A 72089-nucleotide genomic window follows, 5' to 3' on the forward strand; every position below is an offset into this window, starting at 1 on the left:
GAAGAGCATTTCTGTCTTGTCTGGATTTAATTATTATTATCTGCAGGAGACCTTCACCTGCAGAGGGCAGTGATCGACTGGGTATATCAGGGGTAAGATGGTCTTTCAGGTATCCTGGTCCCAAGCTGCATAGGGCTTTGTACAGCAAAACTAGAACCTTGAACTTGGCCCCATAGCAAATGGGCAGCCAGTGCAGTTCTTTCAGCAGCGGGGTGACATGTTGGCGATCCCCTGCCCCAGTGAGCAATCACACGGCCACATTTTGCACCAGCTGCAGCTTCCGGACCAACCTCAAGGGCAGCCCCACATAGAGCACATTACAGTAATCTAGCCTAGAGGTCACCAGTGCGTGGACAACAGTGTTCAGGCTATCCCGGTCCAGAAACGGCAGCAGGTGTCTCACCAGCCAAAGCTGGTAAAAGGCACTCCTAGCCAGAGAGGTCACCTGGTCCTCTAGTGACAAAAATGGATCCAGGAGCACCCCCAGACTATGGACCCACTCTTTCAGAGGGAGTACAACCCCATCCTAAACAGGCAACTGACCAGTTATCCAAACTCGGGAACCACCAACCCACAGTGCCTCCATCTTGCTAGGATTTAGACTCAGTTTATTGGCCCTCATCCAGCCCACCACCGAGTCCAGGCAGCGGTCCAGGGCTTGCACGGCCTCTCCCAATCCAGTTGTTACAGAGAAATAGAGCTGGGTATCATCAGCATACTAACACCTCACCCCAAATCTCCTGATGACCTCTCCCAAAGGCTTCATATAGATGTCAAACAGCATGGGGGACAAGATGGTACCCTGCAAAACCCCACAGCACAGCTGCCAGGGGGGCGAAAGACAGTCACCCAACGCTATCCTCTGAGAGCGACCTTGGAGATAGGATCGGAACCACTCTAAAACAATTCCACCAATACCCATCTCACCAAGTCGGCCCAGAAGGATACCATGGTCAATGGTATCAAAAGCCGCTGAGAGATCAAGTAAGAATAACAGGGTCGCACTCCCCCTGTCCTTCTCCCAATAAAGATAATCCATCAGAGCGACCAAGGCCGATTCAGTCCCATAACCAGGCCTGAACCCAGACTGGGATGGGTCAAGATAATCTGTTTCATCCAAGAGTACTTGCAGTTGCTACGCCACAACCCTCTCAATCACCTTCCCTAAGAAGGGGGTATTTGCAACCGGTTGGTAGTAGTTATGAAACAATGGGTCCAGGGTGGGCTTTTTCAGGAGTGGTTGGATCACTGCCTCTTTCAAGGTGCCCAGAACCACTCCCTCCCGCAATAATGCATTGACCACACCCTGGATCCACTCGGTCAAACCCCTCAGCAAGCTTTAATGAGCCAAGAAGGGCGAGGGTCAAGAGGACTCATTGCTGGCCGCATCATCACAAGCACCTTGTCTATGTCATCAGGTCGCATCAACTGAAACCGTTCCCAAGAAGTTGCAGCAGATGTTGCACTGGACACTCATTGGGGACTACAGTAGATGTAGATGGGACATCAACAGAGGTGAGAAGCGTTACCTTCAAATTGCCTTGCAAACAATTCACCGTGGGCCTCCGAAGGGTCTAAAATTCCATTTCCTGGAGTTGATATCAACAGACTCCTGACAATACAGAAAAGCTCCACCGGACAGCTACTTGACGATGCGATGGAGGCACAGAAGTGGGCCTTCTTTGCTGCCCGCACTGCCACACAGTAGCGATCAGCCCGATCAGCCTCACAGCAAGTCTTTCACCACTTGTGCTCTAGCCATTGTCTAGCCTGTTTCATTGCCCTTAGCTCACTGGTGTACCAAGGTGCAAACCGGGCTCCACAATGGTGGAGTGGGCACTCGGAGGCAACCGTGTCAAGGGCCCGATGCACCTCACTGTTCCACAGTGTGACAAGGGCTTCAATAGGATCACCTGCTCTATCTACTGGGAACTTCCCCAGGGCATTCAGGAATCCAGTGGATTCCATTAGACTCCAGGGGCAGACCATCTTAATCTATCCACCACCCCTACAGGGAAGGATCGGAGCCATAAGTCTAAACTTCACCAGGAAGTGATCTGACCATGACAATGGGGTGACATCCCCCCCCATCTCCAGACCACCCCTTCCTCCACCTGGAGCAAAAAATAAGTAGAGGGTGTGTCCTGCCCTATGTGTCAGGCCAGTAACAACTTGAGACAACCCATGGTTGTCATGGAGGCCATGAAGTCCCGAGCTGGAACACTAGAGGCAGCCTCAGCATGGACGTTGAAATCACCCAGGACTATCGTTCTGGGCTGCTCCAACACCACAGCTGAGATGACCTCCACCAGCTCAGTCAGAGAAGCTGCCGGGCAGCAGGGTGGATGGTACACCAGCAGCAACCCTAGTTTACTATCTCCTCAGCCCAACACTAGGTGCAGGCCCTCACAGCCAGCTCCAAGACAGTGTCGTGCCCAGGATGGGAGGCAATAGTCGAACTCGTGGGTGTGATTAATTTTTTCTTTATTAAGGAAATTTCAACATTGGATTTACTGAGCTTCATGCAAACCTCTAATCTAACTCACTAGATTCCCTAACTATCTAATCCTGCAGCGTTGAAAGAAAGTGCTGTTTCCTCACTTCCCCCTAGCCTAGATGCTTTGATGAGTTCTAGGGACTCCTTAACCAACTGTAATGATTATAAAGTATCGGCGTCTTTGCCCACTGTATCCCCACTTTTAATTGAGTACCCTAAACGAATAGAGCCAGCTGGTCAGCCTCTGATACTCCAAGGGCCCCATGTTGAAGAATTAGTGACTAAATTCCCTAGTTTCTCTGACATGGCTCAACAAGACATCATTAATGACCTGCATAATCTCCTTAGGCTGTTGCAGAATACCAGGTTGTCACAGAGTACAAAAAATTCTGACCATCATTCAGTAGCCGAAATTGCCTGTAGCTCCTCAGAAAAAATCGCTATGGCGGATTTGGCACTTTCTGTTTCTCTTGGGGACCAACCTCATATAAACCCTCTTAGATATAGATCTTTATCAGAATCTGATGCCGCTCGCTTTTGAGTTTCATCACAACTAGATTTGACCTCCTTCTGTATGTCTCCCTCCCCGGAGAATCGGGGTGGATGTTTACCGAGGGTCTTTGATAGAAACCCCATTCCCACAATAGCGGGTAGAGGGAAGTATAATCAGTTAACACCATATGACCGCCCCAAGGAAGGCAGAGCATATCGCCACTTACTAACCCCTGCACAATTAGCTCAAAAGGAGAGACAGACTTCTTTCCCAAATAATTTTTTCGGATCCCAGATTCTGCTTCTTAATGCAAAATCTGTAAATAGGAAATCTGTGATTATTCAAGATCTTATTTTGGATGAACAAGCTGATTTATTATGCATTACCGAAACCTGGTTAGAGGAGGCTGGCAGAGTGAACTTGATTAGTCTCTGCCCGCCTGGCTTTTTGGCCTTACATCAACCCAGGCTTGAGGATCCTGGAGGTGGAGTAGCAATAATATACAGAGAGACTATCTCTCTGACTACAGTGCCGTTTCCATCTCTCTCTGGGTTTGAAGCCCTTAGTCTAAAATCTGGCAGCCAGGATGGTTTGGCAATTTTATTGATCTATCGCTCCCCATGTTGCTCTATGACCGCCTTGCAGGAGCTATCGAAGTTGATTTTGGAACTAATGTTGGTGTCCCCTAACCTGTTAGTATTGGGAGATTTCAACATTCATGTCAATTCCTCTTTATATGGTGTGGCCTGTGATTTTATGAAGACTATGACCACTTTGGGATTATCTCAATTAATTAAGGAACCCACACATAGAGCTGGTCATACTCTTGATCTTGTTTTTTATACTGGCCCTGATGAAGAGGACTTGGCACTTAGTGATTTATCTATTCGCCCATTACTTTGGACAGATCACTATTTGATTAAATTTAAAATACCACCATTACATACTCCTTTTAGAGGAAAGAATCCTTTAAAAATGATTCCCCTAAAAAGGTTATTAAATCCAATTGTTTTCTTATCTACTGCTGAAAAAATTTTTGTTCCTCGAACTAGTGACTCCATTGTTGATTTAGTAGATTCTTGGAATAATACAATGTCCAGGACTATAGATGCTATTGCCCCTTTACGTCCACTTACTCACTCTCGATCTAAGGTGGCCCCATGGTTTTCTAAGGAATTGGCAGATATGAAACGGACTTACAGGGGCTTAGAGCGTCGTTGGCTGAAGACACGGAGCCTTTTTGACCAACTTCAGGCTAAGAACTTTTTGAAGCATTATATGACATCTAGATTTACGGCACAAAGAGCCTTTTTCTCGGCTGCCATTTCGTCTGCCGACAGCCGACCAAAAAAACTCTTCCGGGTGGTTAAGGACTTGCTTAATCAAGACCAACATAAGCCGAATTTCGATCATTCTGCCTCCCGTTGTCAAGAACTAGCCACATATTTTAGTACTAAAGTTGCCCAGATTCGTTCTGATCTTGATACTAATAATGTTGTAATCGATGCTATGCCCTCTACTACAGTTACTATCTGCTGTTCCACTTTAGACTCATTTCAGCTCATCCATCCCGCTGATATAGATAATCTTTTGGAAGGGATGAGACCCACCACGTGTTCACTAGACCCATGTCCCTCCTGGATTATAAAACAGTCCAGAAAGGGACTCGCAGACCGGATCAGTGAGGTGATCAATGCTTCCCTCCAGCAAGGCCACCTTCCAGGCAGCCTAAAGGAAGCAATTGTTATTCCCTTATTTAAAAAGCCTTCTTTGAACCCTTCCAGTTTAGATAGTTTCCGTCCCGTGTCCAACTTACCTTTTTTAAGTAAAATTATTGAGAAAGTGGTGGCCTCTCAGCTCCAGAGTTTCCTGGAGCTGACAGATTACTACGACTCATCTCAATCTGGTTTTAGGCCGGGTCATGGAACTGAGACCGTATTGGTGGCCTTAGTGGATGACCTCCGGAGAGAGTTAGACAAGGGGAAAGTTTCTTTGTTAGTCATTCTTGATCTTTTAGCAGCGTTTGACACGATCGACCATGACTGAGGACTGGAAAGTGGCAAATGTAATGCCAATCTTCAAAAAGGGATCCAGAGGGGATCCCAGAAATTACAGGCCAGTTAGCTTAACTTCTGTCCCTGGAAAACTGGTAGAAAGTATGATTAAAGCTAGATTAACTAAGCACATAGAAGAACAAGCCTTGCTGAAGCAGAGCCAGCATGGCTTCTGCAAGGGAAAGTCCTGTCTCAGTAACCTATTAGAATTCTTTGAGAGTGTCAACAAGCATATAGATAGAGGTGATCCAGTGGACATAGTGTACTTAGACTTTCAAAAAGCGTTTGACAAGGTACCTCACCAAAGGCTTCTGAGGAAGCTTAGCAGTCATGGAATCAGAGGAGAGGTCCTCTTGTGGATAAAGAATTGGTTAAGAAGCAGAAAGCAGAGAGTAGGAATAAACGGACAGTTCTCCCAATGGAGGGCTGTAGAAAGTGGAGTCCCTCAAGGATCGGTATTGGGACCTGTACTTTTCAACTTGTTCATTAATGACCTAGAATTAGGAGTGAGCAGTGAAGTGGCCAAGTTTGCTGATGACACTAAATTGTTCAGGGTTGTTAAAACAAAAAGGGATTGTGAAGAGCTCCAAAAAGACCTCTCCAAACTGAGTGAATGGGCAGAAAAATGGCAAATGCAATTCAATATAAACAAGTGTAAAATTATGCATATTGGAGCAAAAGATCTTAATTTCACATATACGCTCATGGGGTCTGAACTGGCGGTGACCGATCAGGAGAGAGACCTCGGGGTTGTAGTGGACAGCACGATGAAAATGTCGACCCAGTGTGCGGCAGCTGTGAAAAAGGCAAATTCCATGCTAGCGATAATTAGGAAAGGTACTGAAAATAAAACAGCCGATATCATAATGCCGCTGTATAAATCTATGGTGCGGCCGCATTTGGAATACTGTGTACAGTTCTGGTCGCCTCATCTCAAAAAGGATATTATAGAGTTGGAAAAGGTTCAGAAGAGGGCAACCAGAATGATCAAGGGGATGGAGCGACTCCCTTACGAGGAAAGGTTGCAGCATTTGGGGCTTTTTAGTTTAGAGAAAAGGCGGGTCAGAGGAGACATGATAGAAGTGTGTAAAATTATGCATGGCATTGAGAAAGTGGATAGAGAAAAGTTCTTCTCCCTCTCTCATAATACTAGAACTCGTGGACATTCAAAGAAGCTGAATGTTGGAAGATTCAGGACAGACAAAAGGAAGTACTTCTTTACTCAGCGCATAGTTAAACTATGGAATTTGCTCCCACAAGATGCAGTAATGGCCGCCAACTTGGATGGCTTTAAAAGAAGATTAGACAAATTCATGGAGGACAGGGCTATCAATGGCTACTAGCCGTGATGGCTGTGCTCTGCCACCCTAGTCAGAGGCAGCATGCTTCTGAAAACCAGTTGCCGGAAGCCTCAGGAGGGGAGAGTGTTCTTGCACTCGGGTCCTGCTTGCGGGCTTCCCCCAGGCACCTGGTTGGCCACTGTGAGAACAGGATGCTGGACTAGATGGGCCACTGGCCTGATCCAGCAGGCTCTTCTTATGTTCTTATGTTCTTATGACATTCTCTTGGGCTGCCTCTCCGAGATGGGCTTATGAGGCACTGTTTTTCCGTGGCTCTGCTCTTTCTTGGAGGGCAGATCACAGAGAGTACTGTTTGGGGATTTTAGCTCTGATCCCTGGCCGTTGTCATGCGGAGTACCACAGGGCTCTGTGCTTTCACCGATGCTGTTTAACATTTACATGAAACCACTGGGAGAGATCATCCGGAGGTTTGGAATTCGGTTTCACCAATATGCTGATGACACCCAGCTTTATTTTTCCTTCCCTCCGGATATGAAAGATGCCATCCTTCCTTTAAATAATTGTCTAACAGCAGTTAAGACCTGGATGACACAGAATAAGCTGAAATTGAACCCAGATAAAACAGAGGTGCTGGTGGTTGGGCACCGAACCAAATTGGAAATAGGGAATGTACCGTTATTAGACAGAGTTTTACTCCCTTTAAAGACCCAGGTTTGTAGTTTGGGTGTCCTTCTGGATTCGGCCTTGACTTTGGAGGCCCATGTCTTAGCAACTTCCAGAAGTGCCTTTGCCCGCCTAAAATTGGTTCGCCAATTGCGCCCTTTTCTGGAACTCTCTGACCTAACCACGGTTACCCATTCCTTGGTTACGTCTAAGTTAGACTACTGTAACTCGCTTTATACTGGACTTCCCCTTAAAATACTTCGTCAACTGAAATTAGTCCAAAGAGCGGCTGCCAGGATGTTAATAGGAGCAGGTTGGCGAGTTCACACTACTCCGCTCCTAAAACAACTACACTGGCTTCCAATTTCTTATCGAGTTCAGTTTAAAATCCTGGTTTTAACGTTTAGAGCTTTATCTGGTTCAGGCCCTAGTTATCTTTCAAATCGTATTTCATTTTATGAGCCTGCTCGTTCTTTAAGATCTTCATTAGACCCCGGCCTTAATATTCCTTCTTTTTCCCAAATTCATCGGACTGGTATTAGGAATAGATCGTTTTCGGTGGTAGCACCAACTCTTTGGAATTCTCTTCCGCAGGAAATTCGTTCTTCCCCCTCTTTAATTAGTTTTCGTCTCCAAGTTAAGACCTTTTTATTTCGGTTAGCTTTTGAATTGTAATGTGAGAGATGATTTATATTTTTTATATATTGTATATTGTATAATGTGTTTGCACTATGTTATTGTTTTGGCCGCTTAGAATTCTTTGGAACTGAAGCGGGATATAAACTTTTTAAATAAATAAATAAAATAAATAAGTTGACACAGCAAAGTTTTCCCGCCTCCCCATCACTTATGAAGGAGGGAGGCGGGCACGCAGCCTCGCACTTCTTCGGAGAGATCCCCCTCCCTCCGCCTTTTTCTGCTCCTCTCTCCTCTGCCGTCTTCGAGCTCGGGGAGAGGGGGGATCCTTGGGTCCCTCTCCTTCCAAAGTACTGACGTCTCTATCCCGTGCGGGGGGGCCGGGGGAGTGGAAACTGGACACCCGCTTCTTTCCGGGGCTGCTGGGCTGAGGAGGAGTTACGTATCCTCCGACTCCTCCTCCATCTCCCCTCCCCGTGGCTCGAAGGGAGGCGTGAGAACTGGTAGGGATGAGTCCGCAGCCGTTGGAATCCCAAGGTCTCTTACTGTAGACATCTCTCTCTCGCCCCCCTCCTCTTCGCTCCCCAGCTGCAGCTCCTGGAATTCCAAATCCCCCTCCCCACTCTCTCCAACATCGTCTTCAGGATCCCGATCCAAAGTCTCGACAGACAGAGTGGTTTCCTGGTGACAGAGATGGAAGTTCTGGAGACCACCGCAACTCCTCCCCCCTGTCCCTGTAGCCTGTGCTGGTGTTGCACCGAGTATCCAGGTGGGCAAACCTGGGTCAGATCAACTCCTCCCAGCTCACCCACCCAGGTCTCAGTAATGCACACCAAATTGGCACCTTCATCCACAATCAAATCATGGATGAAAGTGGTCTTATTGTGTAACAGGCCAGTGGGCACAGCAGATGAGCAACGCGGAACCCATTCATGAGAGGAGTGGCAGCAAGGAACAAGGTGCAGATAGCCTTGCCCTTGTCTTTTGCCGTAATTCACCACATCCCCATGGCTATATTACCCTCTACCCATGATCACTGAAATTGGGGTGGCATCACCCATGTTCCTCCGTACTAAGACTCCTCCGAAACAGCTGATGTGGACCCAACACAAGCACAATATGTTGCTATTTCATCAATGACTCTAGTTGTTGGAAAAAAGAGGATGCATGTTTTCAGCCTGCTATGTTTAAACCACTTTATTTAAGGCAAGGTGTTCACGATCAATTAAAAACATAGAGCACACCCAGAATTTTGCTAGGATATATTTCACCTCCCACTGTTTTATCTTGTGCAAATTGAGACACTTCTGAGGTCCGCTGGAGACTATTCTGCAGAAGTCAGTGCCATTATTCCACCATTATGTTTGGAGTTTCCTTAGTGTAAATTTGGCAAAGTATTGCTGTACTTCACATATTCATAGAAATAGAAGCAAAAGAAAATGATTTCCTATAGAAAATTTCACTAAAATTGCAAAGTAAATCAGACATATTTAAAGTGACCATGTGAACTACATCAACCGTCTTCATAATGTTGCTTCCTCCCTGCTAAAACAAGATCAGCACAGGACATATCTTCTTTCTATTATTTGGGCTGATTGCAGGTGTTGCCACCACTCACCATATGCTCAGAGGCACATGCTACCAAATTCTTCCAAGCTACACAGGAAGTGGACTGGACTGTGAAAGACCAACCCAAATTGTGTTTGCATTTTGACAAATTTGTAGGGCAGTGGAAGGAGGCGATTGGAGGGAGGGGGCAAAGGAAAGGGGAGGGGAGGTTTGATCATATGCATGTTTTTTGAGTTCAGTGGTGTTTACTCCTGTGCAATGATGCTTAAGATAGGTAAAACTGACCATGGGGAGGAGGTGGGGGAGGGGGAGGGGAGGGGGAGATTGGGTGGGGGGGCTCTGGGCAGAAGGGAAGCCCCTTTCCTTTCCAAAATGAAAACATTGTGATCATTATTATTTCTTTCCAGTTTCCCCCACCTTTTTATTCTACAGCAGGCACATGTAGCCTCCCACCCAAATTTAAACCAAAGCTGTCCCTGGCCACATCCACACCAGGCCTTTATTTCACTTTGGACAGTTATGGCTTCTCCGAAAGAATCCTGGGAAGTGTAGTTAGTGAAGGGTGCTGAGAGTTGCTAGGAGACGCCTGTTCCCCTCACAGATCTAAAATCAGAGCAGCTGACTGTTAAACCACTCTGGCCACTGGAGCTCTCTCAGAATAGGAGTCTCCTCTCAGCCCCCTTCACAAACTACACTTCCCAGGATTCTCTGGGGGAAGCCAGGACTGTCTCAAGTGAAAGCAAAATCTGGTGTGGGTGTGCTCCCAGATTAGCCAAGGTCAGCAGCTGTGAGTCTGCCTTTTAGAACGTTGACAGTTGATTCTTACTGAGCATGTCCGACGTTATGATTGGGTACAAGCCAAAATTTCTTAAATTAATTAAAAATCATCTGGGCGTTTTTTTAACCTTTAAACTGCAGAAGATGAAGGTCAGAGTATGGGGCAAGGTCAGTATTAGGATTACAGGTACTCTGTGAACATGGCTGATTTTTAATGAATTTCAAAAGATTACAAGAACTCTCAGAGAAAAAAAGTCCAAAAGGGCTCTGGGTGTTTTTTTTTTTTATCTCTTTTTAGACTTTGAACTCTCGATTCTCTCTGACTGTTTTGTGTATCGCCATGAAAAGTTACAGGGTTGTTAAGCAAGCATTTCTGAATTTGGGACTAAAGGTTTTTTAAGGTTTTGTTTGGAAATGAGCTTATGGGGAGCATCAGAAAGGCATGGGGGTTATTTTCAATTTAAAATTGGGGAATGTGAAAAATCCACGTTGGCTATAGTATACAACCACTCTTGTGGCTGTATAATTAGTGACATTCTGATGTGTTCTGTGACATGCTGATCCATCATGTGCCGATGAGATGAAATCCCTGGCAACCTTGGCACTACACACGTGGGAGATGCCCTCTGGCTCAGGAGAGAGCGAGCAGAGACAAAGGTGTCTCCTCTCTCTCAGACAATTGAAGGAGGGAAGAGAGGAAAGGGCAGAAGGAGGAGGGGCAGGTAAGCTTCCCTAAAGACGTAACAGCCTAGCGATGGAAGGAAGTCAGTCAGAGCATCTCAGGTAAAGGTAATCCAGCCTCTCCATCTGGAGGACCCCAACTCTATCGCCCTTCTGGAGCATAAGCAAAAGAACAAAACGAGTTGTTCTCGCCCCGCTTAAAAAAAATGGGAGTGGATGCAGAGTATGGAGATATTGTGGGGGAAATGACTGAAGAGAGGTCTGCATCTATAATCCGTTTGTGTCTTGTCCTGGCTGTGGAGGAAGGAGCACTCGCTCTGTGTGTGTGTGTGTGTGTGTGTGAGAGAGAGACCATATGAATTTTTCCTACAGGTAACACAAATCCTGATCCAAGTAAAGAGCATTTCCTATTGCCAGTTGCCCCACCCACTCTGAGATCTGGTCTCTCCCCCCCCACCCTCCCTCATCTCACCACTTTGGAGGCAAGGGCTACTGGTCCTCCTCGTGACGCTGTGTCTGCCTTCCTCCCCATTCCAGAATCCTGGCCAAGAAAAATCTCCTACCTGGGAGACCAGGGTTCGAATCCCCACACAGCCATGAAGCCCACTGGGTGACCTTGGGCCAGTCACTGCCTCTCAGCCTCAGAGGGAGGCGATGGAAAGCCCCCTCTGAACACTGCTTGCCATGAAAACCCTCTTCATGGCGTAGCCATGAGTGGGGATTGACTGGCAGGCCATTCATTTCCCTTGCATTCCCTCACAACAGTTCACAGTCGGTCAGGTTGCACGCAGGAGCCACAGTTCTAAAGGAAAGATCTCTAGCTGATGGCACAGTGGGCTTTTTCCAGTTTTCAGGTCTACTTTTCTGTTGATGGCTGTTGTTGGTTGTCTGAATCAGTATCAACGACGGAAGGAAGTCAGTCAGAGCATCACAGTTAAAGGCCATCAAGCCTATCCTAACAAGAAGCCCCCCCGCACAAACCTAGGAAGAGCGGAGAATCACAGAAAAATCTCAGTTTTGCCCCTTCACTTAACCAGTGCCTGAAAGGGACATTTGCCGGACTCCCTTGCCTGGCCACCGAAGGCGCTGCCTCGCATTAGAGCCCCATTGGACCCCCATGGGAGGGGAGGGGCTTGGGCAGGAGTTTCTCCCGGGGCTGTGAGGAGCAAGTCCCTATCTGGAGTCTGCTGCAGGGTTGAGGAGGAGGAGGAGGGGGAGAGAGGTTGGGGGAGTCTTCCGCATTGGACTTGGGGGTCCTCCTTGGGGTGGCGGTGCTGGTCTCCCCTTCGGAGGTGCTGGGCATGGAGGAGCCTCTAGGTGAGCAGAGATCCCACGTGGGGGAGTAAGAGAAAAGCCCTTCCAGAGACCCCCAAATTCTTGCGTTTGAGTCTGGGCCCAGTTGAAGGTGCTGGTGTAATCCATGGGGCTTTTATGTTATCCATGCAATGCATATGTATGGCTAGTCTTATGTTAAGGAAAAGCTTAATAGGTTGTTTTTCTCAAACAGAAAGCACCTGCGAGGGGCTGTGCTCATTAGAGATTGGGTCAAGTAATGGTGGCTAGAAATACACAACCTCCACTCAGCTGCGTTATCTAGGAGGCCGGCAGGGAGTAAAAGGACTGTCTGACGCGTCTCCAAGGACAGTAGCCTTGGCACTGGTCCAGTTAGCTCTAATGAGCTACATGTGCCAAGGATGGGCTGCACGTGCTGATTAACGGCAGGGCACGTGCCATGGGAAGAGTAGCCATTGTCTGTTAGGCACAGGGCAGCTTTGATGCCTAGTCTGATTAATGATGTCCCCTGTCAAGATGTGCTGATTTGATGTTAGATATAGCTCATGATGCATTCCGTCACTGTGTATGCCTGGCCAAACTTTCTCCTCTAAAAGGTGCCTGTGCCATGAGCTCAGGGTGCAGACCTTAACGCCTCTCTGCGAGAGACCTTGGGTCTGTTCCACTGGGTAGGCAAGCCTGTTGTAGCCCAGTTCAGCATACAGACTGCAGGTGCCCATGGGGGGAACTTGCAGCCTGTTCCATTTATTGGGTATGCCTGTGTGCTCGCTAAATTACTCCATAAACTTCTCCTTGTGAGTAAACCTTTGGATCTGCCTCCTTGATGCCATGGTACCGATCCTTACAGTTTGAAGCAGCCCACAGCTGGGGCTAATACAATTGGCGTAGTCAGCCGGACTACCAAACAAATCAATGTGGAGATTTAAGGGGAAGAAGAATCCTGTGGAAGCCGATTTGGGGAATCGGCTCCCAGGGTGGCCACCGCATGGGATGTGGAATCCATTGGCCAAACAGTTGGCCTCTTTAGGGGGACCAGTGACATGGCCAGAGGGAGAAACAAACTGCACTCGGGTGTGCAGCCCCTCTGACATGGCTTTTGCCGACAGCACAGAGATGTTACAATAGCCATTGCAGGCATGTTAGTAATGTTTCTTCTGTCCTTTGTGTGGGGGTATTCCCCAAATGGTGAGCCCCCCTTCAAAAGAGCCACCACCTGTCCACTGCTGAAGTGTATCCAGGGGGTGGAAGGGGGTAAGCAGCCTCGATGTCAAAGCAGGGGCAGAGAAAGGGCGGGCCTTGGCCTTGGTGGAGGCAGGTGTTCGTGGGGGCCATTACTGGCCCTGGGCTCACAGCCCCCCAAAAGTCTGGTGCCAGCCCTAGACCAACCCCTCTCCTAACATCAGAGGAGCCTGGCTGCTGGGTCAGGCCAAGAGCCCAGCATCGTGCCCTCAGTGGCCAACCAGAGGCCCCACTGGGAAGCCTGAAAGCAGGCCTCGAGGGCAACAGCAACACTCACCCCCAAATGACATTCCCAGCAACTGGTATTCAGAGACATTTCCTGCCTCCGACAGCGGAGGGAGCAACAGAGCCATCGTGGTCAGCAGCCACTGAGCCTCTAGAAACGTGTGCAACCCACTTTAAAAGCCATCCAAGTTGGCTGGCATAGAATCATAGAATAGTAGAGTTGGAAGGGGCCTATAAGGCCATCAAGTCCAACCCTCTTGGGCATCCCAAAATGCAGCCGCTGTTCCCACCTGCCCCATGCAAGGCAGCTTACTCTGCATCAGGACAGTCCCCCCCCCCCAAAAAAATCTGGAGGTTGCAAGAAAACCAGGCAATGGAAGCAATGGAGTCTGGGCTCTGTTTTGCATGACATGGGATTGGAGTTGATTGCACGGAGAAGCCCTCAGGTTCTTAAAAGGGGTGGAGCCTGGGAGTTTATTCCCCCCTCCTCCGTCCCCACTTTCCCCCCCTTCTTTGCGAAGGAGACTGACCAGGCCGGAACAGGGAGGTGCAACAACCAACCAGAGACTCAGAAAAGGGGTGGAAGACATGCAGCCTTCCGGTCCTCATTCGGAGGCTGGAACTGGTTTCATTGCCGTCATACCTCTTTCATTCCCCTCCTTGTGTTTCTTTGGATTGGCACCCTTCCACATTGCTGCTCTCATCTGGGAACCGGAAGTGTTCCGGAGTCTAAGGACCACCCTACCCCTTTGGCCCATTAACTGTTAGAGTTCCGTTGACCTTTTCCTCCACCGGAGGATCAGCTCGCTCTCACATTCATCATTCAATTTGAGAACAAATCTAGAACGAGGGAGTGCTGAGGGAAGAGGGCAGTCGCTGCGCTCTCTCCTGATCTCTCTCTCTCTCTCCTCCTTGGCTGCGCCTGCTGCTTCCCAGCGGTGGTGCCTAGGGCGGGGGGCGGCGGCTTGTGGTGTCACCCCATCTCGTGGTGTCACCCCGTGCGGCCCGCACCCGCAGCACCACCCTAGTGACACCCCTGAAGGCATAGGGAGACAAGGTGAAGTCTCCAGCAGTATTGTTTACAGGGGGTGGCTGGTGGTGCTGCCTAGCAGTGGGATCTTGTGAGACCTGTGCTAGAGCGGAGTGAGAAAAAATGAAAATGACGATCCTGACTGGTGGTGTCCTGAGGTGGTGCCTAGTGAAAGGCGGTAGCCACAAGCAGGTGGGAACCTGACAGGGGGAGCAAAAGGTGGGAACGTCACAAGGACCAGTATCCTGGAGGTAAGTAGTGACTTAGGATCAGGTAGATACTTTAGCTAAAACTTGGGTGCTCCACTACCGAGTAAAATCTAGAAGAGAAAAAGAAATACGGAGGAAGCAGGAGCCAAAGGAAGGGCCCTCCCGTGAAGATTAGGGTTAGGGTTAGATTCAAACCAGAGCTGAACCAGGCAATTGCAGAAACTCCTGAAAATGAAGTGTCTGAACCTGAAGTGGAGGATGATGAAGGATGTGCTACTCGCGACGAGAGTGCTTCTGTGCACGTTCAAAAAGCATTGCCGCCGCCACGCCAGCTTATTGAGCGACCAGGAGACGCTGTACCTGGTGAAGCTGCCCATCCCGGCTGAGCTTCAAGCTGCTGTTGAAGGACAGATTATCTTGAGGCCTGTAAAGAATCTTTTTTTAAAACAACAACAACACAATGTTAATATTTTGTTATTTAAATTTCTGTGTACTGTATTCTCTTTTGATGTGTATTTTGGATTTGTGTGGTTTTTGTGTGAGTGAGCCGCCTTGAGGGCCTTTTAGCCAAAAGGCAGCATAGAAATAGAATTAATGAACAAAATAAATAAATAGCCCACAGCAGATTTTGGAGTGGTCACCGCAAATTACATATATTCCCCTATTAGCCCTTCATTATTTTAGCTGGGAAAGACTGGCATCTCATAGATACCTGGGGTGTATGATTTGTCCTGGCCCAGAGCAGATTTTGGGGTGGGCACCCACAGTTACTTATTTTATATGAATTCATGACATCATTACGTGTTTATGATACTATCAGACTCTGGAGGATGTTGATTGCATAAATGTATTGTTATTCCTGACGGGGAGAGTCCCCCGATCACAGCAATATATCATACAGGCTACTCCAACATATCTTCTGGCGTTCAGAGACATCCTAACTTTGGCCTGAAGTTGCTGAAGCTGTCAATTTTCTCCGTTTTCAGCGTTTTGAACTTTCAGGCAAATAAGGAACTGGGAGCGAAATCCAGAGGCCTGACGTAGCAGGAACCTCTGCGCCTGCGCCCTGGATTTGCACCAGGGGTAGAGCCTGCGAGAAGTTTGCCCAGAGCGCGCCTGGCATTCAGTCCTCCAGCGGGGAAAGGATCTGCGCTCTGCTTCCTAGAGAGGCAGGATGTGGTCATGCAAATGGGAGGGAGGGAGGAAGACAATAGCGAAGCAAACAGGCTTGATTAATTTCCTAAGAGGAGGAGGAGGAGGAGGAAGGCTGGATCGTGGCCAATCGCGAGAGAAAGGAAGACGTGCAGCAGTGGGGGTGAGGAAGGGTCAGGAGTTTGCCTTTGGGGGGCGGAAAGAGGGGGAGAGCCTCCCCCCACATCTCCCCCGGGAATCCATGGGGGGCAGTCGCATGCATGCAACCTAGGGGCAACATTGGGGGCCGAACAGCTGCAGCGCTTCCATTCCACGATCCTCTTTGTAGCGCCCTCTGCCCCAGGAGTGGGGGTGGGAAGAGACGCCCTGGTGCAGAGGAGACCCCCGGGTGCCGGGGCTGAGAAAGCCGGCCTACCTCGCTGGGCTGCTGTGTGAGGACAAAAGGGGAGCAGGAGCAGGTGACCCCCTCCCCCCAAACGCGTTGGAGAAGAAAGCAGACCAAAAAAAGAGAGAGTAAGCAAGCGAATAAGTAAGCAATATTTTCCCCACATCCAAACGGGGGCTGTTTTCTTGTCCATTCTGTCCACAGTGGGTTTCTGTGAGCCCATTTCTGCACTGCGGTAGTTCCAGGGAGGAAACACGCTTTTTGTAGAATGATGGAGTTGGGAGGGGCCTGTAAGACCATCCAGTCGAACCCCCAGCTCAGTGCTTACCCTCTCCCCCAAATGAACTTTGTCTCTTCTTGGGATCTCCTCAAACCTCCCCCCCTTTTAGATACTCACTCTCTCTCTCTCTCTCTCTCACACACACACACACACACACACCCCTACACAAACGTTAGGACAATCATTTCCTTGCCTTCCTGACCTTACAACATTGTTGCTGCTGCTGAAGGTTGGGGAGGGGGAGATCAACCTACATTTCCCACTCTGGGGCCTTTGGAGGAAGGTGTGAATAAACATGTGTGGCCAGCAAATAAGCTCATCTGAGTCATCCAAACTGCAGCCCTGCAAGGTAGGCAAGAGTGGTGTCAGCCTCCTGCTTTGCACCTCAGCTGCTGACTTTACAGAAGAGGCCAGTTTTATTTCATTATAAATTAAATGATCAGAAAGTCATTTCCTTGAGGAATTGGGAAGAGTGGCGAGGGATGACATTATTGAAAACTGGCTGTGTTTTTGTGAGCTTCGTGGAAACAGAGGAACGTGCCTTATATTGACTTGGTCCACCTAGCTCTGCACTGACTGGCAGCTGCTGTCCCGGGTTTCAAGCAGGGAGCCTTTCCCAGCCCTGCCTGGAGATGCTGCTGAGAATTGAACCCGGGACTTTTTGCATGCAAGGCAGATGTCCTTCACCTAAATGGCCGTGTTGAGAAGTTCTGCATTTGATCCTAATGTTTTGCTCTTTTGGGGAATGGGCCAAGGTAAATGCCCTTTCTGCTTACGGCGTTCACAGCCCTCCAGTCTCAAAACCAGCTGTGGGAACCCTTTCTGGGTCTGTGGGCCAGATCCTTACTGGACCCTCACCTCAGGATCCAACTTTGGCGCGTGGGAGGAGCGCTTTGAGTGCTGTGAGTGATTGAAGCGCACCCTGTTGCCCTTCCCCTTTCAAGCTGGACGCAAAGGTCTGTGCGGAAGAGGCCGTCTCTTCAGCAGAGGGCATGTTCTTCTTCCAGGGTTTGGTGACCTTTGAGGAGGAGGAGGAGGAGGCAGCAGCTGTGCATTTCACGGAGGAGGAGTGGATCTCCTGGATCCGGGCCAAAGCGCTCCGCACAGGGAAGCCATGGAGGAGAATTATGAGATTGGAGCCTCTTTCAGTAAGGAGACACATTTTCTTAACTGATAGATGTTGAAGGCCATTTGTGCCAATGATGCCTGGAGTGGAAACTCAGTTTCTCACTAGGGATTCTGGGAGCTGTAGTCCAAACTCCACAGTGGGAATTGCTGTTCCCTTGGAGCTTGGGAGAGTCCTCTCTCCCTCTCCCTCCCTCTGCCCAGTGTTTGCCTTTGGGGCCTAGGCACCCCTGTGCTTAGTCTGTGAGCAGGACTGGTGCCTGCCTGGATCCTAACCTCATGCATTGGAGTCGAAGTCCTTGCCAGTTCTCAAGACAGCCCTAGCGCAGTTTCTGCAAGAATGTTGCTGCATTCCGCATATTGTTGTGCGTTTCGGTTGAGGAAGATTCTCTGGAGAAGCTCTCCATATAGATGCCACTGAAGAAGACTTGCTTCAAGTCGAAATGCGTTTGGCAAATTATTTGAGATATGTTGTGCATTTTATCCTTGCATTTTATATTTCTGTATTAGTACGCCTCTGCCTTTTATTGCTGTCTTGTCATTGGGAGTGTATGTACATCTTGTCTACAGAGCTAGCAGTTCACTCTGTGTGGTAAATTGCAGGTGCATTAGAAATTGGACATTATTGTGTACTCAGCCATAGATTATATTTTCCATCATTCCTTTCTACATATATTTTTCAGAATCATACCATGACTTAGACCTTCACTTTATGTGCTTTTGCCTATTTTGTCTAATTCAGCATCTGCATGGTTGGTACCAGAGATGGATTATGGGGGGTAGGGGGTGGGGGGAGAAACACTCTCTCTGACAAATTTCTCACTCCCCCACCCACCACCTCCATTGCTGGAGCCCTTTCGATATGCAAATTATAACTGAATCATAAACTGGAAGTTAAAATTAAGCTGCCGTCCCAAACATGCTTGCGTCAGAGTTGATTCCTCAAAATCAATAGGACGTTTTTCAGAGAATATGCATTTAGGAAGGGAACATTTATTTATAAGCAACACACCATCATTTCCCTTCCAGAGATCCAAACCATATACTCTGGCCCTGTTCTGTCTCTTCCCAACGCCAGCATTGATATTTGCATCATATACATTCTCAAGCTACGACACTGAAAAGCTTATGGGAGCATTTCTGGCTACACAAATATCTTGCGGTGGCTTCACTCTTAATCTGCATGGAGAAAGGTTTCCTCCAGAAGTGTAAATGTGAAGCGCAGCCCTGCTCCCTTTTGGAAGAGGAAGAGGAGGGTGAAGCTCTCAGGGCTGGTTTTCACTCTCTTTGTGGCGAGATGATGTTGTCCAAATGAAAACAGATGGGTTGGCTGAGTTCCACCCTGTCCTCCCCAACAGACAGTTCAGGTTGGGCGTCATATCCAGTGAGCGCATGTTCCCAAGTGCGAGGCTGACCCTGCTGGGACCACACGGCCCTGTCCTCTTCAGGGAGTTAACATGTCCCAAACAATCCCTCCTCTTAGCTACAAATGGCTTGACTTGGAATGGCTGAATATCTTGTGGTCAAAAGTAACTAGTCCTGTCTGTTTCCTTGGAAGAATCGGAGCTCAATTCCTGTTTGGAAGACGGAGAGGATCTTCTTATTCAGGTTCCCAAAGAGGAGGAGACCTCAGCAGGTCGGTGCTTAGCTGTGCTGTGGGGCCCCTTTTGGTCTGGGAATTGAAGCTTTTTTCTGTTCCTGAGTAATATCATCCAGGGGAGAGTCACCCATCAGGCGGTGAGTTCTCCTGGTGGACTTCTGGGATGGTTTTAAAAGGGGCTAAGGAAAATGGCTTCATCCCCAGTCTGTGTCTGTTGGAATTACTTTTTAAGATGTTTTTGTTTTAATATATTGTAAAGCCCGTTTTTAATGATGTGTTTGAGAGTGTTTTTAGTGTTTTCGCTTGCCACCCTGGGCTCCTACTGGGAGGAAGGGCGGGATATAAATCTAAATGAATAAATAAATGCATGGAAGAGAAGGCTCTCAAGGGCCACCAGTCCTGATGTTTATGGGCCACCTCCGGAATTACGGGAAGAGCAACAGGAGATGGGCTCTTGCCTTTCTTAGCTTTGAGGTTGTAGAAATGGTTTGATATGGAATCCCTGACTTTTTATGTTGTGGTTAAAAGTAACTCATCTTGTCTGTTTCCTTGAAAGAACGAGACCTCGCTTCCTGTAAGGAAGAAGGAGAAAGTTTGTTTATCCAGGTCCCCAAAGAAGAGGAGGAGGAGACCTCAGCAGGTTGGTGCTTAGCTGTGTTGTGGAGCCTCTTTTGGTCTGGGGATGGAAGCATTTTTCTGTTCCTGAGTAATGTCATCCAGGGGAGAGTCGCCCATCAGGCGGTGAGTTCTCCTGGTGGACATCTCAGATGGCTTGAAAAAAGAAGCTGGATAGATGCGTGGAAGAGAAGGCTCTCAAGGGCTATAAGTCATGATGGCTGTAGCCTTCTGACCTTGTTTTTTTTAAAGATGTTTTGTTTTAAAGGTGATTTCGTTGCTTCATCATTTTTTTGCCCCCCCTGGATTCCCTTTGGAGGGAAGGGCAGGATATAAATTGTATTAGTATTATTAGGACTGATTGTGGGATTCCCATACACATCGATTCAGGCCCTGTGGAGATGCAGAGCTAGATAGGCCTTTGGTTTGATCAAGCTCATCTCATGCTGTAAAGAGGAAGGTTGGCTGTCAGGTGGAAGTTCCCCTTCCGTCCACTGAGAGATTCCCCAAATTAAAATATGTGGCTTGGCTTCCAGACCCTGACAGTCTGAAGGAGACCCAGCTAGTACCGAAAGTAACTTGTGTGTTTCCTTGAAAGAGCTAGGCCTCATTTCCTGTTGGGAAAGAGGAGAAGAAGAAGATCCACTTATCCAGGGTCTCAAAGAAGAGGAGGCGGAGACATCAGCAGGTAGTGTTGTGGGGCCCTTTGTGGAACTGAAGATTCCCCACCCACCCCTCTTGTTCCTGAATAATGTCATCCAGGGCAGGCTAACCCATTAGGCTACGAGTTCTTCTCATGGTTTTTCCCTTTCCATTCCTCTGCCACCTAAAAATCTCACCACATCTCATTCCTCGGAGTTTCTCTTCATCCACAGACCTTCGGTTGTGAAGGATGAAATGGTCCCATCCCACCCAGGATTCTGGGCAGGGCTGTGGACCATTGATCTTAAGAAGAGGCGCAGTGGCTTCTCCAGCTCTTGGATTTTATTTTCTTGAAGCCCAAAGTAAAAGCGAGGCCATGCATGCTCTGCAAGAGGGTCCCCGTCTCACAGTCATGCAGCTGAGATCTTGCGAGGCTGCACCTGCCTGAAGCCAAATTCAGCATTAATTGTAAAAATGAGCCCCTCTGAACAAAAGTGGACCTTCTCATTAAGCCCTGCATCAAATGGAGCTAGAAGCTTCTCAGCACAGATATTATCTGGCAAAGCTACACCGCTCAGGTTTTGCACAGGTTTTTATATGAACCCTTTTTAAACCCAAGACACATTCTACAGCATATTTATTGGTTTATTTAAAAATGTATAGCTCACTTTTCAAGGAAGGCAATGGTAAACCACCTCTGAATACCGCTTAACATGAAACCCTATTCATAGGGTCGCCATAAGTCGGGATCGAGTTGAAAGCAGTCCATTTCCATTTCCTTTTTGAGGAACTTCTTCCACACAGCAGCTGACAATTTCCAATAAAAGCCAAACTTCACAGGAAAAATAATATCTATATAGAAAACAGAATAAAAGACCTAATAAGGATTATAAAAACAGTAATTAAGAATTCTTGGCGGGGGGACAAAAAGCTTCCAACAAACTTGGAAAGCGTAACAATGTCTGGGTTTGTTTCACTTCAAAGGGAAGAGAACTCCAAAGAACTGGCTCCACAGTGCTCAAGGCACATGGCCCGAGTTGCAGGCTGTTGGCAAGGCTTCACCCCTTTGCTCTCGTTCAAAATGTTTTGAGCGTTCAGATTTGATTTGGAATTCCCAAATACTTTGTGGTCAAAAATAACTAATCTTGCCTGATTTCCTTTTTTTTTAAAGAACCAGACCTCATTTCCTGTTGGGAAGAAGGAGAAGATCCGGTGATGCAGGAACCCAAAGAAGAGGAGGAGACCTCAGCAGGTAGATTTATTTAATTTATGTCCCGCCCTTCCTCCAGTAAGGAGCCCAGATGCTTAGCTGTGTTGTGGGACCCGTTGAGGAACTGAAGATTCTCCCCCCTCGCCCACCCCATTCCTGTGTAATATCATCCGAACAGACGGACCCATCAGGGCACAGTTTCTCCTGGCCGCTTTTCCCTCCCGTCTCCTCTTCATCCAACATCTCACAATATTTCCCTCCTCGGAGTTTCTCTACAGCAGCAGACCTTTGGTTGTGAAGGCTGAAATGGTCCTGTGGGGCAGGAGGGTGGACTCGAGGCACTGTTCTGGGTCAGATCACTCTAGCTGTCTGTCCTTGGGGTTCAGAAAAGCAAAAAGGGACTTTGCTTTATTTTTAATCGGATTTCACAATGGAAACCAAACTCTTGGCAGGGGCTGCAGGTCCTTGGTTCAGAGGACAGGGATTTGTTTACTCCTTCAAAAGCCTCCATGAGAAATGGAATCCCTTTGGCTCTGTAAGGACTAGTGAGAAAATTGGCCAGCTGCCAAAGCTGTTTACATTGATTGCCAGAATTTAACACACCCACGAGCCCAAAAAGTTTATTTAAAAAAGAAAATACAGAATAAAGGATCTCTGTTTCAAAGGGGGTGGATAGGAGAAATCCACAACAGTAGGGCCCCGCTTCTTGGTGCACCACTTTTTGGCATTCCGTTAATACGGCGCCAGTGGGGTGATCAGCTGGAGGGGGGTGGAGCTCCCCGCACTCGAGCTGATCGTGCTGATCAGCTTACTACAGCTGATCTTCTCCTCTTCTGGTGCAGTCAGTGGGTTAGGTTCCAAACCCTCGTGCTACAGCTGATCCACTTTTCGGTGGTTTTTGCTTTCCGGTGGGGGTCTGGAACCTAACATGCTATTTGAGTGGGGCCCTACTGTATATCCCAATGATTTTCAAAAGCTGCCTGACTGCCAGCAATTCCCAACAATACATTTTGATTCTACAATTGCAATCCTATGTATAATTAACTTAGGAGTAAGTTCCACAAGGTTCTTTCTTCTGAGAAGTCATGCAGAAATCCAACTTGCAAAATGGAGCCCTTGTTCAACAAGGACTGTTTTAAGTCTGTTGAAATGCATCCAGTATTTATTTATATAACAAAATCTATATACTGCTTACTCGACAGAAAGCCTCTAAGTGGTTCACAAAGAACAATTTAAAATATGCATTTAAACAAGGAGAAATTAAAAGAGAAATCTAACAGGTAAAGCAAACTGGGTTTAGGCTCACCTAAGCTGTTCCCTCAAAAACTTTTTTTTAAAATGTGCATGGCATTTTTATTTTTAATGTGGAGAAGGGTCACCGGCCAGAAAAGGGCTTCCCGCCTCCCCTCCCTCTCCATGTGAAGCAGATGAGCACCTTCAGCCACTTTGCTCTTTAAGGGTTAACCAGTGAGGACAGACCGAAAGGGAAGAGCCCAAAGGAGGGACTTCCCCTTCCCGCCCCACCTCTCTGCAAGAAATGCAGGGGGAGCCTCGAAACAAAGGTATGCAATTGGGGCAGAGGGGAGGGTGGGTGAGGGCGAGGGCGCCCCTGAAGCACCCCTCCCAGCAGACCCTCCAGATCGGAGGCTGCAGCTCTGCCCCGTCCCGTCTGCCTCTCCCCTGAGATCAGCTGTGATAGTTGAATAGTGAGGCTCTTCTTTCAGTGCCTTCATTGTGCCTGTTGCACTGTGTGTATTTCTGTGTGCTTAATTTCGTTTAAAGCAACACAACAGCAGCATAGTAACAGCAGATGTTGAAATGCTTCCGGACCATTTTCAAGGGAAGCCCCACGTAGAGCGCATTACAGTAGTCTAGGCAAGAGGAGACCAGGGCATGTACCACCGATGAGAGCAGATGATTGGGAAGGTAGGGGCATAGCCTCCGTATCAGATGCAGTTAATACAGTGTTGCCCGGCTCACAGCCGAAACTTGAGCTTCCATAGACACTTGGGAGTCAAGAATGACCCCGAGGCTACAGACCTGGTCTTTTAGGGGCAATTGTACCCCATTGAGGACCAGGTCCAAATCCCCTAACCTTCCCTTGTCTCCCACAAACAGTACCTCGGTTTTGTCAGCGTGGGAGTTGTGGTCCAACAACATCTGCAGGCACACTGGTTGGGAAAGGCTGGTCTAGATAGGCCGATTCATCCAGGAAAACTTGGAGCTGAGCAGCCACTACCCTCTCAATCACCTTGCCCAGAAAGGGGAGAGTAGAGACTGGGCGGAAGTTGTTAAGATCCGCAGGGTCTAACGAAGGCTTTTTTTGCAAAGGTCTTATCACAGCCTTCTTCAACAATGTTGGCATAGAACCTTCCCTTAAGCAGTGGCGTCACTAGGGAGGGTGCGGGGGGGTGGACCGCACCAGGTGACACCTTCAGAGGGAGGTTATTCTCAGCTTTAATTTAAAAAAAAATTAAGTTTCTAGGTGGTCCGGTTCTCGAGATATACATAAAAACGTCAGCCCACCCATTAAATCTTTTTTAAACTACTGTATAGCAGTTTGTAGCTTTAACCCCGCCCATTCAGGATTGCAGCCAATCAGTGAAGTGTTTGTTTGACCCGTGGCAGTGTTTAGTAAACCTCATTGCAAAGCCAGAAAATGGTCCCCCCCCCGTTTATTTGAAAATCTCATAAATTGGGTAAGTATATATATTTCAGTTTTTTCCCCTCTTGTGTGTAGGAGTCAGATCCTGGGCAGTGTTTTGAAAACCTTCGCAATACCTGCTTTTGTGGGGGTAAAAGCATTGCTAATCCCATATCTCCAGAGTAAATTCCACTGAATTCAATAGGATTTACTTTTGAGTAGACAAGGTTATGAATGTGCTGAAAATCAATGGGACTTTGGAGTGAATGTAAAAAAGAATTGTGTTTGTGTTCTCTTTCTGTCCCCCCCTCCTCCAGTCCTATTTTAAAGCAAGTAGGCAGGGCTTACGTAGGTATTACAGTTTTTATTCTGTACGAAACGAATACTGATTTTTTTAGAACTAATACTGATTTTTCTGCAATGACCAACTGGTTTGACAACAAACTATTATATGGGCTGTATGTATTTATACATCTGCAGTGTGTGTGTGTGTTGTCTTTCCAACGACCCTGTGAGGTAGGGTTGGAAAACAAGGCAGCTCACAACAAGAAATAAAGCCATTTAAAATCCAATAACCATAAAGCAAGAATAAACAGTTGGAAAACAGCCTAAAGAGGTATGATTCTGAATTTTAGGTTGGGTGAATGAAGTTTATTTCTTTATTGTTTGATTTATATCCTGCCCTTCCTCACAGTAGGAGCTCAGGGCAGCAAACAAAAGCACTAAAAGCACTTTAAAACATCATAAAAACAGACTTTAAAATATATTAAAACATCTTTGAAAATATTTTTTAAAAGCTTTAAAAAAACATCTTTTTTTTTAAAAAAAGAAAAGGCTTAAAAACACATTAAAAAGCAATTCCAACCCAGACTCAGTCTTGGATAAGGTCTCAACTGAAAAGAACAAGTTGAAAGAAGAAGTTCCTTATCACTTGAGGCTGTAGTTCTCTGCACACTTCCCAGTTTGAGTAAGCCCCATTGAATACATTGGGATTTGCTTCTGAGTAAAGAAACATTGGATTGCACTCTAAATATATTTAAAGATTGTGTAATTCATAAACATATTTGAGAGTCATGTTTATATAAATATTTCTTCATACTGTGTCCCAATAAGTATTGGATTTCACACGATGGTTGTAGATGATTTTTTCCTCTACATTTTAAGTGTGCCCTTCTTCCTGGGGGTGGTTGTGGTTCTCCATTGTTTTCATCCTGAGGGGAGGATAGGCTGAGAGATGGTGAGTAGCACATTTCAGGTCTCTTCACCTCCCCCCCTTTTTAATTTGTATTTATTTTATATTTCTCCAATATCTTCCCCTGGCTGTTTTTATGTATTTGAAATATTTTCAGATTAAATCAATAGGAAATCATAATTGTGAACCTCCCTAAAAGCAATTTACCTATCCTTCTGTTTTGGCAAAGTGATGGTGTGAAGGCCTGCTGGTAGAACAAGAGACCATGTTTGAGGCATGTTATAAGGTGTTTGCGGACTTTGTCACACATTACTTTTTGAGACCTGTAGATTCATGTTGGAAAGAACAGGTGCACGTATTGAATGGTGGCTTGGGTGCTGTTTTTTCAGTCTACGCTGCATGCGTAGCGAAGGTGATTCGTCATCTGGCAGCTAGCTTCATAACGTGAGAATGAAAAACATTTGGATCACCATTCACTTGTTTACTTTTCTCACTATTGAGACCACTTCATATATTACTTTTTCATACACAGAAATTTAATCTTTGTATAGGAAAAAGTATTTTGTAAAATGTGAAGGAGAGTGGCTGCCCACTCAGTATAACCACTGTACAAGATCTACTCAGCCACTGTAATTACCTTTTTGTTTTGAGTGCCCTTTTGTCTGGGTCTTGGTTCAGGTGTGTATCCAACTTTGATGTGCTTATGGAAGGGGTGTGCAAGTAGTGCCCCCCCCAAGTGTGGAGGCTTGGACAAACATTGTGTTATGGAAAACCAAAGTCTGTGTGAAAGTACATATTTGGAAATGCCATCAGTGTAATCCTAAACACACTTAATAAATAATATCGAACTTGCACATCACAAAATATATTATGGTCATGTCCATAAGCACCAGGAGGGTAGTCACCCAGGGGGTCTTAGTCCCTCTGCTTTTTTGGGAGCAGGGTCCCTATGTCTCCAAGCATCCTACAGTCAGCATGAAAAGGGAGTGCGTTAGTCACTGAAAAGAGACTTCTAATATGCTTGCTTGCCTTTCCTGCTGAAAGGAGGTGAGTCAGCCACTGAGAAGACTCTTCTCAGTTGCTAAAGCTCTCCACTTTCATGCTGATTGGCTCCTAGAGATGTTTGTTGTTGTGAGATAATGCATTAACAAAGATCTCATTCTTAATCCAGGAGCAAAAAAGGGTGTACGTGGCTGTAACTATCATGAAGGGACCCTGCAGCTCTGAATTTTCTACTAAACAACTGATAAATACCTATGTAACTTTTTGTCTGGGACTTATTATTAAGAATCACTTTCCATAATTGTAAGGAGGTGTGTCCACACGCATGCATCCCAGGCACCTAAATGAGGGGTGGTAGCAGCATAGGGACATGAGCAGGTGTCTTATTCCAGGGGTTTCCAAACCTTTGTTCTACATAGACCACTTGAAAATTGCTGAGGGTCTGAAAGTATCTGAAAATTTACTATGGGCATATGCAAGATAATTAACTCCCATTAGTGATAAGAGCAAGAATTTGGGCTGTGCGTATAATATTGTAATTTAAAGGTGTAATTTTAATTTTGCTAGTTGTTTATGTCACTACTATTGCCATTACATTCAGTGATATACGGGAATTACGATTTGCGAGTAACATTAGTACAAAAGACATTACTAAGGATTCTGTATGGTCTGGTACGGGAGGAGGTCCATGGGGGTGACACCATGAGTTACCGCACTGGGTGACACCAACCCTAGTGACATCACTGCTGCTAGGCAGACACAAACTGCAAAGGCTGATTCCTCTGGAGAGGGAGGAGAAAATGTCTGGGTGGCGGGTGGGGGCATAAGGAGATCCCGGTCTCTGGAGTTGTGGGCGGGAAGCGTGAGCAGCGTAGCTGGGATTGGAGGAACTGAAGGCAGCCGAAGTTTCCCAGCTCCATTGATAAGCACTCTTTGAGTACGATTCTGGAGCCAACTGTGCTTTACCTTGCCCCTTTTGAGTGTTGATATGAAGGAACTATTTTGCTGCTGTAAGTGTGCACCTCTTTTATTCTTTCAATAAGTGATTTCTATTGACCAGTGTGCGTTCATTCAGGAGAGGGTTGGGTTTGAACCGGTACCTTGGTCACTGACCACAACTAACCATGTGTGTGTCCTGCCACATTGGTCCAGATGATATTAGAGACAGCCCCATGGTTGTGATGGCAGCTGTGAAGCCCTGAGCTGGACCTGTGAGTCTAACCTCAGCATGTATGTTGAAGTCACCCAAGACCATCACCCTGGGGAACCGCAACACCAACGCCAAGACCAGCTCCACCAGCTCAGGGAGGGAGACTGTTGGGCAGCGGGGCGGCCGGTACACCACCAGAATCCCCACTCTGTCTCCCTGACCCAATGCCAGGCACACACACTCACTGCTGGAGGTGTTAGGGACAGGGTACCTGGCAGGGGAGATAGATTCCCTGCAGACAATTATTATTATTAATATTTATTAGTCGCTTTTTCCAAAATGGAACTCAAAGCAACTTACAAAAAAAGACAATTGTGCTCAAAATGGCTTATAAAAGCAAACAACAATTACAAAAACAGTTTCATAATAAAACAATAACAGATGTCACAGCAAACACAAAACCCTTTTCAATACTAGAAGTATAACATGACATTCTTTAGCAGGCCACATTATACCTCTTGGCAATATGGCAAAAATAACAGGAAGTTAAGACCGTTCCAGCTTTGCTCCTAGAAACGCACAGTCTCACTCCTGCAGCCACTTCTTGCAAGCCCTCCAAAGGCCGGAGGTAGTGGGGTAGCTCGAAACGCCGCATTCATGGTTTTATGCACGGTAGCTCAGACAAGTCCCATCATCTTCCAGAGAACTTGCCACGTTGATAAGATTGCAACCTCAACCCCCTTCTTAATACCGCTGTTAAAGGCGCGGGGGTGGAGAATATGGCTTTTGCAGGGGCTTGTTTCCGTTGGCTCCGTTGTGCCAACCGTTGTGTGGTTGTGTAGCAAAGAATTGTGGGGTTTCATTTGTTAAAGTGGGATCTTAACAGTTTAACATTTCATTTCTGTCTTAGAGCTCTGAGTTGGCAGTTTTATTTCCCAGCTGTGGATACTCAGAGGCCCACCCTGACACCCCCTTGTCAGGAGAAGCCGGGCTCCATCAAGCTCGTCAAGACTGGGAAGCTTTACAGAGGATGTTCCATTTGGTGACTGATGGGCCCTTTTTTCATGAAGAACTTTCCTTATTGGTTAATTGGTTCCAGCCTGTTGCTGGGCAGTTTGCCATAAGTATGGGGCTCAAACCTTAGCTTTTGTTCATCATGCCTATCTGATGTTGTCTGCTGAGGTTCCATTTTGCATCGACTCTCCTGACTGTTCCTCTCTCTGAGGAGAGAGGGACTGTGCAACTGTCTACCTGCGTGTAAGTATAGACTAGGCTAGATAGCTTATAAGTAATCTTCCAAGCTCTGAATCAGAGACGCAAAGCTCTCCTCCAACAGCACATTTCAAACGAGTTGATTTTTCTCTTATCCGCTTTTTTCACTGTCCAACTTTCACATCCATACACAGAGATCGGGAATACCATGGTCTGAATGATCCTGACTTTGGTGTTCAGGGATACATCTTTGCATTTGAGGACCTTTTCTAGTTCTCTCACAGCTGCCCTCCCCAGTCCAAGACTTCTTCTGATTTCTTGACTATTGTCTCCAGTTTGGTTAATGACTGTGTCAAGGTATTGGTAATCCTTGACAAGTTCAATGTCCTCATTGTCAACTGTAAAGTTGCATAAATCTTCTGTTGTCATTACTGTGGTCTTTTTGACATTCTGCTGTAGTCCTGCTTTTGTGCTTTCCCCTTTGACTTTCATCAGCATTCGTTTCAAATCATTACTGGTTTCTGCTGGTAGTATGGTATCATCTGCATATCTTAAATTTTTGATATTTCTCCTTCCAATTTTCACACCTCCTTCATCTTGGTCCAATCCTGCTTTCTGTATGATATGTTCTGCATATAGATTAGACAAATAGGGTGATAAAATGCACCCCTGTCTCACACCCTTTCTGATGGCGAACCAATCGGTTTCTCCATATTCTGACCCTACAGTAGCCTCTTGTGCATAGTATAGGTTGCACATCAGGACAATCAGATGCTGTGGCACCCCCATTTCTTTTAAAGCATTCCATAATTTTTCATAATCTACACAGTCAAAGGCTTTGCTATAATCTATAAAGCACAGTGTGATTTCCTTCTGAAATTCCTTGCTCCATTCCATTATCCAACGTATGTTTGCGATATGATCTGTGGTACCTTTTCCCTTTCTAAAACCAGCTTGGACATCTGGCACTTCTCTCTCCATACAAGGTATAAGAGCCTTTACTTTACTTGCATGGCATATTAAGGCAATAGTTCAGAAATTACTGCATTCCCTGGGATCCCCTTTCTTTGGCGTTGGGATATATCTTGAACGCTTCCAATCTGTGGGCCATTGTTTAGTTTTCCATATTGGTTGCCTGGGGATTTTTTCATAGAGTTCTTCAGTGTATTGCTTCCATCTTCCTTTTATTTTATCTCAGTCTGTCAGTTTGTTCCCCTGTTGATTATTCAACATCCCTATTTTTGGTCTAAATTGTTCTTTAATTTCTTCCTGTACTTCTTCATAAAATCTCTCAATTTCCTCTTCTTCTGTGTTTGCAATTGGAGAAGGACTTAGATGATAGTTATGTTGATAGGTTTCCCATTAAATCTCATTGATATCACTCACTCAGACTGTGCATTATAGCTCCTAATTGCTTTTGCTACGTTACTTCTCACTATTAGAGCAACCCTGTTTCTTCTTAATTTCTCATTTCCTGCATAAAATATTTTGTAGTTGCCTGATTGGAAATGTCCCCTTCCTGTCCATTTTATAATAATAATAATAATAAAAATTTATTTTTAGGCCGCCTATCTGACTGAGTGAACAGCCACTCTAGGCGGCGTACATAATTAATTTTAAAATACAGTTATAAAATACACATATAAATACAATTATAACATATTCAGTTTACCTAAAATTAACTAGGGGTTCTATATGCCCGCTGAAATAGCCATGTTGTTAGTCCTTGGCGGAAACCTACCAGGGAGGGGACATGGCGTAGATCGTATGGCAGAGAGTTCCAGAGGGTGGGGGCCACAACCAAGAATGCCCTCTCTCTGGTCCGCACCAGTCTAGCTGTTTTAACTGGTGGGACTGAGAGAAGGTCTTGGGAGGCTGATCTCATCAGGTGGCATACTTGGTGATGCTGGAGGCACTCCTTTAGATATACTGGACCAAAACCGTGTAGGTCTTTAAAGGTTAGTACCAACACCTTGAATTGGGTTCGGTAAACAACTGGTAACCAGTGTAGATCTTCAAGTACCGGGGTGATGTGATCCCACCGGCGGCTATTCGTAATCAACCATGCCGCCGCGTTCTGTACCAGCTGTAATTTCTGGACCGTCTTCAAGGGTAGCCCCACGTAGAGCGCATTGCAGTAGTCTAAGTGAGAGGAGACCAGTGCATGCACTATCCGCGGGAGCAGATGAGTCGGAAGATAGGGTCGCAGCCTCTGTATCAGATGTAATTGATACCAAGCTGCCCGACTCACTGCTCATACCTGAGCCTCCATGGACAGCTGGGAGTCAAGAATGACCCCGAGGCTGCGAACCTGGTCCTTCAGGGGCAAATTAACCCCATTCAGCACCAGGTCAAAGAGAAAGGAGCGGAACCACTAAAAAAGCCGCAGAGAGATCCAGGAGGACGAGGAATGAGTATTCACCCCTATCCAACGCCCTCCTCAAATCATCCACCAGGGCGACCAAGGCTGTTTCAGTTCCATGTCCAGTCCTGAAGCCCAATTGGAATGGATCTAAATAATCCGCTTCCTCCAAGTGTGTCTGTAGCTGTTTAGCCACCACGCATTCGATCACCTTGCCCAGAAATGGTAAATTGGAGACTGGGCGGAAGTTATTCAAGTCTTGGGGATCCAAGGAGGGTTTCTTTAAGATGGGCTTTATTACCGCCTCCTTGAGGGCAGATGGCAGCGCCCCCTCTTCCAAGGAGGCATTTACCACCGCCTTGATCCCTTCACTCAGTCTCTCTTTACAGCTCATAATGAGCCATGTGGGGCAAGGATCAAACAAACAGGTGGTCGGTCTCACAGTAGAGAGCACCTTGTCCACTTCCTCAGAAGGAAGAGGCTGAAACTGATCCCACCGGACCGGATCGCAACTGGCCACCTCTGGCCCACTTTCTGTGTCCACGGTGTACAGAATCGAACTCTTCAGATGATCTATTTTATCAGCAAAATTTTTTGCAAATGCGTCACAGGAGGCTTTAGAGTGCTCCAAGGGTTCCTGCGCAACTGGACCGACCAGGCTTCGGACCCCTTGGAACAACCTCCTGGGACAACATTCTGCAGATGCAATACAAGCAGCAAAGAAACCCCTCTTTGATGCCTCTGTTGACACTTGGTAGGCCGCTATTTTAATTCACTCACGCCAACTATTGTAATGTTGATGCGTTCTATTTCTTGCTTGCCAATTTCTAACTTTTACTGGTTCATGCTTCTCACATTCCATGTTCCTATTGTGTGTGTCGTACAACTCCGGACTCTCCTTTCGCATCTGTGAGCATCAGACTCTGGGCTTCCTTTTGGCTTTGACCCAGCTGCATCATTAGTGACAGCACTACTCGTACTTGTCCTTTGTTCTTCCCCAGTAGCTCACAGAGTGCCATCTGTCCTGGGAGTAGCATCTTCCAGCACTATCTCGTTGTGCAGCTAACAGGGGGCGAATATTTTGGGAGGGAGGGGATGCAAACTGCCCTTTGGGCAGTGGAAAGAGCCATTTCCCTGTCAGACAGGATCCATCCTAGGTTTGTACATTCCAGCTGTGCATAAGTACTGGGCTGTCCACCTTAAATAGAGGAACAAGAGAGCAGATTTTCATTAGAATTCTCTTTGTGTGTGTCTCTTTTCACAACCTGCTACCAAGCAACTACTGCTAAACTAACTCCGTACAAGGCCTCAAGCTTTGACAGGTAAACTCTGATATCAACAGAGCTCCCAGAAATATGTTTTCATAAGTACAAATCATAATATATTCACAGGATTTCTCCATAGCATTTTATCTCCTTTCCTTTCCTTTCCATCAGGATACATCTGGGGGGTCAAGGCTGAGGGAGAACCATCTGAAGTATCACTGGAAAAAGCTGAGGAGCAGATGCAGGAGCAGAAACTGAGGAGTCAAGATGGAGCAAAGAGACAAGAGGAGAGACAGACTCACACAGGGGACAAACCTCATACATGCTTGGAGTGTGGAAAGAGCTTCAGGTGGAGTAGCAACCTTACTTCGCATCAAAGATGTCACACCGGGGATAAACCTTATAAATGCTTGGCGTGTGGAAAGAGTTTCAGTCGGAGTAGCGACCTTACTTCGCATCAAAGATGTCACACCGGGGATAAACCTTATAAATGCTTGGAATGTGGAAAGAGCTTCAGGTGGAGTAGCAACCTTACTTCGCATCAAAGAACTCACACAGGGGACAAACCTTATCAATGCGTGGAGTGTGGAAAAAGCTTCAGTGAGAGATGCGCCCTTATGGTGCATCAAAGAACCCACACAGGGGACAAACCTTATAAATGCTTGGAGTGTGGAAAGAGCTTCTATCGGAGTAGCCACCTTACTTCGCATCACAGAACTCACACAGGGGACAAACCTTATAAATGCTTGGAGTGTGGAAAGAGCTTCAGTCAGAGTGGCCAATTTACTTCGCATCAAAGATGTCACACTGGAGACAAACCTTATAAATGCTTGGAGTGTGGAAAGAACTTCAGTCAGAGTAGCCAACTTACTTCTCATCAAAGAACTCACACTGGCGATAAACCTTATAAATGCTTGGAGTGTGGAAAGAGCTTCAGTCAGAGTTGCAGCCTTACTGTGCATCAAAGAACTCACACAGGGGACAAACCTTATAAATGCTTGGAGTGTGGAAAGAGCTTCAGTCAGAGTAGCACCCTTACTTCGCATCAAAGAACTCACACAGGGGACAAACCTTATCAATGCTTGGAGTGTGGAAAGAGCTTCAGTTACAGTAGCAACCTTAGTTCACATCAAAAATGTCACACCGGGGACAAACCATATAAATGCTTGGAGTGTGGAAAGAGCTTCAGTCGGAGTAGTGACCTTACTTCACATCAAAGAACTCACAGAGGGGACAAACCTCATAAATGCTTGGAGTGTGGAAAAAGCTTCAGTCAAAATAGCCACCTTATGGTGCATCAAAGAACTCACACAGGGGACAAACCTTATCAGTGCTTGGAGTGTGGAAAGAGCTTCTGTCAGAATAGCCATCTTACTTCGCATCACAAAACTCACACTGGGGACAAACCTTATCAATGCTTCGAGTGTGGAAAAAGCTTCAGATGGAGTAGCGCCCTTACGGTACATCAAAGAAGTCACACAGGGGACAAACCTTATCAATGCTTCGAGTGTGTAAAAAGCTTCAGATGGAGTAACGCCCTTACTTCGCATCAAAGAATTCACACAGGGGACAAACCTCATAAATGCTTGGAGTGTGGAAAGCGCTTCAGTGAGCGATGTGCCCTTACTTTGCATCACAGAACTCATACAGGGGACAAACCTTATCAATGTTTGGAGTGTGGAAAGAGCTTTTGTCAGAGTGGCCAGCTTGCTTCGCATCACAAAACTCACACCGGGGACAAACCTTACAAATGCTTCGAATGTGGAAAGAGCTTCAGTCAGAGTGGCCACCTTACTTTGCATCACAAAACTCACACAGGCAACAAACCTTATAAATGCTTGGAGTGTGGAAAGAGCTTCAGATGGAGTAGCGCCCTTACGATGCATCAAAGAAGTCACATGGTACAAACCCTATCAATGCTTGGAGTGTTGAAAGAGTTTCAGTGACAGTAGCCACCTTACTTCGCATCACAAAACTCATATAGGGGACAAAACTTATCAATGCTTCGAGTGTGGAAAGAGTCATCGACCATGGTATCCTTCTGGGAAGATTGGCTGAGTTGGGAGTGGGAGGGACTGAATGGCTATGGTTCTGCTCCTATTTGGTGGGTCAGCTCCAGAAGGTGGTGCTTGGGGAACATTGCTCGGCACCCTGGATTCTCCAGTATGGGGTTCCGCAGGGGTCAGTTCTGTCCCACATGTTGGATGTAGCTTTCTTTTACTTTCTGTAGAACACATGACCAAGTAAGGGTTAACCAAAGAAAGAACCGAGTCACTGGACAGTAGCCACAGCTGCAAGCAATCAACTCGAAGATTAGCGGCTGTGAAGCTATAAAGCCTTTAGCAAAAGAATGCTAAAGTGTGGGGGGGAGAGTAAACGTAGCTGTAAGAGAAGTAATGTCTTAATGTATGTAAACGTGTTCTATGGAAACTTGTTAGTAAAAGGACTCAACAGAAAGTGTCTTGTTTCCTTCGTTCGCAACACAACACACACCCGGTCTCACACGTGCCAAAGGGCATAGCACAATAGGCAACACTGCCAACAAGGGTTATGGGCCCAGAGGTGCCCAGTGAGATGTGGGTAAGAAAGACGAACTCCTTGGGGAGGAAAACGAAAGGGCGCTGAAGGACGGCACAGTGCGACCAAACAAAGCAGCGTCTTGTCTGTAGGAATGGCGGTCTCCCTATCAGCCGGTATGCCATTGGAATGCCTAACTGACCAGAACTATTCAAGTTGGTGTTTGAGAATGCAGGCATTCCTAACTAAGGAGGATTTATGGCAAGTGATTGAAGATGGCCCTCCGGCGGACCCACCACCAGCTCCATGGAAACGATTGGAGGAAAGAGCACGCTCTTATTTGATCTTGGCAGTGGATGATTCACAACTGCTGTACATACAAGACAAACTCACAGCTATATCGATGTAGAACGCTCTGAAAGAGGTGTACGTGAGAACAACTGCTAGCAGTAAGTTATATTTGGCACGAAAGCTACACCAAAAGAGGCTAACAGATGACGTACCTATGTCAGAACACTTATTGGAGATAAACTGATCTCAGAATTACAGGAGAGAGATGTTGTGCACACACAATTAAAACAAGTGTACATCATCTTATCTTCGCTAAACGCTTCATGGGATCCGATCATCAGTTCGCTGGAAGCCATGCTGGATGAGGGTCTGACTGTCCAATATGTCTCAGGAAAGCTGCTCCAAGAGTGGGAGAGGTGAAAAGAAGTAGAAGGAAGAGAACAAGAGGAGAACAAAGGAAGAAGGGAAAAGAAACCTGAGTACCAGGTCTTTTGGCATAAAGGCATGCTATACCTGTGGATCTAAAATGCATCTGAAAAAGGACTGTGAGATTTCGAGGAATGGAAAGAAAGAAAGTTATCGCAAGTGCAGCTTGTGCATGCTGACAACTGCAGAAGCGACAAAGACAGTGAGGAATGGGTCATGGACTCAGGAGCTACCCACAGCATGGTAAAGGACAAAATATTGTTCAGGACTATGCGTCCTACGAAAGAAAATGTTGTGCTAGCGGATGGGACTAACAGACAGGTATTGGGAAGGGGAACTGTGAAAATAGAAACACTAAAGACTGTAATGACAGATGTGTTGTATGTTCCCAGTTTAGAAAGTAATATCATGTCTGTAACAAAACTGAACTCTATGGGATATGTAGTCGGGTTTGGAAAAGGAGCCTGTGAGCTAAAGAAAGGGAATCAAGTATGCATACAGGGGATGCTCAGATAATCCCTCTTCTATATCGGAATGAGCGTAGCCAGGCATGTTCAGAAAACAGGAGAAAAGAGGAAAGCCCAGAGGGTTGAACATACCTATCAGTTATCTTCAAAGGAGAAGCCCCCTGCGGCGTTTATCTGTTGCGCCTTAAACGTGACAGAAAGAGATCCCTCTGACATAAACAAAGTCAGGCAGTTGCTCGAGACTGAACAAACTAGGTGGCAGGCAGCCATGAAAGAGGAATTGAACGCCTTGGAACAAAATAAAACGTGGACACTGGAAAGTCTTCCCTCAGGGAAGAAAGCAATAGGCTGTAAGTGGGTGTTTAAAAGAAAGAGATCCAGCACAGGCGAAGTGTTGAGGTATAGGGCACGTTTGGTAGCAAAAGGTTTTTCACAGCAGTATGGTACAGATTATGACGCAGTGTTCGCCCCAGTGATTAAACATGAATCTATCAGACTCCTTCTGAAGGTAGCCGCTATGAAGGGGATGAAAGTGTATCATTATGACATAAAGACTGCGTTCCTGCATGGAACCTTGCAGGAAGAAATATATATGGAACAGCCTCCAGGGAGTATAACGCACCCAGAGCTAGTATGTAAATTAAACAAGTCTCTGTATAGCCTCCGTCAGAGCGCAAGATGCTGGAACATAAAATTAGATCAAGTTTTGAAGGCCATGGGATTTGAACGGTGTATAGCTGACTCTTGTGTATATGTGAAACGGAATGGGGTTGTAAGCACGTATTGCTTGATATATGTCGATGATATTCTGTATATACACAATAATGGAGGAGGAGATATCATTTCACACTAACTTACAAAGGAATGTAGATACAAAATGTTTAGGACCTGTGCAACATTATCTCGGCATAGATGTCATACGTAATGACGATGGCGACTTCCTATTGCATCAGAAAGGAAAAATAATGCAATTGTTAGAGAGCAGTGGAATGAATGATGACAGTCTCATTCCAACAAACCACGGAGGAAATGTCATGTGGTAACCCAGAAATGTATAGGCAAATGTTAGGCAAGCTGCAATATTTAGTGAAAACGACACGTCCTGACATATCAAACGCTGTCAGCATTTTAAGCAGAAAAGTAGAAAAACCCACAGAACATGACTGGCAGGGTGTTAAAAGGGTGCTTCGATATCTCAAGGGCACGGCTAACAAGGGGTTAGCACTATCTGTGAAACAGGAGGGAAACATAGAATATTTTGTTGATGCCGACCACGCTGGTGACCCATATAGCCTTCAGTCAGCGTCTGGCATTGTCATATTCTTGAACGGGTCTGTTATCGACTGGTGCAGCAGAAAACAAACAGCCGTGGCCGTATCTAGCTCAGAGGCAGAATATATCAGTCTATCCATGGCGTGCAACGAGCTGTGATGGTTTGAACAATTAATGAAGGAAGTGCATCTGGAGGTCAATAAACCCATAAGAGTGTATGAAGACAATCAAACATGCATTCAGTTAGCGGTGTCAGAAGCTAATCATAAACGTACCAAACGTATCAAAGTATCATCACATCAGGGAATGTATACAGCAAGGCTTCATAACACTAATATATACGAACACTAAGAACATGACGGCCGACGTGTTGACGAAACCACTATGTGAGGAATCATATAACAAACACATTAACAGGTTAGGTATGTGCAACATATACAATAATGAATGCTATACACAATGTATGACTATGTACAGGTATGAATAATGGTGAGAAATGTCTTCAAAGAAAGTGTGGGGGTTGTTGGATGTAGCTTTCTTTTACTTTCTGTAGAAGACATGACCAAGTAAGGGTTAACCAAAGAAAGAACCGAGTCACTGGACAGTAGCCACAGCTGCAAGCAATCAACTCGAAGATAAGTGGCTGTGAAGGTATAAAGCCTTTAGCGAAAGAATGCTAAAGTGTGGGGGGGAGAGTAAACGTAGCTGTAAGAGGAGAAGTAATGTCTTAATGTATGTAAACGTGTTCTATGGAAACTTGTTAGTAAAAGGACTCAACAGAAAGTGTCTTGTTTCCTTCGTTCACAACGCAACACGCACCCGGTCTCACACGTACCAAAGGGCATAGCACAATAGGCAACGCTGCCAACACCACATGCTGTTCAACATCTACATAAAACTGTTGGGTGTGGTCCTATGAGGCTTTGGAGTGCGTTGCCATCAGTATGCTGATGACACGCAGCTCTATTTCTCCTTTTCAGGTGAGGCTGTCAATGTGCTGAACCCATGCCTGAGGCTCTGGCAGCCTCGCTGGCACAGAGTGCCTTCTACCAACTCTGGTTGGTGGCCCAGCTGTGCCCCTATCTGGACAGGGATAACCTGGCTTCAGTTGTCCATGCTCTGGTAACCTTCAAGTTAGATAACTGCCATGCACTCTACGTGGGGCTGCCTTTGAAGATGGTTCGGAAACTGCAGCTTGTACAAAATGCAGTGGCCAAATTTGTAACAGGGACCAGATGGTTCAAACCTATAAAACTGATTCTGGCCCACTTGCATTGGCTGCCTGTATGTTTTACACTTGTTTATATCGAATGGCATTTGCCATTTTTCCGCCCATTCACTCAGTTTGGAGAGATCTTTTTGGAGCTCTTCACAATCCCTTTTTGTTTTAACAACCCTGAACAATTTAGTGTCGTCAGCAAACTTGGCCACTTCACTGCTCACTCCTAATTCTAGGTCATTAATGAACAAGTTGAAAAGTACAGGTCCCAATACCGATCCTTGAGGGACTCCACTTTCTACAGCCCTCCATTGGGAGAACTGTCCGTTTATTCCTACTCTCTGCTTTCTGCTTCTTAACCAATTCCTTATCCAAAAGAGGACCTCTCCTCTTATTCCATGACTGCTAAGCTTCCTCAGAAGTCTTTGGTGAGGTACCTTCTCAAACGCTTTTTGAAAGTCTAAGTACACTATGTCCACTGGATCACCTCTATCTATATGCTTGTTGACACTCTCAAAGAATTCGAATAGGTTACTGAGACAGGACTTTCCCTTGCAGAAGCCATGCTGGGTCTGCTTCAGCAAGGCTTGTTCTTCTATGTGCTTAGTTAATCTAGCTTTAATCATACTTTCTACCAGTTTTCCAGGGACAGAAGTTAAGCTAACTGGCCTGTAATTTCCGGGATCCCCTCTGGATCCCTTTTTGAAGATTGGCGTTACATTTGCCACTTTCCAGTCCTCAGGCACGGAGGAGGACCCAAGGGACAAGTTACATATTTTAGTTAGCAGATCAGCAATTTCACCTTTGAGTTCTTTGAGAACTCTCGGGTGGATGCCATCCGGGCCTGGTGATTTGTCAGTTTTTATATTGTCCATTAAGCCTAGAACTTCCTCTCTCGTTGCTTTGAATGTATTTATAGAATTTTTTGTTGTTGGTTTTTATGTTCTTAGCAATGTGCTCCTCAAATTCTTTTTTAGCATCCCTTATTGTCTTCTTGCATTTCTTTTGCCAGAGTTTGTGTTCTTTTTTATTTTCTTCATTCGGACAAGACTTCCATTTTCTGAAGGAAGACTTTTTCCCTCTAAGAGCTTCCTTGACTTTGCTCGTTAACCATGCTGGCATCTTCTTGGCCCTGGCGGTACCTTTTCTGGTCTGCGGTATGCACTCCAGTTGAGCTTCTAATATAGTGTTTTTAAACAACTTCCAAGCATTTTCGAGTGATGTGACCCTCTGGACTTTGTTTTTAAGCTTTCTTTTTACCAATCCCCTCATTTTTGTGAAGTTTCCTCTTTTGAAGTCAAATGTGACCGTGTTGGATTTTCTTGGCAATTGGCCATTTACATGTATGTTTAATTTAATAGCACTGTGGTCACTGCTCCCAATCGGTTCAACAACACTTACATCTCGCACCAGGTCCCGGTCCCCACTGAGGATTAAGTCCAGGGTTGCCGTCCCTCTGGTCGGTTCCATGACCAACTGGTCTAGGGCATAGTCATTTAGAATATCTAGAAACTTTGCTTCTTTGTCATGACTGGAACACATATGCGGCCAGTCTATGTCTGGGTAGTTGAAGTCACCCATTACTACCACATTTCCTAGTTTGGATGCTTCCTCAATTTCATCTCTCATCTCAAGGTCTCCCTGAGCATTTTGATCAGGGGGACGATAGATCGTTCCTAGTATTGAGTCCCTCCTGGGGCATGGTATCATCACCCACAACGATTCTGTGGAGGAGTCTGCCTCTTTTGGGGTTTCGAGCTTGCTGGATTCAATGCCTTCTTTCACATAAAGAGCGATTCCGCCACCAATACGTCCTTCCCTGTCCTTCCGATATAGTTTATATTCAGGGATAACCATATCCCACTGGTTTTCTCCATTCCACCAGGTCTCCGTTATGCTCACTATATCAATGCTCTTCTCTAAGACCAAGCACTCCAGTTCTCCCATCTTGGTTCGGAGGCTCCTAGCATTAGCGTACAGGCACTTGTAAGCAGTGTCTCTCTTCAAGTGTCTTTGGCACTTGTGGTTAGGCCTGTGGTAATTTTGCTCTTCTGAATTGATATCCTGGGCCCCTGCTCTCACAATGCCTACTTCTAGGCCTACTCCTTTTAAAATATCATCATTTCTTTGGTCTTTATCCCAGGGGGGAGGTTTATTCCGAACCGGACCTTTCTCAGCTCCTGTCGGGTTTCCCCCCTCAGTCAGTTTAAAAGCTGCTCTGCTACCTTTTTAATTTTAAGTGCCAGCAGTCTGGTTCCATTCTGGTTCAAGTGGAGCCCGTCTCTTTTGTACAGGCCCGGCTTGTCCCAAAATGTTCCCCAGTGCCTAACAAATCTAAACCCTTCCACCCGACACCATCGTCTCATCCACGCATTGAGACTGCGAAGCTGTGCCTGTCTGGCTGGTCCTGCCCGTGGAACCGGTAGCATTTCAGAGAAAGTCACCTTGGAGGCTATGTAGCAAAGAATTGTGGGGGTTCATTTGTTAAAGTGGGATCTTAACAGGTTAACATTTGGCTTCTGTGTTAGAGCTCTGAGTTGGCAGTTTTATTTCCCAGCTGTGGGTAATCACAGGCCCACCCTAACACCCCCTTATCTGTAGAAGCCGGGCTCCATCAAGGTCATAAAGCCCTTGAAGTTTTAGGGAGGATGTTCCATTGGGCCATTGATTGATGGGCCCTTATCCCATGAAGAAATTTCCTGATTGGTTAATTGGATCCGGCCTGTTGCTGGGCAGCTTGCCATAAGTATGGGGCACAAACCGTGGCTTTCGTTCCTCTCCTGGGTCCCATCATGCCTCCTTGATGTTGCCTGCTGAGCTTCCATTTTGCATCAACTCTCCTTCCTGTTCCTCCCTCTGAGGAGAGGGGGCTGTGCAACTGTCTACCTGTGTGTAAGTACAGACTAGGCTAGATGGCTTTCTTGATTTTCTGTTGGGTGCTGAAATTAAGGAACTATTCTGCTGCTGTAGCTGTGCACCTCTTTTATTCTTTACTAAAGTTAATTTCTATTTTCCAGTGTGTGTTCATTGGTTGTCTCTGAACCCTGTACCTTGGCCACTGACCACAACTACAGTGTGAATTGGGTATTTTGCCTAAAGGCTTCAGAGCAAGGAGTGTCTGTTTGGCTCTTGCTTCCCATAATCCTTTGCAAGTTTTCTGCACTCTGTGTTTCCCTGTTGTTCAGGGTGGTTAACCAGTGTAAAGGATGGTGGTCGTCTATTACCCTGCAGGGCTGTTTTGAGCGGGCACAGCCTTGGCAGAGAAGGATATTTTGCCAGAGTCAATTGGCCTGGTTGGGGAATTGGCTTCTGGGATGGTGGAGGGTGTCCTGGGAGAGCCCCCCTCCCTCACACAAAAAGTGTGATAACCTCTGTTTCAGCATTTTAGCTTCTAATGATAGTTCTGGTTTAATTTGTTCTGACACCCAATTATTTGTCCTTTTCAGTTCATGGTACCCGCAAAACTCCTCCAATACCACATTTCAAATGAGTTGATTTTTCTTTTCACTGTCCAACTTTCACATCCATACACAGAGATCGGAAATACCATGGTCTGAATGATCCTGACTTTAGTGTTCAGTGATACATCTTTGCACTTGAGGACCTTTTCTAGTTCTCTCACAGCTGCCCTCAGGTCTTAGCCTTCTTCTTATTTCTTGACTGTTGTCTCCATTTTGGTTAATGACTGTGCCGACGTATTGATAATTCTTGACAAGTTCAGTGTCCTCATTGTCAACTGTAAAGTTACATAAATCTTCTGTTGTCATTACTTTAGTCTTTCGTCAGCCATCGTTTGAAATCATTACTGGTTTCTGCTAGTACTATGGTATCATCTGCATATCTTAAATTATTGATATTTCTCCCTCCAATTTTCACACCTCCTTCTTCTTGGTCCAATCCTGCTTTCCGTATGATATGTTCTGCGTATAGATTAAATAAATAGGGTGATAAAATACACCCCAGTCTTACACCTTTTCCGATGGGGAACAAATCGGTTTCTCCATTTCTGTCCTTACAGTAGCCTCTTGTGCAGAGTATAGGTTGCGCATCAGGACAATCAGATGCTGTGGCACCCTCATTGCTTTTAATGCATTCCATAGTTTTTCATGATCTACGCAGTCAAAGGCTTTGCTGTAATCTATAAAGCACAGGGTGATTTTCTTCTGAAATTCCTTGGTCCGTTCCATTATCCAACGTATGTTTGCGATATGATCTCTGCTGCCTCTTCCCTTTCTAAATCCAGCTTGGACATCTGGCACTTCTCGCTCCATATACGGTAAGAGGGTTTACTTTATTTGCATGGCATATTAAGGCAATAGTTTTACAATTATTGCATTCCGTGGGATCCCCTTTCTTTGGAGTTGTTATGTATAAAACACTTCCAGTCTGTGGACCATTGTTTTCTTTTCCATATTTGTTGACAAAGTTCTGTCAAAATTTGGAGAGATTCAGTCTCGGTAGCTTGTCCAAGTATTTTAAGAGCAGCTTTCACCTCACATTCTAAAATTGCTGGTTTTTCATTATACGGTTCCTCCATGAATGAATCTGTCATCCTGACATCTTTAATTTCCCATTAATTTCTTCCTGTACTTCTGCATAATATCTCTCAATTTCCTCTTCTTCTGTGTTCGCCATTGGAGCATAGACTGAGCGGATGGTTATGTTGATAGGTTTCCCATTAAATCTCATTGATATCACTCCCTCAGACATTGCATTATACTTCCTAATTGCTTCTCACTATAGAGCAACCCATTTCTTCTTAATTTCTAGTTTCCTGCATAAAATATTGAGTAGTTGCCTGAAAATGGCCCATTCCCATCCATTTTAATTCACTCACGCCAACTGTTGTAATGTTGATGCATTCTATTTCTGGCTTGACAATTTCTAACTTTCCCTTTTTCATGCTTCTCACATTCCATGTTCCTATTCTGTGTGTCGTACAACTCTGGACTCTCCTTTCGTATCTGTGCGCATCAACCTCTGGGCTTCCTTTCGGCTTTGACCCAGCTGCGTCATTAGTCACAGCGCTACTCGTACTTGTCCATTGTTCTTCCCCAGTAGCTCACAGAGTGCCATCTGTCCTGGGGGTCTCATCTTCCAGCACTGTCATGTGTTGCAGGTAACAGGGGGTTAATCTTTTTGGGAGGGAGGAAGGGAGGGGAGGCGAGGTGCCCTCTGGCAGTGGAAATGGCCATGTTCCTGTCAGACAGGATCCATCCTAGCTTTGTAAATTCCAGGTGTGCATAAGTACTGGGCTGTCCACCTTAAACGGAGGAACAACTGAGCAGATCTTTGTTATAATTGTTTCTCTGTGACTCTTTTCACAACCTGTTACCAAGCACCTACTGCTAAACTAACTCTGTACAAGGCCTCGAGCTTTGACAGTTAACCTCTGATATCAACAGAGCTCCCAGAAATATGTTTTCAAAGTACAAATCATAATACATTCATAGGATTTCTCCACAGCATTTTATCTCCTTTCCTTTTCATTCCATCAGGATACATCTGGGGGTCCAAGGCTGAGGGAGAAGCATCTGAAGTATCACTGGAAAAAGCTGAGGAGCAGATGCAGGAGCAGAAACTGAGGAGTCAAGATGGAGCAAAGAGACAAGAGGAGAGACAGACGCACACAGGGGACAAACCTCATAAATGCTTGGAGTGTGGAAAGAGCTTCAGTCAGAGTAGTGCCTTTAGTAGTCATAAAAGAACTCACACAGGGGAAAAACCTTATGAATGCTTGGAGTGTGGAAAGAGCTTCAGGTGGAGTAGCCACCTTACTTCGCATCAAAGAACTCACACAGGAGACAAACCTTATAAATGCTTCGAGTGTGGAAAGAGCTTCAGGTGGAGTAGCCTCCTTACTAGGCACCACAAAACTCATACAGGGAACAAACCTTATAAATGCTTCGAGTGTGGAAAGAGCTTCAGTCAGAGTTGCCACCTTACTTCGCATCAAAGAACTCATACAGGTGACAAACCTTATCAATGCTTCGAGTGTGGAAAGAGCTTCAGTCGGAGTGACAGCCTTACTTCGCATCAAAGAACTCACACAGGAGACAAACCTTATAAATGCTTGGAGTGTGGAAAGAGCTTCAGTCAGAATAGTGCCTTTAATAGTCATAAAAGAACTCACAGAGGGGACAAACCTTATGAATGCTTGGAGTGTGGAAAGAGCTTCAGTGACAGTAGTGCCTTTAGTAGTCATAAAAGAACTCACACAGGGGACAAATCTCATAAATGCTTGGAATGTGGAAAGAGCTTCAGTCGGAGTAGTGCCCTTACAGAGCATCAAAGAACTCACACAGGAGACAAACCTTATAAATGCTGGGAGTGTGGAAAGAGCTTCAGTCAGAGTAGTGCCTTTAGTAGTCATAAAAGAACTCACACAGGGGACAAACCTTTTCAATGCTTGGAGTGTGGAAAGAGCTTCAGTCAGAGTAGTGCCCTTACTTTGCATCACAGAACTCACACAGGAGACAAACCTTATCAATGCTTCGAGTGTGGAAAGAGCTTCAGTCTTGGTAGCCACCTTACTTCGCATCAAAGAACTCATACAGGGGACAAACCTTATACATGCTTCCAGTGTGGAAAGAGCTTCAGTGACAGTAGCCACCTTACTTCGCATCAAAGAAGTCACACAGGAGACAAACCTTACAAATGTTTGGAGTGTGGAAAGAGCTTCAATCACTATAGCACCCTTAGTAAACATGAAAGAATTCACACAGGGGACAAACCTTTTCAATGCTTGGAGTGTGGAAAGAGCTTCAGTCAGAGTGGCCACCTTACTTTGCATCAAAGAACTCACACAGGAGACAAACCTTATAAATGCTTGGAGTGTGGAAAGAGCTTCAGTCGGGGTAGCCACCTTACTTTGCATCAAATAACTCACACAAGAGGCAAACCTTATAAATCCTTGGAGTGTGGAAAGAGCTTCAGTCAGAGTAGCACCTTTACTTCACATCAAAGAACTCACACAGGGGACAAACCTTATAAATGCTTGAAGTGTGGAAAGAGCTTCAGTCAGAGTTGTAGCCTTACTGTGCATCAAAGAACTCACACAGGAGACAAACCTTATAAATGCTTGGAGTGTGGAAAGAGCTTCATTACGAGTAGCCACCTTACTTTGCATCAAAGAACTCACTCAGGGGACAAACCTTATACATGCTTCGAGTGTGGAAAGAGCTTCAGCTGGAGTAGCCAGCTTACTTTGCATCAAAGAATTCACACAGGGTACAAACCTTATACATGCTTCGAGTGTGGAAAGAGCTTCAGTCAGGGTAGCTACCTTTCTGTGCATCACAAAACTCATACAGATTGCATGTATCCGCAGGGACCTTGACTCTGATGTTGTGACAGATGAATCCATTGAAGTGTCCGGAGCACGGCCTTGTCTTTCTTTATTGGATGAGTTTCAGTTGGTGCAGCTCGAGGAAGTGGGCAATGTGCTTGTAATGGTTTGGGCGACCACGTCTGTTCTGGATCCTTGCCCATCTTGGCTAGTGAAAGCTGGCAGGGCTGGAACCACCGGTTGGGCCAAGGAGGTGGTTAATGCCTCCTTGAGGGAGGGAGTGGTCCCTGGTAGCCTCAAGGAGGCAGTAGTGAGACCTCTTTTAAAGAAACCCTCCTTGGACCCAGATAATTTAAACAACTATAGACCGGTGGCGACTGTCCCTTTTTTGGGCAAGGTTTTGGAGCGGGTGGTTGCCAGCCAACTCCAGGCGCTCTTGGATGAAACCGATTATCTAGATCCGTTTCAATCCGGTTTCAGGCCCGGTTTTGGCACCGAAACAGCCTTGGTCGCCCTGTATGATGACCTGTGTCGGGAGAGGGACAGGGGGGTGTGACTCTGTTGATTCTCCTTGATCTCTCAGCGGCGTTTGATACCATCGACCATGGTATCCTTCTGAGGAGACTCGCGGAGTTGGGTGTCGGGGGCACTGCTTGGCAGTGGTTCTGCTCCTACTTCATGGATCGTCACCAGAAGGTAGTGCTTGGGGAACATCACTCGACACCATGGACTCTCCATTGCGGAGTCCCTCAGGGGTCGGTTTTGTCCCCCATGCTTTTCAACATCTACATGCAGCCGCTGGGTGCAGTCATCAGGAGTTTTGGAGTGCGTTGCCATCAGTATGCTGATGACACGCAGCTCTATTTCTCCTTTTCATCTTCTTCAGGTGAGTCTGTTGATGTGCTGAACCGTTGCCTGACCGCGATAATGGACTGGATGAGAGCTAATAAACTGAGACTCAATCCAGACAAGACCAAGACATTGTTGGTGAATGCCTTCCCTGCTCAGATGGTGGATGTTAACCCTGTTCTGGATGGGGTTACAGTCCCCCTGAAGGAACAGGTACGTAGTTTGGGGGTTCTTCTCGACTCTTCCCTGTCTCTCGAGGCCCAAGTGGCCTCGGTGGCACGGAATGCGTTTTACCATCTTCATCTGGTAGCCCAACTACGTCCCTATCTGGACAGGGACGACCTCGCCTCCGTTGTTCACGCTCTGGTAACTTCAAGATTGGATTACTGTAATGCGCTCTACGTAGGGCTGTCCCTGAAGACAATTCAGAAGCTTCAGCTGGTGCAGAACACAGCTGCCAGACTACTGACGAGGACCAGTCGGTCTTCGCATATAACACCTGTCTTGGCGCGTCTGCACTGGCTTCCTATTTGCTTCCGGGCGAGATTCAAGGTGCTGGTTCTTACCTATAAAGCCTTACACGGCATGGGACCTCAATACCTTGTGGAACGCCTCTCTCGATACGAACCTACCCGTTCACTTCGTTCAGAATCTGAGGCCCTCCTCCGGGTACCAACCCATCGGGAAGCCCGGAGGGTGGTTACTAGATCTAGGGCCTTTTATGTGGTGGCCCCTGAGTTGTGGAACAGCCTCCCCGAAGAGGTACGCCTGGCGCCTACACTTCTATCTTTTCGGCGCCAGGTAAAGACCTTTTTATGCTCCCAGGCATTTTAATTTTCTTAACCATTTTAATCTTTTAATCCGTATTTTTAATTTTTGTCATATTGTGTTTTTGTAGTGTTTTTTTGTTGTTTGTTTGTATATGTTTTTATGATTTTTATTATGATATATTGTATTTTATCTTGTTTGTTCACCGCCCTGAGAGCTATTCTGCTAACGGCGGTATATAAATTGAAATAATAAATAAATAAATAAAAATAAATACAGACGACAAACCTTATAAATGCTTGTAGTGTTGAAAGACCTTTCATCAGAATGGCTACCTTCAGGCGCATCAAAGGATCTGTACAAGGGAAGAGATTTATCAATGCTTTGAAAAGTTTGTTGTTGTTATGTGACTTCAAGTTGATTAAGACTTATAGCAACCCTATGAATCAGTGACCTCCAAGAGCATCTGTCATGAACCACCCTGTTCAGATCTTGTAAGTTCAGGTCTGTGGCTTCCTTGATGCCGTTGTATAAATCTATGGTGCGGCCACATTTGGAATACTGTGTACAGTTCTGGTCGCCTCATCTCAAAAAGGATATTATAGAGTTGGAAAAGGTTCAGAAGAGGGCAACCAGAATGATCAAGGGGATGGAGCGACTCCCTTACGAGGAAAGGTTGCAGCATTTGGGGCTTTTTAGTTTAGAGAAAAGGCAGGTCAGAGGAGACATGATAGAAGTGTATAAAATTATGCATGGCATTGAGAAAGTGGAGAGAGAAAAGTTCTTCTCCCTCTCTCATAAGAACATAAGAAGAGCCTGCTGGATCAGGCCAGTGGCCCATCTAGTCCAGCATCCCATTCTCACAGTGGCCAACCAGGTGCCTGGGGGAAGCCCGCAAGCAGGACCCGAGTGCAAGAACACTCTCCCCTATTGAGGCTTCCGGCAACTGGTTTTCAGAAGCATGCTGCCTCTGACTACGGTGGCAGAGCACAGCCATCATGGCTAGTAGCCATTGATAGCCCTGTCCTCCATGAATTTGTCTAATCTTCTTTTAAAGCCATCCAAGCTGGTGGCCATTACTGCATCTTGTGGGAGCAAATTCCATAGTTTAACTATGCGCTGAGTAAAGAAGTTCTTCCTTTTGTCTGTCCTGAATCTTCCAACATTCAGCTTCTTTGAATGTCCACGAGTTCTAGTATTATGAGAGAGGGAGAAGAACTTTTCTCTCTCCACTTTCTCAATGCCATGCATAATTTTATACACTTCTATCATGTCTCCTCTGACCTGCCTTTTCTCAAAACTAAAAAGCCCCAAATGCTGCAACCTTTCCTCGTAAGGGAGTCGCTCCATCCCCTTGATCATTCTGGTTGCCCTCTTCTGAACCTTTTCCAACTCTATAATATCCTTTTTGAGATGAGGCGACCAGAACTGTACACAGTATTCCAAATACGGCCGCACCATAGATTTATACAACGGCATTATGATATCGGCTGTTTTATTTTCAATACCTTTCCTAATTATTGCTAGCATGGAATTTGCCTTTTTCACAGCTGCCGCACACTGGGTCGACATTTTCATCGTGCTGTCCACTACAACCCCGAGGTCTCTCTCCTGGTCGGTCACCGCCAGTTCAGACCCCATGAGCGTATATGTGAAATTCAGATTTTTTGCTCCAATATGCATAATTTTACACTTGTTTATATTGAATTGCATTTGCCATTTTTCTGCCCATTCACTCAGTTTGGAGAGGTCTTTTTGGAGCTCTTCGCAATCCCTTTTTGTTTTAACAACCCTGAACAATTTAGTGTCGTCAGCAAACTTGGCCACTTCACTGATCCCTCCTAATTCTAGGTCATTAATGAACAAGTTGAAAAGTACAGGTCCCAATACCGATCCTTGAGGGACTCCACTTTCTACAGCCCTCCATTGGGAGAACTGTCCATTTATTCCTACTCTCTGCTTTCTGCTTCTTAACCAATTCCTTATCCACAAGAGGACCTCTCCTCTTATTCCATGACTGCTAAGCTTCCTCAGAAGTCTTTGGTGAGGTACCTTGTCAAATGCTTTTTGAAAGTCTAAGTACACTATGTCCACTGGATCACCTCTATCTATATGCTTGTTGACACTCTCAAAGAATTCTAATAGGTTACTGAGACAGGACTTTCCCTTGCAGAAGCCATGCTGGCTCTGCTTCAGCAAGGCTTGTTCTTCTATGTGCTTAGTTAATCTAGCTTTAATCATACTTTCTACCAGTTTTCCAGGGATAAACGTTAAGCTAACTGGCCTGTAATTTCCGGGATCCCCTCTGGATCCCTTTTTGAAGATTGGCGTTACATTTGCCACTTTCCAGTCCTCAGGCACGGAGGAGGACCTGAAGGACAAGTTACATATTTTAATTAGCAGATCAGCAATTTCACCTTTGAGTTCTTTGAGAACTCTCGGGTGGATGCCATCCGGGCCCGGTGATTTGTCAGTTTTTATATTATCCATTAAGCTTAGAACTTCCTCTCTCGTTACCACTATTTGTCTTAGTTCCTCAGAATCCCTTCCTGCAAATGTTAGTTCAGGTTCAGGGATCTGCCCTATATCTTCCACTGTGAAGACAGATGCAAAGAATTCATTTAGCTTCTCTGCAATCTCCTTATCGTTCTTTAGTACACCTTTGACTCCCTTATCATCCAAGGGTCCAATTGTCTCCCTAGATGGTCTCCTGCTTTGAATGTATTTATAGAATTTTTTGTTGTTGGTTTTTATGTTCTTAACAATGTGCTCCTCAAATTCTTTTTTAGCATCCCTTATTGTCTTCTTGCATTTCTTTTGCCAGAGTTTGTGTTCTTTTTTATTTTCTTCATTCGGACAAGACTTCCATTTTCTGAAGGAAATAATACTAGAACTCGTGGACATTCAAAGAAGCTGAATGTTGGAAGATTCAGGATAGACAAAAGGAAGTACTTCTTTACTCAGTGCATAGTTAAACTATGGAATTTGCTCCCACAAGATGCAGTAATGGCCACCAACTTGGATGGCTTTAAAAGAAGATTAGACAAGTTCATGGAGGACAGGGCTATCAATGGCTACTAGCTGTGATGGCTGTGCTGTGCCACCCTAGTCAGAGGCAGCATGCTTCTGAAACCCAGTTGCCGGAAGCCTCAGGAGGGGAGAGTGTTCTTGCACTCAGGTCCTGCTTGCAGGCTTCCCCCAGGCACCTGTTGGCCACTGTGAGAACAGGATGCTGGACTAGATGGGCCACTGGCCTGATCCAGCAGGCTCTTCTTATGTTCTTATGGAGTCAATCCATCTCTTGTTTGGCCTTCCTCTTTTTCTACTCCCTTCTGTTTTCCCCAGCATTATTGTTTTTTCTAGTGAATCGAGTTCCAAGGGCCAGATAGAAAGGTCTGGAGGGCCACATTTGCCCCCATGGCTACTACCACTAATTATCCAAATTGCTCGAAAAATTGCCCCTTTACTTCTACCTCACCAAACCCCCACAACTCCCTAAATTCCCGTCCTGTTGCACAGGTGGAGGCTGCACTCCCAATAAGAAATGAGTCCCCAGCTCTGAAAACTGAAAAACCCATATCCCAAAAGGTAACAGAATCCTCTTTGTCCTCTTGCCACATGAACTTAGTGATAGAACCAAACAAAGTGGTCCTCTTAAATTTCCCTAACTTTGTGAGGAAGCGTGAGATAAATATCGATTATGCGAGTTCTTAACCTCTTTTGCACCGATTCAAATTGCTCCTGCAGACATCAGTAGTCTACTCTTTTTCCATAGCAATCACTCCATGACCAGAGTGATAATAACCTTCACAAATAAGCAGATATCAAAAAAAAAATTCCTTCAAAACATTTCTGGCTTCCCATGGCTTATTTATTGTTCATTGTTTTAAAAACATAGCTCCCCCTTTTCCTTTGGTCCATAGACCTTCCCGATCAATTATCCCTGCAAACAAACTCGCTATTTCTTCCTCTGCCATCATGCTAAATGAATCAAGGGAGTCTGAAGATTTGGAACTAATTGCAGTTTTCCCGGAGCTTTCCAAAGAAGAGCAATCCAAAATAATCCTCTGGCTAGATCGTTTAAAGGCAGATTTGCAACTCCACCAAAACCACATCCATACTGTTCCCTGCCTTCCTAAAGAAAATTTTAAGGTGCCCCCTCATATATCATCATTAGGTGGCACAAGCCCACCTTCCTCATCTTTGAAGGAATTGCCTTATCCGACTTCCAATGAGCCCACTGGTTCCACACAGCCCACTAGTAGAGGGGGTAACCTGCTCATCTCTAATGTCAGTGTAATTAGACCGGAATTAGATCAAATCCAGCCTTTTGATGACTCAAGTCTTTGAATTCCTTCGACACCCTCTGTTGTCATTCAATCCCTGAAAACTCCCCAACATGCCACTCTCCCTTCTGTAGGTTCTAGCATATTCTGGAATATAGCAGGTTGGAGTAATAAAGCTTCGGACCCTGAGTTTTTATCATATGTTCACTCCTTTGATATTTTATGCTTTCAAGAGACCTGGCTAACAGATGAGCAAGATCTTTACCTCAAAGGGTTTAAATGCTGGTCCAAACCTGCCAAACGCTTGGCACAGAAAGGCCGACCCAGTGGCGGTTTAGCTTTCTTAATTTCCACAGAATTAAATGTCACTATTTCCGAGATAATATGTCCGTCCCATGACTATTGCCAGGCTCTCATTATATCTTCTACATCATTGCCCTCCCTAACAAACTCTTCAAACACACCCCTGATAATTATTAATGTGTATTTTCCGCCTCATGCTCCTGCCCTTCTGTCTCAAGCATGGCAAGATTTCTCTGAATTCATTACATTAATCCAACAAAAATATCCTTTGCATAGTTTAATACTCGGTGGAGATTTTAACGCCAAGATGGCGTTTCCCCTCTCTCTTGACGCCCTCAGCCCTGTGTTTGGGCGATATGGTAGTACTGCCCCGCTCCTCCCGAGATAAGGTGATAAATAAAAATGGCTATGCCCTGTACAGATTACTTCTTAGCGCCCATCTTTTTTGCCTCAATGGGACAAAATTAGACTCGTCTAAGGGTTTCTTCACCTTCCTAACCAAAAGAGGCACTAGTGTGGTAGATTACATCCTGATCTCCCCTCCTTTGTTGGACTACGCAAAGGATTTTGCTGTAGAAGATAGACCGGAAAGTGATCATCTTCCGTTATCATTAAAATGTTCATTCTCAATCGGTCAATCGATTCACCCACAGACATTCCCTGACCTAGAGGCATTGCAGGGCCCAAAACACCGAAGGTGGTCGCCAGCAATGGCGGATCAGGTTAAAACAATTTTATCTTCCCCCCTTATGATGGACCTACGTACAAAAACCTCCATACCGTCAAAAGACATTATAGAGACATTTGAACAAATTCTTGACCATCTCTACTCAGCAGTGACCACATCAAATGCATTTCAGGCTAACACACACCCCAGTAGAAATCCGTGGTTTGATAAATATTGTTTAGCCCAATAGAAAAAACTTGCCTGCCATATACGCTTCACCAGAAATCACTATTCGGCAACGGCCATAACCAAACTTCTAAAACTAAAAAAAGATTACAACAACTTACTAAAATACAAACGAATAACCTATACTACCACTTTTTGGCAACGCCTTGGCTTGTCAGTCCTCCAGGGAAATCAGAGAAAGTTCTGGAGTCTAGTGCAAGGCTCCCTATATGATAAACCTTACATTACAATCCCTCCAATTCTCCCTGAAACATGGACTCTCCATTTCCAGAAGGTTTTCCGAGAATTATCCCCCCAGTGCCACACCCCACCATTTCTCCCCCCGAACTGTCCATCGTGGCCCCCCGTGACCGAAGCTGAAATTGTCAGTTTAATCGCTTCACTCCCGCTGGGGAAAGCCCCGGGCCAGGACATGATTTCCCCTGACTTATACCAAACCTTTCCTACCTGGTGGAGTCCGATCTTAGCAAGGCTATTTACAAAAATAAATGAAACTGGTCATACCCCCCCTGGTTGGAAAACCAGCGTGGTAATTCCCATTTTTAAAAAAGGCGATCCTGCCAATCCCTCCAACTATCGCCCCATTAGTCTGCTGGATGTTGCGGCAAAGCTCTATGGGCGATATCTTTTAAATAAACTCATTGATTGGGACAGGGAACAATCAGTGATATCAGATGCCCAGGCGGGGTTTAGAGAAGGGGCTTCTACAACAGACCAACTGTTCGTCCTCCACCACCTCATTATGAAAGTCAAAATGAAAGCCTTAAATTCCCTTTATCTAGCGTTCATCAACTTTGCCGCCGCCTTTGACTCAATTGACCGTTCCCTGCTCTGGAGGAAATTAGATAAGGCAGGCCTAGATAAAAGATTACTATGGCTCCTCCAAATTTTACACCATGACACCAATATAAAAATTAGACTCGGTTTAACAATAAAACCTCCCTCATCCATGATTTAATTGTGGATGAGGCGGCTGATCTGGCGTTTGTTACTGAGACCTGGGTGAGCGATCTGGGAGGCATTAATCTCTCCCAGCTGTGCCCACTTGGGTACTCGGTTCAGCATCTGGGTAGATCCGAGGGTCGGGGAGGGGGAATCGCTGTGGTCTATAGAAGTTCCATCCCTCTTGTTAGGCACCCTATCCAGGTGGCTAATGGTCTGGAGTGTCTTCACATTGAGTTGGGTCAGCGAGACAGACTGGGAATACTGTTGGTGTACCATCCACCCTGCTGCCCAACAGCCTCCCTAACTGAGCTGACGGAGGTGGTCGCGGGTTTAGTGTTGCGATCCCCCAAATTTTTGGTATTGGGGGATCTCAACATTCATGCCGAGACCGCTTTGTCTGGGGCAGCTCAGGACTTCATGGCCTCCATGACAGCCATGGGGCTGTCTCAATTTGTTACTGGCCCTACGCATATCTCGGGGCACACTCTAGACTTGATTTTTGCCACTGGATTAGGGGATGGTGATCTGGGAGTGAGGGATTTTACATCTATTCCTTTGTCATGGACAGATCATCGCCTATTGAAGTTTAGACTCACAATGTTTTCTCCCCTCTGCAAGGGTGGAGGACCAATTAAGATGGTCCGTCCCCAGAGACTAATGAATCCTGAGGGTTTTCAGAAGGCTCTGGGGAGTTTTCCAGCTGATAAAACTGACGCTCCTGTCGAAACCCTGGTCAATCTGTGGAATACGGAAATGACCCGGGCAGTTGACACAATCGCCCCGGTGCGCCCTCTCCTGTGCAGAGCTCAATTGGCTCCGTGGTTTACCCCGGAGCTAAGAGTGATGAAGCAAGAAAGGAGACGGCTTGAGTGCAAATGGAGACGAACTCCCGACGGCTGTAGTCTTGTACTTGTGAAGGTCTCTACCAAGCTCTATGTGAAGGCGGTGAGGGCAGCAAAGAAGCAGTACTTTGCTACATCCATTCAGTCATCTTCTAACCGCCCAGTGGAACTTTATAAAGTTGTTCGGGGACTTCTACACTCTGGTCCTCAGAACGCAATAATACCATCAACAGCCCGCTGTAATGAGTTTGCGAGACACTTCCAAGATAAGATCACGAACATCCGCCAGGACCTTGACTCCAACATAGTAGCAGTTGAACCTAATGAGGTGTCCGGAGCACAGTCTTGTCCTGTTTTATTGGATGAATTTCAGTTGGTACAGCTCGAGGATGTGGACAAGGTGCTTGGACAGGTGCGGGCGACCACTTCTGCTCTGGATCCTTGCCCCTCGTGGCTAATAAAAGCTAGCAGGAATGGAACAGCCAGATGGGCCAAGGAGGTGATCAATGCCTCTTTACGAGAGGGAGTGGTACCACTCTGCCTGAAACAGGCGGTGGTGAGACCGCTCCTAAAAAAACCCTCCTTGGACCCTGAAAACCTTGACAACTATAGACCGGTAGCAAATGTTCCATTCCTGGGCAAGGTTCTAGAGCGTGTGGTCGCTCGCCAGCTCCAGGCTCTCTTGGATGAAACTGATTATCTAGATCCATTTCAATCGGGCTTTCGGCCAGGGTTTGGTACAGAAACAGCCTTGGTAGCCCTGTATGATGACCTCTGTCGGGAGAAAGACAGAGGGAGTGTAACTCTGTTGGTTCTCCTGGATCTCTCAGCGGCTTTTGATACCATCGACCATGGTATCCTTCTGGGGTGACTTGCGGATTTAGGAGTTGGAGGCAGCGCTCCTACCTCGAGAATCGTCTCCAGAAGCTGGTGCTTGGGGAGCATTACTTGAGTCCCTGGGTACTCCAATATGGGGTCCCGCAGGGTTCAGTTCTGTCCCCCATGCTCTTTAATATCTATATGAACCCGCTGGGCGAGGTCATTAGGAGATTTGGAGTGCGTTTCCAGCAATATGCTGATGATACGAAGCTCTACTTCTCCTTTTCATCTTATTCAGGTGAGGCTGTTGATGTACTAAACCGCTGCCTGGCCGCAATAATGGACTGGATGAGAGCTAATAAACTGAGACTCAATCCTGACAAGACTGAGATGCTGTTGGTGGGGGGGCTCTGTGCCCAGATGGTTGATGTCCGACCTGCCCTAGATGGGGTTACACTCCCCCTAAAGGAGCAGGTCCGTAGTTTGGAGGTCTTATTAGATCCGCTCCTGTCACTGGAGGCTCAAGTAGCCTCGGTGGCACGGAATGCATTCTACCAGCTTCGGCTGGTAGCCCAACTACGACCCTGTCTGGACGGGGAGAACCTCGCCACAGTTATCCATGCTCTGGTAACCTCGAGATTGGACTACTGTAATGCACTCTACGTAGGGTTACCTTTGAAGATGGTTTGGAAACTTCAGCTGGTGCAGAATGCTGCGGCCAGAGTTCTTACTTGGACTAAAAAATCTGACCATATAACACCTGTCCTGGCCCAGCTGTACTGGCTACCAATATGTTTACGGGCCAGATTCAAAGTGTTGGTTCTTACCTATAAAGCCCTTAACGGCATCAGACCGCAATACCTGGCGGAACGCCTCTCCTGCTATGTACCTACCTGGTCGCTGCGCTCGACGTCGAAGGCCCTGCTCCGGGTTCCAACGTATAGGAAGGCCCGGAGAGCAATAATTAGAGCTAGGGCCTTCTCAGTGGTGGCCCCCGAATTATGGAATGCCCTCCCTGATGAGATACGCCTGGCGCCTTCTTTGTTATCTTTTCGGCGCCAGGTAAAGACCTACCTCTTCGCCCAGGCATTTTAAATTTTAAATTTAATCTATCTTAATGTTAATTTTTTGTCTTAATTTTGCTTTTAAATATGTTTTTCATAGTGTATTGTACCCACACCCACCTGTATTTTGATCTGTTTTTATTCTGTTGTACATTGCCCTGAGAGCTTGTTGCTATAGGGCGGTCTAAAAGTGCAATAAATACTAATAATAATAATAATTTTAATAGGGTCTTATCTCAAGAAATCCACATGAGAAAGGGTGTCAGGCAGGGTTGCATATTGGCCCCCTTTTTATTTAATTTCTTCATTAATGATATAGTTTCAGCCACGGCCTCCCCATCATTCTTTCCACCCTCAATTAATCAAAAGAAGATCCCTGTTCTTCTCTATGCCGATGATTTACTCCTCCTCTCGCAGAACAAGATAGGTTTTAAACAAATGCTATTACACCTTCAAGACTATTGTAACTTACAATCTCTTAAAATAAATTACTCAAAATCAAAAATAATGGTCTGCGGGAAAGGTAGTAAAACCATTACCACCTGGCGATTAAATGGCCATAGCTTGGAACAGGTCCACACCTTTAAATACCTGGGCATCTATATCAACAATAAACTATCTTGGTCCCAGCAATTGGCCCATATTAAGCTCCAATCATTAAGGGCCACCGGCCTCTTGAAGAAATTTTTCTACACCAAGGGTGGCCAATTAGTGGGTCCCATGGTTAAACTCTACACAACAAAAATCCTTTCGACAATACTGTATGGGAGCGAGATTTGGGGCCCCTCTCTACATCTTACCTTAGAACCACTCCAAAACACTTTCTACAAGCACATTTTAGGCCTCCCTAAAGGCACTCCAGCAGCTTTTTTGAGAGCTGAACTTAATTCCCCTTCTCTAACGGCCAGAATTGACCTAGCGTTTTTACGCTACTGGAGGAAACTTTCAGTCATTGATCCCCCCTCTCTGGCTAAAGTATGTTGGGAGGACCAGCTGACAAAGGGAGGCTGGGCAAAAAATTGTCCAGCCCTAGGTGTACAGTACCTTTTAACCCCATCCCTGCTTACAAATCTCAATTCCACTACGCTACGTAATCAGATTTATGACCATGATAGGCACCAAGACTCAGTAACAATCGCAAACTCTCACTTCTCCAAATGGTTCCCGCATATTAAACCGAATTACGATTGGCCAAAATACCTAGATACCTTGACGAGGGCCTCATTGTGTAGAGCCTACACTGAACTCCGCTTCCAAATGATGCCCTCATCCTATTTACAAGGCAGATATCTTGGCATCCCATATGACCAAAGGATATGTATAGCCGGATGTACGGTGCCAGACGATTTATTTCATTATATCTTAGACTGCCAATTGTTTGATAATCCAAGGGCAAAATTTCTATTTCCTATACTTGATACGTTAACTAATTTTAATAGCTTTCAAAAAGTAATTTTTCTTTTATCTTCGCCTCAACCGGGTGTAGTAACCCCACGGCAAATAAGAAACTCAGAATTAGTTTTATTAAGACTATTAGTGATAAAAATTAAATTTTTCACATTTTAATCAAGAAATGTACCTATGATTGTATCGCTCTTTTGTAACAGCCTATGGCTATAAACAAATAAAAAATAAAATGGAAAAAATACTTCCCTCCCTCTTCCCACACCACGTGTAAGTTCCCTACTAAATCAGAGGGCGTTATCCAGCTTCTCCACACCACACACCTTTGTGGCACATCCACTGTGTACATGGAAAGTATGTGGCTTCCTCCAAAGAGTCCTGGGACTTCTTATACAACCCAAGAGTGGCTGTATACTATAGCCAGTGGGGATTTTTCACATTCCGCAATGTTAAATGGAAAATAGCTCCCCATGCCATTCTGATGCTTCCCATAAGCTCATTTCAAAACAAAACCTTCCAAGACGTATAGTCCTGAACTCAGAAAGGCTTGCTTAACAACCCTGTCAATTTTCATGCCGATACACAAAACAGTCAGAGAGAACAGACAGTTCAAAGTGAAAAAACAGAGAGAAAAACCTCAGAGCCCTTTTGGACTTTTTTCTGCCAGAGTTCTCATAATCTGTTGAAAGTCATTAAAAATCAGCTATGTTCACAGAGTACCTGTAATCCTAATACTGACCTTGCCCCATACTCTTGTTAGCGGTGAACCAATCATAACCAGTTAAGAAAGTAATACTAGACGCCTTCAGCTACTTCTGTTAGGAAGAACTTTATTTGCAGCACACAAATAAGACCTTGGAATAGGCTGATAAGCAAACGTACGCAACAACACCACATAGACTCCTTCACCCCCACACATTCTGCTGCCTGTTTCCCACATTTATAGGCCCCTAATTGGTACAGACAATCTCCTGCAGCTGTGTGATATTTACAACCTGAGCCTTTGCTTTCGGCTCTGCGTTAACCCTTTCTTCCCCTGCTTTCCTTGGGGATCGAAAACTGCAAGTCATTCTACTGGTAACATTCCCCCACCTTTCAATTCATGAGGAATGCAGACCATACATATTTTTGTCATAGTTATACACTGACTATGTTACATACATATATTTACATTTACATACATACATCATCTGTAATCAGTGATCGAGTCATCTAACTGTGACATCCAATCTCTACCCCCGTCCAGCATCGCGAACCATACTTTGAAATCCTGTTCAGTCCAGTCATCATCCCCTGTCTGCGGCTTTGCTGTTTTGCCTTTACTTTTGCAACCTTAAACCGGTCTGGAGGCTGCCCTAGGTTAGATCTTTGTGACCTGCGGGGTTCTACAACTGATTGCTCTATTTCGGGGGGTGTCTGACCTATTTCAATCCCTCTCTTATTCTCGATGCCCTCTTCCTTCTTCACGTGAAGGGAAGGCAGGCTTTCCCCGTTGGCTCTTGGGACACTACAGCTTTCTTGTGTGTCTACCTTGTGTATCTCGGTTGGCGTGGCACCCTCTTCACTGACATTTCCTTGGTGCTGCCTATTTGGGACATGACTGTGTCTAGTGTCTTCGTTCCAGAATACCACCAGGTCATTTTCGGTAGTTTGGGTTTCTGGACTTTTGGTTGTCACCTCCCGGCTTGCTATGACTCTTTGGGAGTTAACATCAAACACCCTGTATGCAGCCTTCTCATAACCCAGGATCAACCCCTCTCTCCATTCCTGACTTTTTCCATTTTTATGTGCTTTGAGTACATGCACCCAGCATGCAGCACCGAATGGCTGAATGTGTGCGTGTTTAGGCTGGTGCCCATGTAACATCTCATACGGTGTTTTGTTTACAGCTATTGTATATAGCCTATTAATCACATAATTAGCATACATAGCAGCTTCCCCCCCAAAACCAGATGTTAAAGTGCTTCCTTGCAACATTGCACGCATCATATTTTGAAGACATTTGTTACGGCGTTCTGCAGTTCCGTTCTGGTGCGGCGACCAAGAGGCAGTGAGAGAATGTTTTATCCCTCTCTCTTTAAGGAATCTCTGAACTGGTAACAACTCTGACCTTCATCTGGTGCAGTTTAAAAGTTGAAAAAATCCCTGGCTGATTTTTAATTATTGCCCTGGTCCCGCACTACAAATATCTCGGAATCATCTTCCACTCGTCGCTCAAATGGACCACTTATATAAGGGCCGCTATCCTAACTGCACGTACTACCGTCAAAAATATTGTACGCTTTTTCTTTCATAAAGGAGGGAGATATGTGCCTGCAGCCATTCAGATCTTTCAGTCAAAAATTATCCCACAGTTGCTGTTTGGAACGGCCATTTGGATTCATGCATTGGCCCCTGCTATAGAGGCAGTCTTCTCTTACTTCTTACGTCGATTGTTGGGCGTACCAAGGTGTGTACCAGCAGCTGCCCTTAGACTCGAACTTGGCCTCCTCTCTGTTGAATGCCAAGCTTGGACGCTAACATCTAACTTTTGGGCCAAACTATCATATGAGCGGCTCTTGGGCCTTCTAATACATCTTTGGGACGATCCCTACTCATCTACCTGGAGTAAAAAACTATCGAGAAAATTCTCTTCCATCGGTCTATCTCACAAACATCTATCATCCCTAACCATTACCCCGGGCAAATCTTCTATCCGAACTCACCTCAAAGATATTGACTATCAAACTGCAGTTACAAATGCCACAAAAACCTGTTCTCTTCTATACTTTAAACTCAACCCGGAACCCTTCAAATATGCCCCTTACTTGGACTTTCTTACAGATCCAAATCTTCGTTTGGCTTTCACTAGGGCGAGGTTTAATTCCATTCAATCAGCTCTACTTTCAGGAAGATTTCAAAAGATTCCTCTGGACCAACGACTGTGTCCCTGTGGCAATGCTGTTATTGAAACGCTCGCACATGTTATATTCGACTGCCCAATATACAACTCCTTACGATGTAATATGCTATCAAATATATTTCTAAACATTACCTCTATGGCACCTAAGAACAAGATTGGCCATCTTCTATCAGGACGTAATAAAGACACCACTATAAGAGTGACCAAATTTATTCATTTGGCGCAACGGAAGCATTTGGAACTCTGGCCTTCCTAATCTGACTATGTTATGCGGAACTTGATATGAACACCAACCTTTATTGACTTAGTTTTAATGCAATATTGTTTTATAATTTTAAACTCTCATGTACTGTAAATCCCTATATTAGGACGGGTCTTTGACCGCAAATAAATTATTATTATTATTATTATTATTAATTAATTTAATAAATTTTGGCTGAAAGCCAATGAAAGCGTTGGGCATGCTCAGTAAGAACCAACTGTAGTGTTCTAAAAACCTCACAGCTGCTGGGCCTGGCTAATCAGGGGGCCACACCCACACCAGACTTGATTTCACGTGAGATAGTCCTGGCTTCCCTCACAGAATCCTGGGAAGTGTAGTTTGTGAAGGGTGCTGAGAGGAGACTCCTATTCCCGACAGAGCTCCAGTGGCCAGAGTGGTTTAACAGTCAGCCACTCTGATTGAAGGTCTGTGAGGGGATCAGGGCGTCTCCTTTCAACTCTCAGCACCCTTCACTAACTACACTTCCCAGGATTCTTTGAGAGCAGCCATGACTGTCCAAAGTGGAATAAAGGCCTGGTGTGAATGTGGCCAGGGACAGTTTTGGGTTTAAATTTGGGTGGGAGGCTACATGTGCCTGCTGTAGAATAAAAAGTTCGGGGAAATGCTGAAAAGCAATGATAATGTTCACAATGTTTTCCTTTTGGAAAGGAAAGGGGCTTCCCCTCTACCCAGTGCCCACCCATCCAATCTCCTTCCCCTCCCCTCCCTGCCCCTCTCCCAGTCAGTGTTGGACTATGACCTGGGAGACCAGGGTTCGAATCCCCACACAGCCATGAAGCTCACTGGGCGACCTTGGGCCAGTCACAGCCTCTCAGCCTCAGATGAAGGCAATGGTGAAACACCCTCTGAATACTACTTACCATGAAAACCCTATTCATAGGGTCAACATCAGTGGGGATTGACTTGAAGGCAGTCCATTTCCATTTTCAAACATGATTGCACAGAAATTAAACCCATTGAACTCAAAACATATGCAAATGATCAAACCCACCCTCCCTTCTCCTCCTTCCTATTCCTTGCCCCTTCCCTCCCCCTTCCTTTGCCCCTCCCTCCCCATCTCCACCCCCTCCCCTTCCTCTTCCTCCTCCCCATGGTTAGTTTTACCTATCTTTAGCATGATTGCATGGAAGTAAATACCACTGAACTCTATAAGCATGCAAATGATCAAACCTGCCTTCCCCTTCCATTGCCACCTCCAATACGGTCCTTCCCCCTTCCCCTCTTCCTCCCCCATGGTCAGTTATTCCTATCCTAACCATGATTGCATAGGAGTAAATCCCATTGAACTCAATACACATGCAAATGATCAGACCTGCTTTTTTCCCTCCTTCCCCTCTTCCTCCTCCTCTGCCCACTCAGAGGCACATGTTACCAAATTCTTCCAAGCTACACAGCAAGTGGATTGGACTGTGAAAGACCAACCCAAATTGTGCTTGCATTTGGACCAATTTGTGGGGCAGTCCAATATCTCAGAGAGGAGTTCAGGTCTCCTGCTCCCCTGGTGCATTCACTAGAGCTGCCCAATTTCCCTGCTTTTTAAAGTTTGATAGAAATAGCAGTGGGCTATAGGTAGATTCTTAAAACGCAAGATTTTTGCCTATTAGTGAATTTCTATAAGAAGCCACTGGGAGTTTTCATTAAGGGATTTGGAGCAAAATGTCATCGCTTTATGGAGGACATGCAGCTATATTTCTCCATTACATCTGGACTGGAAGTGACTGTGGCGCATCTGGACCAGCGCCTGGGTGCAATGGTGCCTGGATGAGAGCCGATAACTTTTAAACCTTGGCAAGAAGGAGGCCTTTGAGTGAGTGGTCCCTGTGTCTGGGAGATCGCTCAGCTACCTGATCTGGACTGTGTTTTACTCCCTCTGAAAGCACAGATCCATAGCCCTGGACCCATCATGGCTGGGAGTCCTTTTTACCAGTTCCAGCTGGTGAAACCGCTACGGCCATTCCTGGACCAAGATAGCTTGGCCACTGTGTAGCTAGCTCTGGTAATGTCAAGACATTATTGAGAAGGGGCAGCTGGAAGACGGTGATGCTGCTGGAAGATTAGAGCAATTCATTTTATGGAGTTAAGTATTTGTTCCAGCGCATCTCTTTGTGGGACCCTGTGGCCGTGAAAGGAGGATTGCTCTGCCTTCGGCTGTCCTGTCCTGGGGGGGGGGTTCTGGGGGCTTTTTAATTGGGCAACATTTGGGGATTACTTGCAAGCCACCTTGGAAGGATTTATATCCTGAATGGTGAGATATAAATTAATTGTAGCTAATGAGCCAATAAACAAATAACTCTCCTTCCCACCCCCAAAAAAACCCCTGTGGGAGGACACTGCCCCCCTTCTAGCCCCAGCAGAACCCCCTTTGCTGCTGCCCCACTGATGTTGGGGGGTCTCTGGAAGGACCTTCCTCTTCCTACCCCCTAACATGGGATCTCTGCTGACCTGGAGGCTCCTCTACGTCCAGCACATCCAGAGGGCAGACTAGCACCGCCCCCCAAGGAGGACCCCCAAGTCCATTGCGCAGGAGCCCCCATACTTTCTGCTTCTCCTCCTCCACCCCCAGCTGACTCCGGAGTGGGACTTACTCCTCTCAGCCCCAGAAGAAACTCCTGCCCAAGCCCCTCCCCTCCAATGGGGCTCCAATGGGGCTCCGAACGGAACTTGTTAAGTGAAGGGGCAAAATTGAGATTTTTCTGTGATTCTCTGCTCTTCCTAGATTTGTGGGAGGGGGGGAGGGGAGCTTCTTGTTAGGATAGGCTTCATTCCCTTTACCTGTGATGCTCTGACTGACTTCCTTCCGTCATTGATACCAATACATACGACCACCACCAGCCATCAACAGAAAAGTAGACCTGAAAACTGGAAAAAGCCAACTGTGCCATCAGCTAGAGATCTTTCCTTTAGAACTGTGGCTTCTCCGTGCAACCTGACTGACTGTTAACTGTTGTGAGGGAATGAAAGGGAAATGAATGGCCTGAAAGCCAATCCCGACAAATATATAAATTTAAAAACACAGTTTAAAAAATTTAAAAACACATGCTAAAATGCATGGGAGAAGAGGAAAGCCTTGTCCTGGTGCCGAAAAGATAAGTGTTGGCACCAGGCACACCTAGTCAGGGAGATCATTCCATAATTTGGGGGTCACCACTGAGAAGGGCCTCTCCCTTGTTGCCACCCTCCCAGCTTCCCTCGGAGTAGGCACTTGGAGGAGGACCTTTGATGTTGAGCATAGTGTACAGGTGGCTTCATGTTGGGAGAGGCGGTCCATCAGGTATTGTGGTCCAAAGCCAGGTAAGTCTTTATAGAATCATAGAGTTGGAAGGGGCCTTGTAGATCATCGAGTCCAACCCCCTGCTCACAGCAGGAAATCCACAGCTAGAGCATCTCCCGCAGATAGCTGTCCAGCCTCTGCTTCAAGACATCCAGCGAAGGGGATCCCACCACCTCCTTAGCAGTCGGTTCCATTGCCGAACTGCCCTTACTGTCAAGAAGTTCTTTCTAATGCCCAATCTGAATCTACGCTCCTGCAACTTAAAACCATTAGACCTAGTCCTACCCTCTGGGGCAGCAGTGAACAAATCTGTACCCTCCTCTATGTGACAGCCCTTCAGGTACTTAAAGAGTGCAATCATGTCACCCCTCAGCCTTCTCTTCACCAGACTGAACATGCCAAGTTCCTTCAACCTTTCCTCATAAGACTTGTTCTCCATACCGGCTATCATCCTCATCGTCCTCTTCTGAACCCTCTCCAACTTCTCTATATCTTTCTTAAAATGAGGCGCCCAGAACTGAACGCAGTATTCCAGATGAGGCCTGACTAATGCAGAATATAGTGGGACTATTACTTTCCTCGACCTGGAAACTATAGCTCTGTTTATGCAGCCCAAAACCGCGTTTGCCTTTTTTGCCGCAGCATCACACTGCTGGGTCATGTTCAACTTGCGATCCACTACAATTCCAAGGTCCTCCTCAGACGCACTACTGCTAAGCTGGGTATTTCCCATCCTCTACCCGTGCATTTTGTTTTTGTGGTCTAAATGTAGAATCCTGCATTTGTCTTTATTCAATGTCATTTTATTAATTTCAGCCCAATTTTCTAGTCTATCCAGGTCCCTTTGGATTTTATTCCTGTCTTCCATTGTGTTAGCTATCCCTCCCAGTTTTGTATCATCCGCAAACTTCATAAGGCTTCCCTCCACCCCATCATCTAAGTCATTGATAAAAATGTTGAAGAGTATCGGCCCCAGGACAGAACCCTGTGGCACTCCACTCGAGACCTCCTTCCAGCCCGAAGCAGAGCCACCGACGACCACTCTTTGAGTATGGTTTTCCGACCAGTTGTGAATCCACCTGACAGTATTTTCATGTAGTCCACATTTGACCAGTTTGCTAATCAAAAGGTCGTGGGGGACTTTTTCAAATGCTTTGCTGAAATCTAGATAGATGACATCTACAGCATTTCCACCATCTACTAAGCTAGTGACCCGATCAAAAAAAGAGATGAGATTAGTTTGACAGGATTTTTTCTTGACAAACCCATGCTGGCTCCTACTAATCACAGCATTGTCATCTAGATAGTTGCCAATGGACTCTTTTATTATCTGTACTAATATCTTTCCCGGTATTGAAGTCAGACTGACCGGCCTGTAATTCCCTGGATCTTCTTTTTTACCCTTTTTAAAGAGCGGGACGACGTTTGCCCATCTCCAATCCTCCGGCACCTCTCCCGTTCTCCAGGATTTCTCAAAGATGATGGCAAGAGGTTCCGAGAGCACATCCGCGAGTTCCTTCAATACTCTGGGATGCAGTTCATCAGGCCCTGGAGATTTGAACTCATTTAGGTTAACTAGGTATTTCCTGACTATCTCCTTATCAATCTCGAACTGCAGTCCTGACCCCTTACTGAGATTGCTACCGATGCAAGGTTGCACACTGATATTACAGACAGCCCCATGGTTTTCTTGGCAGCCATGAAGCCCTGACTGGACCTGTGAGTCTAACCTCAACATGTATGTTGAAGTCGCCCAGGACCATCAACCTGGGGAACCGCAACACCAATGCCAAGACCAGCTCCACCAGCTCAGGGAGGGAGACTTTTGGGCAGTGGGGTGGCTGGTACTCCAACAGAATCCCCACTCTGTCTCCCTGACCCAATGCCAGGCACATACACTCACAGCTGGAAATGTTAGGGACAGGGTACCTGGCAGAGGAGATAGATTCCCTGCAGACAATTGCGACCCCACCTCCCCGTCCCCTGGATCTACGCTGCTGGAGTGCCACAAAACCTGGTGTGCAGAGAAACCTACTCCGCCTTGGACATTTAGCCAGGTTTCGGTAATACAGGCAAGGTCAGCACATTCATCCAGGATTAAGTCCTGAATGAAAGTGGTTTCCTTAGTCACTGACCTTGCATTCATCAGCAGGACAATAAGATCCAGGGAGTTCCCAGCATAGCTACCAGTGTCCAGAGGTTTGGAAGGGGGACCGGTAGAGATGCAAGCACAAAGGTGTCTTATATCCCTTCCTCTGGAACGGCCAGTCTGGCTCCCACAGCTATTACGTCTCCTGCCCAATATTACCTCAATGGCAGGCCCCTGACTACTCCCATTCGCCCTGTATTTGTGCTTCTTCAAAGTCCACAGCACCTTTGATACCCTGCCCAATATTACCTCAATGGCAGGCCTCTGACTACTCCTACCCCGGCACATGTTAAAAGAAGCCTGACACTGGGGGGGGCGAGCCTTGGCTAGAGGTGGCTCTTATGAGGGGGAGCTCATTTCCCCACCCTCTGGCAGTTGTCTTCTCCCTTGTGAGCCCCAACTGGCTTCAGCTGTCCCAAGACCTTGCAGGGAGTAGCAGTCGACACCTGAGGAAGCCTGCAGATGGAGTTGTGCAGGAGGCCACAGCAGCAAGGTGTAGGTTCTGCTGGGTTTCTCTCACCTTCTCTCAACTTACGGCGACCCCCAGAATCAGTGACCTCTAACAGCATCTGTCATGAACCACCCTGTTCAGATCTTGCAAGTTCAGGTCTGCGGCTTCCTTTATGGAATCAATCCATCTCTTGTTTGGCCTTCCTCTTGTCTTTTGGAGTGAGTCATGTCTTTTCATTATGTGTCCAAAGCGTCATGAAAACCTGAATTCAAGATGGTTGTGTAGCAAAGAATTGTGCGGGTTCATTTGTTAAAGTGGGATCTTAACAGGTTAACATTTGGCTTCTGTGTTAGAGCTCTGAGTGTTGGATGTTGTATCTGGCGCAAGCAGATGCCCAGGATGCAGAACAGTATAGTGACAGGCTAGATGCCAGTTGAAGCAATGAGCCGGACAAGCAATAAGTTTTAAGAGTCACTTTACTGACAATATATCACAAGCTCTCTCTGTACAAACTCCTCGACCCCCACACTCATAAGTGTCTGCTGGCCCTCTATATAGATAAGGCCAGCTGCCCGAGCCTAGGTTTCTTAGCAACGTGTCCTTGAAGATGGCTCGAGCTCTGCCAACTTTCGCTGCTAAGTCAAGTAGCTCACTTGTGGAAATTTAACCTCTGCTTTCTCGGTTTAATAGCCAACAATCCCCCACCTTAAATTTCCACATTCAGCCAGTTACATTTCTCTTCCATTTACATGTGTTACATTTTACATGTCAGTACGTTTACTTCATTTGGTTTTATTCTTCTGATACATTTCCTTTTATTCCAGTTTACATCACTTTCATTTGTAATACAGTTACTCCATTGCAATCTCAGCATCATTTTCATTACATTTCATTGCTCTTCATGATTTCCATCATCTCACTTTTTCCAGTCACTGAAGTCAATATGTTTAATGCAATTTATTTTAAATCTAACAGGTGGAATCCCTTTTGTTGTTCTCTCTGATCTGCGTGGTTGTATTTCTGCCTTAGTGTCTGTGTCTGTGTCAGGCGATTCCTCTGTTTCTCTCTCAGAGCTAGAACTTGATTCACTACTGCTTCCTGTTTCTTCTTGTTTTATTGGTACTGTGTCTGCCTGTTCTTGTTCATTACTACCTTCAGTGTTTCCCAACTCCACATATGTTTTCTCTTCCCAATCCTGCTCTATTGCTTGCACGCTTCTGCTTAACACTACAGACCTTTGTTTTGGCAGCCATATTCTGTAATACGTGTTTTCAAATCCCAGCATATACCCTTTGTCTGCTCTCCTTTGCAGCTTCCCTGTCCTTTTATTTTTGGGAACATGTACCCAGCATTCTGCTCCAAACCTAATCAAATGGTTTAATCTGGGTTTTCTGTCATACAATTTCTGATAAGGAGACATTCCAGTGGCCTTATGGAATATTCTGTTTTGAATGTAAGCTGAATACAGAACACACTCTCCCCAGAAACCTTGCGTTAAAGAGGAGTCACGTAGCATTGATCTTAATGAGTCCTGAAGCAACCTGTTCCAGCGTTCAGCTAACCCGTTCTGATGAGGACTATAAGGGGCTGTTAACTCCTGTTTTATTCCTCTTTTATCCAAGTATTCAGTAAAAGAGTGTCCTAAGAACTCTCCTCCTTGATCTGATCTTATTCTCTGTATTCTGACACCAAACTGCACTTCAATTTTTGTAATAAATCTTTTCAGTTTCTCTGCAGCTTCACTTTTAGCTTTTAGTAAGTAAACAGTGCAGAATTTTGAAAAATCATCAACTATTGTCAGGAAATATCTTGCACCCCCCTGAGTAGGTTGAAATGTCCCCACTAAGTCCACGTGTATTAATTGATAAGGTGCATTTGTACTGGGCATGGCTTCTTTGTTCTTTGCAGCCACAACTGCCCTAGTTTGTTTACACACGTGGCAGTCTACATATTTTTCACAGTTTCTCAATGTCACATCATTACTGTTCTCTGTTGTTTTCACCACATTTTCATATCCTATGGCCTAGTTTTCTGTGCCATAAATGAACACAATTATTATGGGGTTTCTTATTAGCACACATGAGTACATGATTTGTTTGTTTCACGTGTAAGGAGAACAATGAGTCCCTCACTATTCCTTTCATGAATATTTTTTCTCCTCTCATTACATGCACTGAACCCCTTTTGAACATCACTGTGAACCCCATTTCATTGAGTTTCGACACAGCCATAATGTTACATTGGATATCAGGAACAAACAGCACATCTGTCATAATGGTATTGAAACCTGCTAATTTCACTGTACCCCTACTTTTGATCTGTTTCTTAGATCCATCAGCCATTATTACATGATCCTCTACGTCACAAAATGTATGAAACATAGATTTATCTTTGATTATACTATTTGTTGCCCCACTGTCAATTGCCCATAAATCTTTACAGTTATTTCCCTGCTCATGGTTAATACATTGCTTATTCTTACTAGCATAGATCACCTGTACACATGGTTTTCTTCCTCTTTCTCTTCTTCTTGCTTCACAATTCCTTTGTAGATGTTGCCTGGAACCACAAAAATAACACGCTTTTTGTCCATACAGTCTCTCTTGTGCAGCTTTGTTGTTCTGTTTTTCCACGTTGTGTTTAGACTCAGTCTTTTCCTGCTTTGCCATTTCCTGCCTCCTTTGGAATTCTTGTAAAAGTTTGCCTTCTATATAATCCATATTGAGATTTGCATCGTCCATTGCTTCCAAAGAGCTCACCAGACTATCATAACTTGAATCTAGTGAAGCTAATGTGATATACACTTTTTGCGTTTGAGAATGTTCAATTTCACGTTCTGATAACTCAGTAAACAGTCTGTTTATTTCCAACAAATGCTCTGACATGGTTGTATCTCCAGATAAGCGCATCTGATACAATCTTCTGGCAAGATATATTTTAGAACTGGCAGTCTTTCTCAAATGAATATTTCTTAAAGTTTCCCAGGTTTCTTTTGCCCTTGTTGCATCACGCACGTGCAGTAATTGAGAATCATCAATAGCGAGAACAATTAACGCCTTTGCCCTCTCATCCAGCCTTCTCCAATCTGCTGGAATTGGCACTACGGCGGGTGGGTCTTCTGCGATAGCTTTCCACAGGTCTTCTTTCACTAGAAAAGCCTGCATTCTCTGTTTCCAAGTGCCATAATTTTTCCCTGTCAGCCTTTCCAAGGGAATCCCGGCCGATAACGTAACAGACATATTTTCGCTTTTCACAGTTCACCACCTTTGTAATTAGAGCTTCTTACCTCTGTCCTTCAGTCAGTTATTCCCACGGCTCTCTCACAGCTTTCAGCTCAGCTTTCGGTTTCTCCGTCTCTCTGCTGTTTTTCTCGCTGGTCTGCAGTTCTGGCTTTTCTCTGCCACTTTTCTGCAATCCTCAGCACCAGGTAACCATCCTCTGCTACCACTTGTTGGATGTTGTATCTGGCGCAAGCAGATGCCCAGGATGCAGAACAGTATAGTGACAGGCTAGATGCCAGTTGCAGCAATGAGCCGGACAAGCAATAAGTTTTAAGAGTCACTTTACTGACAATATATCACAAGCTCTCTCTGTACAAACTCCTCGACCCCCACACTTATAAGTGTGTCTGCTGGCCCTCTATATAGATAAGGCCAGCTGCCCGAGCCTAGGTTTCTTAGCAACGTGTCCTTGAAGATGGCTCGAGCTCTGCCAACATTCGCTGCTAAGTCACGTAGCTCACTTGTGGAAATTTAACCTCTGCTTTCTCGGTTTAATAGCCAACACTGAGTTGGCAGTTTTATTTCCCAGCTGTGGTTAATCAGAGGCCCACCCTAACACCCCCTTATCTGTAGAAGCCGGGCTCCATCAATGTCGTAAAGCCCTTGAAGTTTTAGGGAGGATGTTCCATTTGGCCAGGAGATGGATGGGCCCTTTTTCCATGAAAAAAATTCCTGATTGGTTAATTGGATCCGGGCTGTTGCTGGGCAGCTTGCCATAAGTATGGGGCTCCAACCGTGGCTTTCGTTCCTCTCCTGGGTCCCATCATGCCTCCTTGATGTTGCCTGCTGAGCTTCCATTTTGCATCAACTCTCCTGCCTGTTCCTCCCTCTGAGGAGAGGGGGCTGTGCAACTGTCTACCTGTGTGTAAGTACAGACTAGGCTAGATGGCTTTCTTGATTTTCTGTTGGGTGCTGATATTAAGGAACTATTCTGCTGCTGTAGCTGTGCACCTCTTTTATTCTTTACTAAAGTTAATTTCTATTTTCCAGTGTGTGTTCATTGGTTTTCTCTGAACCAGGTACCTTGGCCACTGAGCACAACTACAGTGTGAATTGGGTATTTTGCCTAAAGGCTTCAGAGCAAGGAGTGTCTGTTTGGCTATTGCTTCCCGTAATCCTTGGCACTCTGAGTTTCCCTGTTGTTCAGGGTGGTTAACCAGTGTAAAGGATGGTGGTAGTCTATTACCCTGCAGGGCTGTTTTGAGCGGGCACAGCCTTGGCAGAGAAGGATATTTTGCCAGAGTCAATTGGCCTGGTTGGGGAATTGGCTTCTGGGATGGTGGAGGGTGTCCTGGGAGAGCCCCCCTCCCTCACACAAAAAGTGTGATAACCTCTGTTTCAGCATTTTAGCTTCTAATGATAGTTCTGGTTTAATTTGTTCTGACACCCAATTATTTGTCTTTTTCACAGTTCATGGTACCCGCAAAACTCGTCCAACACCACATTTCAAATGAGTTGATTTTTCTTTTCACTGTCCAACTTTCACATCTATACACAGAGATTGGAAATACCATGGTCTGAATGATCCTGACTTTAGTGTTCAGTGATACATCTTTGCACTTGAGGACCTTTTCTA

General features: G+C 45.7%; 1 protein-coding gene across 1 annotated transcript; it reads left to right on the top strand.

The window, feature by feature from the left end:
• Positions 1 to 15875: 15875 nt before the first annotated feature.
• LOC133381891 (zinc finger protein 850-like) lies at positions 15876 to 46128 on the top strand. Its single transcript, XM_061621457.1, has 8 exons — positions 15876 to 15982; positions 17492 to 17632; positions 19168 to 19245; positions 19766 to 19849; positions 20423 to 20512; positions 21638 to 21718; positions 32675 to 34401; positions 44325 to 46128. Exons 2-8 carry the CDS (start codon positions 17599 to 17601, stop codon positions 46032 to 46034), a joined length of 3804 nt encoding a protein of 1267 aa, XP_061477441.1. The 5' UTR covers positions 15876 to 15982; positions 17492 to 17598; the 3' UTR covers positions 46035 to 46128.
• The last annotated feature ends 25961 nt before the right edge of the window (positions 46129 to 72089 follow it).

This window comes from Rhineura floridana, chromosome 3, assembly GCF_030035675.1.
Source record: "Rhineura floridana isolate rRhiFlo1 chromosome 3, rRhiFlo1.hap2, whole genome shotgun sequence".
In the NCBI taxonomy this organism is placed as follows: Eukaryota; Metazoa; Chordata; class Lepidosauria; order Squamata; family Rhineuridae; genus Rhineura; species Rhineura floridana.

Bases quoted from the DNA above. Each gene is read 5' to 3' on its own strand.
- LOC133381891 (XM_061621457.1), top strand. From the start codon at position 17,599: ATGGAGGAGAATTATGAGATTGGAGCCTCTTTCA. The intron at 20,513-21,637 runs GTAGTGTTGTGG...TTTTTTTTAAAG, and splicing joins GGAGGCGGAGACATCAGCAG to AACCAGACCTCATTTCCTGT. The intron at 34,402-44,324 runs ATGGTACAAACC...AGACAGACGCAC, and splicing joins CGATGCATCAAAGAAGTCAC to ACAGGGGACAAACCTCATAA.